Source organism: Cervus elaphus, chromosome 21, assembly GCF_910594005.1.
Source record: "Cervus elaphus chromosome 21, mCerEla1.1, whole genome shotgun sequence".
Classification (NCBI taxonomy): Eukaryota; Metazoa; Chordata; class Mammalia; order Artiodactyla; family Cervidae; genus Cervus; species Cervus elaphus.
In genome coordinates, this window is record NC_057835.1 from 17,000,801 (window position 1) to 17,072,889 (window position 72,089).

At 44.9% G+C, this 72,089-nt stretch overlaps 1 long non-coding RNA gene across 1 annotated transcript; it reads left to right on the forward strand.

Annotated features, from left to right (window-relative positions):
• The first annotated feature begins 366 nt into the window (after positions 1–366).
• On the forward strand, positions 367–8,846 carry LOC122678985. Its single transcript, XR_006336305.1, has 3 exons — positions 367–602; positions 3,110–3,318; positions 8,636–8,846. It is a non-coding gene; the product is annotated as an uncharacterized LOC122678985 (long non-coding RNA).
• Positions 8,847–72,089: the final 63,243 nt, after the last annotated feature.

The window sequence follows — 72,089 nt, forward strand, 5'->3', positions numbered from 1 at the left end:
AGGAAACTATTTCACTGAACTTTTCTTGACCACACATAAGTGCTTTAAGGATCAAGAAGGATGAAATAAAATGACACCACTTGTAAGACGGGTTGTAGAAATGACAGGAATTAATGCATTTACACTATGCTGGTACAGCTCCTAATCAAGTGATAATGTCTGTTTCTTCTCCCATGGATCTAGGCTGGCCCTATTACCTGCTTTAGCCATTAAAACAAGATGGAGTTGATGGTGTGCTGCTTTCAACTCTAGGTCTCAAGAAGCTTTGTGCACTACTATTTATTCCGTCTTGGACACCCCATGCCATGAAGACAAACTCACGCTATGGTGTTGGAGGACGGGAGATTAGATGGAACAGAGGCAAGATGCCTCTGCCCAAAGCCAGCGAAGCCTTAGAGGCAGAGCTGCCTTCTTGAGCTACAGTGGACTGTATGCATGACTGAATCCAGCCAATACTAGAAGAACCACTCAGCTGAGCCCAGCCTAAACTGCCTACCCACACAATTGTGCACTAAATGAATGGTGGTTGTTTGAAAACTTTCCATTTTTGAAATAACCTTTTTATTCTGGAACAATTTAAAATTTTTGAAAGAGTTGAAAAGGTAATATGCCTGTCACCTAGCTTCAATTTCCACTAATATTACCATCTTATACATTATTGTGGTACATTTGTGAAAACTGACACCAACATTAGCATATCACTCTGAACAGAACTGTTGATATCATTTAGATCTTGCAAGTTTTTCCACTAATATCTGTTTTCTATTCTAGGGTTCAAAACAAGACACCAAAATTCATTTTGTTAATGTATTTCCTTACTTACCTCCAATCTGTGACAGTTTTTCAGTCTTCCTAGTTTTCATGACTTTGAGGTTTAGAGGGGGTACTAGTTGGGAGTTTTGTATATGGTATCTCAGTTTGGGTTTGTCTGATTTTTTTTTTTTTCACAATTAAACTGGGGCTATGAATTTTTTAAAACACTGCAGAAGTGTTCTTATCATGAGATCCACTTGACAACACTGATGATGTTAACCTTGACACTTGTTAAAGGAGTGTTTGCCAGGTTTCTCCGCCATGAAGTTACTCTTTTTTTTTTTCTAAGGCACTACATTTTGGCTGGTTTCTATGCCACAGTAGGTAGCTGTTATATACTACTTCTTGTCCCATTCATAGCTCTCTAAATCTGACTCTTCCAATCTATTTCCTGGACTGTTTTCTCACTTTAGTCCTTTGGTCAACAATCCATTGTAATATTGCTCACACATGGTGAGTGCTGAAACAAATTTTTTGTTTCACTTTTGAAATTCTAAGGATCTTTCTCGATTCTGGTCAAATGCTCCTGCCTTTATAAACTTTCCCTGGTTTGCTCTGTGAAGTCTTAGTGTATTCATTCACTCATTTGTTCATTTTATTGAGCACCATCTATGTGCCAGTTACTCTTCTCCATCTTGGGCCACAGCCATGAGCCAGTCAAAACCCCTACTCTCAGGAAACTTGCCAGGAGGGAAGTTTCTGTGCTTGGGTTTAGTTGTTCCACAGCTTGTGGGATTTTATTTCCCCAACCAGGGATCAAGCATTTAAAGAGATAATTTTTGATCAAATAATTTAAAGTGAAGTATGTAACTGTGGTCTTTTCTGATATCCATGTCCTCATGCTGCAGATATTAGGTTGTTACCTTGCCAAGCGCCTCAGTAATCAGCTAGTCGAGAACTAATTCAGTAAATATTTATTGTGCATGTGCTGTCTACAGTAGAATCTCTCGCATTGCTCTTGGAGCCACAGAATGTCTTGTCCAATTCATTCTGTTGTTAAACTGTGAAAGAGGGGCATTGGAGGGATGGCTTATTGGAGCAGAGCTGGGACTACAATGCAGATCCATGAACTTCTAGCTTGGGGTTCTTTCCACTATGTCCCACTGCTCTCTTGGCTAATAAAAAGGAATGATTGGGGGCTTCCCTGGTGGTCCAGTGGTTAACAACCCACCTTGCGATTCAGGGGACTCAGGTTTGATCCCTGGTTGGGGAACTAAAATCCCACATGCTGGGGAGCAACTAAACCCAAGTACCACAACTACTGAGTCTGCATAAAGTAGTGAAAGATCCTGCATGATGCAACCAGACCTGATGCTACCAAATAAATAAATAAATCATCTTTTTTTAAATGAAAAGGATTGGGCTTATTGCAAGGTTCCACCGCTTATTGCCTATATAACATTCAGCAAGCTACTCATCTCCTTTTTCTTTATTTTATTTTTAATTGGAGGATAATTACTTTACAATATTGTGATGGCTTCTGCCATATATGCTTCCCACATAGCTCAGTCAACAAAGCATCTGCCTGCAATGTGGGAGACCTGGGTTCAATTCCTGGGTCGGGAAGATTCCCTGGAGAAAGAAATGGCAACCCACTCCAGTATTTTTGCCTGGAGAATCCCATGGGCAGAGGAGCCTGGCAGGCTACAGTTCATGGGATCGCAAAAGTTGGACACAACTTAGCGCTATCTTTCTTTCTTTCTTTTCTGCAGTATATCAGCGTGAATCAGTCACAGGTACACACATGTCCCCTCCCTTTTAACAGTCCCTTCCACTACTCATCTTTCTGAACCTCAATTTCTGAGTTGGGCATGTGCATTCTAAGCTGCTTCAGTCCTGTCCGACTGTTTGTAACCCCATGGACTGTAGTCCTCCAGATTCCTCTGTCCATGAGATTCTCCAGGCAGGAATACTGGAGCAGGTTGCCATTCTCTCCTCCAGGGGATCCTCCCCACCCAGGGATCCAACCGCATCTTTTAAGTCTTCTGCATTGGCGGCCAAGTTCTTTATCATTAGCACCACCTGGGAAGCCCCTGATCTTTTATAGGCACTTCATCTGCTTTATTCTCTATCTTTCTCAGCTATTGAGAATGCCTAGTTTTTCCTATCACACTCTGTTTTATTCATTTCTTTTGTTTTTCTCCATTCCCAATTCATACTCAGATATAGAATATTGCTTCCTTTTTGAGAAAACAGAGTCTTTTGTGGTTGGTTTGATGTCAATGGTAGGTAATAAACTTTCCAAAATAACCTGGAACAAATGTGTGTGTGTGTGTTCAAACTCTCTATACCCTAGTTATGGATTGGAAATGGCTGCTGGAAGTGGAGGGCAAAGTTGAGTCCACACCTGAAGAATACACTGCAATACGCTGATAAAGAATGGAGGACCTAATCATTTGTCTTGAAGAAACTGAAACAGTTGTACTGATAAATGGACCCATTGAGAACAATTAGAAATCTCAACCACTTTTCTGAATCCAAACAAGAACTTCTGTGAGTTTGAAGGTAAGAAGTCACTTATACAGAAACTCAGAAAGCAGGATTACTTGAGAAAGAGGACATATATAGCAAAGTTTCACCTCCACACATCCTTATGTACAGAAATAGGGACAAAGCAAAGAGTTTTGGGTGAGGAGGGTCCTCTGACTCTCTGCCAGGTATGGGCTAGGGAAGGTGGGGGGGTGGGTATAATGACATAAAACAACCCCAGATAATGACAAATTGGGTTTCCATACAGTACAGATTCTTTCTTTTCTTTCTTTTTTTCACTACTTCTGCTTGAACTTTGTGGTTTTTCTTGGAGAGATTGGTGCCCCAGAAGGAAGGGTAGAAAGAACCAATTGACTGTTCTCAAAACAAAACAAAACTCAACAAAGGCCCTTTCTTCCTCAAGGACTATTCCCATGGAAAGTAAAAAGTGAGCCCACTTGGAATTACCTGACTGCAAAACAATGCCACTTTTATTAAAGAGAGTTAGTTTTTCACTCACCCAATTTAAACATGGCTCCACAGAAATTGCCGAAGTCTTCAAACGGATATGGTCCTCAGACTAGAGACCGAGACAGAGAAACTTAAGGCTGAAAGAATTTTTTCTTTTTCTTTTTTGAGTGAACCAAAAATAGAGGTTTAGACAGGAGCCACTCTTCTCAAATTATGTTCATAGTGAGATACGTTGTTCAGATATTCACTGGCCAGCAATGAGACTTTGTGTAACAATCTTTTCCCCAGTGCTTTTGGAAGAGAGTAGTTGCTTTGGTTCTCAGAATATTTTAAATCAGCCTAGCATTTTTTTTTTTTCATTTTTTTTTTTTTTTTAGCACACTTAGATTAGGTTTTGGGTTCTGTTTAGTATTTCTTTAATAATACACATTTGAGTTGGGATGGGCACATTGGCCAACTTTCTCTCTGAAAATGACATATCACCTTTGAGCTCATAAGGAGTATAGCGAGGTAGCAATGTGACATCATGGAAGAGAATTCAGTCCCATCTGAGTGAGGGGTGCAAAGGATTTGCTTTTTCTGCAATTAAAGTTGAGTATGAAGTAGCTGTTTAACTCATTCTTAGTTCTTTCATTCCTTATCTCAAGAATCTTCCAGAACATGATCACCCAAGAGGGGCAATGAAAGCGTCTCTCATAGAGCTGTGGGAAAATATAGGATTTGAGCAGGAGACCACAAAGCAAGGGTTAATGATCCTCTGAGGATTCACGTCATCTCTGGTTTTCACTCCATCATGTCTTTTTGACAAGATCGCTGTGTGATAGGTGTGGGTTTTGACGTAGGTGTGCAGTGAATTGTAAATTTTTTTGGTAAATGAAAGGCCAAACTAGGATTTGAAGAAACCTTGTTCATCAGTAAAATGATTCAAATAGACACGGGTCTCTTGGGGACAAAGGCTTTGTCTTGATTATCATTTTATCTTCTGTGCTAAGAAGAATAGGCTTCACTTAATGTCTGTTGAGGGAATGGAGGTCAAATACCATTGGTTAGCACATGATCCTAAACGCTGAGTGGACAGATCCACTTAACATGAAGAGGGATGCAGACCGCGGGGCAGTTTTTCCTTCTCTGTTGCCTCAAGACCAACCAAAAGGATATTTTTATTTCAAAAGAATTTTTGCCACTCATTCCTATGAGAAATAAATAACCAACATAGACGTTGACACAAGTTTTGAGAAATTTTGCAGCCATCATTTCTGCATTTTGTATTCGGATTCCCTTACTCAGACTATTCCTTCCCACCTGGTTTCATACATTTTAGAGGCCAAATTTCTCCAGAGCCCCAGACTAAGCTACACCTATTTATTTGTTTCCTGCCTTGAATGTTGCCCCATATACTCTGACAGTGCTAATTTGTAATTTTCCCACTTACGCAGAAAATATGTATGAGTTCCTTGCATGTACAGGAAGCAAAATGTTTGCCAGTGGTGGCACAGGGATATGTGAGACATGGTTTTTAACACTCAAGATGCTCACAGACTGAAAGAGAGAAAGATAGGTGTAGAAATGATTACAACAGGAAATGTAAGGGCTCTGAAGGGGCGTTAGTGTGGCCTGAAGGTGCTGGCAACCACCCTGGCTCTTGAGATTCTTTTCTGCTTGTGATGTTTTTGTTACAGGTGGAGGGGCCTTATAAAAAATCATTAGTGAGAAGATGCTATCGAGAATGGTACTGAACACATGGGCATTGTGTGTCCTCTTTATGGGAACTCTGGGAGAGCAATCAACCAACTGGCCTCAGCATCAAGAACAAATCTCTTTCCTGAGAAATGATTCAGTTTTGTCTTGATTGGGATGAGATTGGATGCCCATTTACAGATCAGTTGTTGATGAAATTTGAACCAAAGTTTTGGCTCACCCCATTGCACCTGTCAGTAACTGAAGGCGTACATAGAGCTACAGGAATTCATTCTAGATTCTGTTGTAATTTCCTATCTTTTGTTAAGTTGCTATCTTTCCTTCTCATTACCTTTTAATTTATGTCATTTCTGTCCTTGTTTTAAGATTTCCTGGGATATTTTTGCTCTAGGCAGAAAAAGATGATATAACAAAAACAAAAATATCCATACACATCCCCCCTCACCATCAGAAAGAGACCCTTGAGTTGACATATGATAGAGGGGAGGTAACTAGAATGGTGGAGGAGAGGTTTAGGCAGGATAACAGCCTATGGAAAAGCAGGAAGCTGTGAAAGGGACACGGGTTCTGGTTTCCATTTCAGTGGTATAAAGGAGACTCCTGTAACAACACACTTCCCCTGTTAACTTCATTTTCTTGCTCTGCCCAAGTACCATCAGTACAAGTATATTTTGAATATATTCTGTTAGGTTAAGCAAGCATGACTCGTTGGGGGTGATCACAAAGGAGCTTCGCTCGGCCTGCCCTCCATCCTTTTAAGTCCACTCTGGGAGCCTGCTAATCCTCCTGGTCCTAGAAGAAAACTCAGGCCCCAGGATTATCCTGGTGTCTCTTCACTTTATCATCAAACAGCATTTTGATGGAAGAATTAAAGTGTCTCACCCAATATGACTTTTTTCTGTTGCTGCTGCTTTTTTTCTCCTTACTTTTTTAGTTTTGAGCTTTTCATTTTGTATAGGGGATATAGCCGATTAACAGTGTTGTGATAGTGTCAGGGGAACAGTGAAGAGACTCAGCCATATATATACATGTATACTTTCTTTCCCAAACTTCCCTCCCATCCAGGCTGCTACGTAACACTGGGCAGAGTTCCATGTGCTATACAGTAGGTCTTTGTCTGGTTATCCGTTTTAAATGTATCAGTGTGTACATCACCATCCCAAACTTCCTAACTCTCCCGTCCCCCTGACAACCATAAGTTTTTTTCTAAGTCTGTGGGTCTCTTTCTGTTTTGCAAGTAAGTTCATTTGTATCATTTCTTTTTAGATTCCACATGTAAGGGATGCCATACAGTATTTCTCCTTCTCTGTCTGACTTACTTCACTCAGTACAGCACTCTCTAGGTCCATCCATGTTGCTGCAAGTGGCATTCTTTCATTCTCTTTAATGGCTGAGTAATGTTTCATTGTCTATACGGACCACATCTTCTCTATCCATTCCTCTGTCAATGGACATTTAGGTTGCTTCCATGTTTTGGTTATTGTAAACAGTGCTGCAATGAATATTGGGATGCATGTATCCTTTGGATTGTGTTTTCTCTGGATATATGCCCAGGAGTGAGACTGTAGGGTCACATGATAGCTCTATTTTTAGTTTCCTAAGGAACCTCCATACTGTTCTCCATAGTGGCTGCACGAATTTACATTTCCACCAACAGTGTAGGAGTCACCCAATATAATTCTAAGTTGATGAGAGTTGAGACTTTACTTTTCCTCCAGCTCAAGAGGGAAGCCTGAAGTTGGGGAAGGGGTAGAGAACTGGCTTCTCCAATCCTTTGCTGGTCCTTGTCTTCCTGTCAAGGCTTCTGAGCCTTCTAGTGTTGGAATTCAGGGAAGGGCAGGAAGGTTTTCACTCTGCTGATGCTGCATGGAAACCAATGAGCTGCCATGTGAACCCCTCAGCCTGACAGGTTACTTCATCTTTTGCTTCAACAACCAGTGACAAGTAGGAGCAACTTGGAGACACAAGCTTATTCTTTGCTTCTGGTCCCAGAGTTTCTTTGCTGTTACTGTCCAGGATGCTGAAGGACTCCGCTCAGCCTTTCTGATGTATGCACAGGGGATGAGAACCCAGTGGGGCAATCCTCGATCAGTGGGGGTGGCTCCTGATGGACTAGTGCTCCCCTTTTCTATGTCTTAGGAGGTTGATCCGAGGAGCACCCTACAAACCTCTGGGATGGTTCCTAGGGAGACAGAGCTCTGGTTGCCTAGAGACGTGAGCTCAATGAAGCAACCATGGACCATAATTTCCTCCTCCCCATGCTGTGATCTTTCTGAACTCCCAAACCTGTATTTGGCGGTCATTTCCTCAAATGGACTACTTGCCTGCAAGCCCTTGTCTTAAGCTATGCTTTTTGGAGGTATTCAGGCTAAAACTCAATGGACATGCATTTGAGCAAACCCCAGGAGAGAGTGAAGGACAAGGGAGCCTGGCGTGCTGCAGTCCATGGGGTTGCAAAAAGTCAAACATGACTTAGTGACTGAACAACAACAGTGGGCTAAAACAGAAATCTATCCATTAGAAACCTTTTCAGATTTCTCAGCAGTTTAGGACTGACTCTTTTGGAGATGCTTTCATGGGTTCTTCAGGGAACCATGTCACTGGGGATCTCTCACCCATACTTCCTGGACAGAGCAATGGCATCTTTATGTCCATGGATGTTTATCTTCTTCCTTAGCCTCTCCTCAGGACCAGCTACATAATTTGTGGGGCCCAGTGCAAAATGAAAGCATCAGTCTGTTTGTTAAAAAAAGTATTCAGAATTTCAAAATGACAGTAGCTGAGCATTAAACCCAAGTGTGGGGCCCTTCTGAGAGCCCTGCGTGAAGCCTGTCCTGATGAATATAACCCCGTTATATTTCATCACGTTTCTAATCTGACTCCTCAGCAGGGCTCTTTCACAGAGAGGTCCACATCTGGTCCATGGGAAACCCACATCCTCTACCCAACACTTGCTGACGCTACTGCTTCATCAGCCTTTTCCCTTTTAGATTTCTCAGCAAAAGTCATGCGCCGTGTGCTGAGTGCTGGCTGCCTTCAAGATGGCGCTTAAGGATGCTAGCTTCTTGTTTTTCACCCTCTGGTGCAGAACTAGGACTGACTTGTATGACCAAGAGAATACGGTGGAAGTCGTGGGTGTGACATCCAAGGGTAGGTCTTTGATCCCTTGGTTTTCTTTCTCCAGGGGAAGCCAGCTACCATGCTGTCAGGACACTCAAGATGCCCTATGGTGATGACATTACAGAAAAGACCTGGCCAGAAGTTGGAGCCAACTTGCCAGCCACATGAGTGACTGCCTTGGAGAGGGTCCTTCGGCTCCAGTAGAGCGGAAACTTTGGATGGTGCAGCCCTGGGTGACATTTGACTGCAGCCACAGGAGATCCTGAGCCAGAGCTGACTTAAATCCTCATGCACAGAACCATGAGCGATCACCAACCATTATGGTGATTTTGAGCCCTCAGCTCAAAATAACCTACAGCAAAGGATATATAACCTACAGCATGGTATAACCTACAGCAAAGGATAGCTAAGACAGCAAATCAAACCTCCCATTGGGAAGGGGAATAGCTCTCCTGAAAGAAATCTCCCGGGATCCTCTGTCAGTCTCTATACTTCCTATGGACCAGGGAGAGACTGTCTGTGGGGTCATTTTAGGTCCTGATCAAAAGGGTGACCTGGAGGGACCAGCTCATCCTGGAAGAGAAAAGCCATCATTTTCTGGGTGGTGGGCTTCCCTGGTAGCTTGGCTGATCAAGGATCCACCTGCAGTGTGGGAGACCTGGGTCTGATCCCTGGGTTGGGAAGATCCCCTGAAGAAGGGATAGGCTACCCACTCCAGTATTTTTGGGCTTTTGGGCTTCCCGGGTAGCTCAGCTGGTCAAGAATCTGCCCGCAATGCAGGAGACTCCAGTTCAATTCCTGGGTTGGGAAGATCCACTGAAGAAGGGATAGGCTACTCACTCCAGTATTCTTGGGCTTCCCTGGTGGCCCAGCTGGTGGTACTGATCCTTTGTGTACACTCAATTTTGTACCAGAGTTTTAAACAAGCTACTTACAGATTTTTGCCACTTATTTTGATTATCTTTTGCATCTCGTTTAAAGATTTCATTTTAGAATATTATGACTTCCATTTTTTTACCTCTATATATTTTCTGTGTCCAATTTGACAATCAATGTGACCAATGCCTTGGTTAGGACATCCCCTTCTCCTCCATATTCTCAATGATAGCATCTCCATGAATTCATTTTGGAAAACATTCTGCATTACAGAACTTCATTGATTTAGTGTATTGGTGTCCCTACCACAGCCAGATTAGGTAGCCATGGCCTTGGAAAACCAAGGAGTCCAAAACAGTGAGTATATTCACTAGAAAACAGAAGTCTGGAAACCAGCCCATGTTCTGGGAAAGACCTTTTAGCCAAAGAACTCAAATCCATGTTCAGATTTGCATGAGTAAAATTCCAAAGAGAGAGAGAGAGTGAGGGGGAGAGAGAGAAAGCCCCACTTCTGCAGTTCTGGACCTATTCTGCTAATCAAGGATTTATTACTAAGGACTGATAATTTACTTAGCATCTAATCAAAGACTTATTTCCAACCAACAGGGACTTGGGATTTCCTGGGGGTATTCGGGGAACTGAAGTACTCTTATCATGCTTCCTCTCACACGCTGTGTGACCTAATGTCATGCTCATGCCTTCTCTGTGCCTCAGTGGCTTCCTCCGTGTGAGGCTGAGAATACCTGACAGCCGGAGGTAAAGATCACAGGGCTTTGAAGTGCTGCCAATGCTTCACCTATTTGAGGTTTCATTATTATTTTGCCTTTTATATTTAGAATCATTTTCTGGAAGAGGGGAGAAAAATGGCTTATCTGACATTATAAAAACATTAAAAGTCAAATTAAAAAAACAAGCCCTTGCTGATGACTGTTAAGCCAGTTTCTGTTAATTGAATCATATTTCCCCATTGATTTGCATAAAGAACGATGATTGGTTTCCATGGGGGCAGGGGGCTTGCAACGATGTGAAATCACACTCAGAAGTGTAGAAAATCTTTAAACAGTTATTTAAAATACCAAAAAAAAAAAAAAAAAGGCCAGAAATATGAGTTTAACATGCCAGTGAACATACTAGATTCTTGGAAGAATGTTCCATGTGTGCGGTGGGGCTGCATGCTTTTGGCGGGAGTGGGGGGGTCCCCTTAGGTAATTAGGAGAGCCTTCCAATTCTGAAGGAAGTGAAATCCTTCTGCTCATCATGGGAAGATTTTTCTCAGGGAGGGAAATGTTGGATTGGCCAGAAATTTGTTCGTTTTTTCCCATACCATCTTACGGAAAGATCCGAATGAACTTATCGGCCAACCCAAGAGCTGTGAATAAATCAGGGCTTGGTTGGGAGAACAAGAACTACTCTGTAGATTCTAGGGAATAAGGGTTTTACTAAAAGGTATTAGGGGCTTGTAAGACTGTTGGAACAGCCAGAGGAGGAAAACTCCTAGGGCTGGTCTTAGCCTGAAGCAGCCAAAAGTTTCTCATGAGCTCTCATTCCCAAGTGTGTCTGGGAAGCGACCACCCGAAGTTCCCGGGCTACAGCAGGAAAGCGGGTGTTCTCAGGAACCCTCTGGGAAGCTGCTGCGAATCTCACAGAGATACTCCCTCCTCCGAAGCGAACAGTCCCTCCTCCCTTGTGCTTTCCAGGGTCGGTTCTCTCACTGGCCTTCTCTCCCCGGGAACCACACAAGGAAAGGCAAGCTGGGAAACGAGCCCGGCTCCCTTTATGCAGCCAGGAGGTGAACTCCGCGGGGAGAGAGATGATGCTGAATCTTCCAAGACATCCCAACACAAGAGAGAAGGCCAGGGCTCCCTGTGTTCCCATTGCCCGTGTCATCTCCATGGACCCACCAGTAAGGTTCGGAAGGAGGTCACATTTGTATTTTAACCTTAAAAAAAAAAAAAAGATAAAAATAAAGCTCTGAAAAGTTAAATAGCCAGCCCACAGCTATGCAACTCGTGTGTAGCCATCAGGATTCAAACCTAGATCTACATAAGGGGAAACCCCATGCTCTTCTGGTATTTTTTTACAGGTTGGCTGGTGGTTCAAACATTTGCTGTATCAGAGTCACCTGGAGGAATCACCCCACCCCCAGAGTTTCTGAGTCAGAAGGTCTAGGGTGGGACCTGAGGTTTGAGTTTCTATTAAGTTCCCAGTTGATGCAGCTGCCGCTGATCTTGGGACCACACTTGGAGAACTCCAGAGCAGGTGGGCACCCCTGTTGTTCCCCATCTCAGTTTGCTGGTGCTCAGGTCAGGCAGATCCCATAAAATACCACATTTGCTTGAATACTTTTCACTGCCCTTGCCTATGGTTCCCACCAAGCAGCCTGGATGCTGTGCTTGGTTATGTATGTGTGTTTTAGCTCTACAGTCTTAGCCTGTAATCACACAGCTGAATGAAAATGAATGGGCTCATATTTCTGAGTGCCACCTTATTTGGAAGCCAATGAGGGTCCCTGGTACTATGCATATGTTCCTGATTGAACCAGAATACCAAATGAAACTTGCGAGCTGATTATTTATTATTTCATTGTGAGTTTTTTTAAGAAATCAGCATTTGATAAGTAAATGGCCCAAATCTTGCTTTGGCATTCACAGAAGTCACATTAGTCTTGATGAATTATTTGCTTATTCATTGAATATGTAACTTAATTCAATAGAAATTGCATGGCAATTTAGCACACATTAATGAACAGATATTATCTCACAGCTTAATGAACCTGTCATCCTTTTAAGGTAGGGAAAATATTTAAGGAATGAACGATCAACTAGAAAGAAGGGTGTTCAGATGTTCAACGGGTTTAACCAACTTTTATGAACTCTTTCAGGTAGAGATATACAGATTTCACCCAGGTCAATACCAGTGGGTAGCTGCTAGCTGTCTTTGGAGAAAGTCAGTAAGACCCAAGTGTGGACCCAAGCAATGCCTCTGACTAGCTAAAGGATGCTAGCTTGTTACCTAGCCTCTGGGGTCCTCATCTGTCAAATGGGGTTTCTCATTCTTATATTCCAGGATCACTGTGAAGATTAAATGAGATAATGAATGGATGTAAAGGTTCTGAAATGTTGATTCTCAACACATGACTACTATTATTATTTTATAGTGTTACTGCTTACCTGAGCAATGATGTCCCCTCCTTCTCTTTCTTTCCTTCCTTCCTTTGTTCCTCTTGTCCTCTCTCCCTCCTTTCCTCCATTCACGTATTAAATAAATGTTTCTTTTCCTTTTGCATTTACTGGTTTATTATAAAAGATACAACTCAGCAAGAACCAAATGAAGAGATGTAGGGATGAGGAGGCTTGAGAGAAGAACTCAAATTTGATCCCAGGGAAGCCAGCTCTAGAGCCCACACATGTAACCATGTGTCACACTATAAGGTCTAGGATGGATAAACTTGGTTTGACCTCATGAATTTGCTGTTTGTTAACCACATGGCCTTGGGCAAGCTACTTTGTCTCACAAGAGCTCCATGTGTCCGTCTGTACACTGGGGCTGTCACACATACTTGAGTGAGTGGTCATGGGATCAAGTGAATTCACAACACGGGATAGCTCTTTGTCAGCTGGAAGTTGCCAGAAGTCAGACTGGCTGTGATTCCTTCAGTGACACTGGGACTCTGAGCTTCAATAAGAGTCAAGACAGAGAAGCTGGGATTACCTGACAGTCAACTTCCAGATGAGATGAGGTGGTAGGACTGAGATGCTATTTTTAGGGTGATCTTTGGGGCTCAGCCCACATTACCCGTTATCTTAGCCTCCTGTTCCTGTGGGGATGAGTTGTGCTGGGTGAGATTCTTTGCTTTTCTATTCTACTCAGCAGGAATAGCACAGTAGACAAGGGCAACAGAAAAAAAGATGGATGTTGGCTCCATACAGAAGATCTGCTCTGTTACTGGGAAGAGGTGGATCTTGGCGCTGACTCAGGTGGGCTTTCTCATTGGATCTAGAAGCAGTACTATCAGCCACTTCTCTTAGGAACATCAGAAACACCTCTGTTACTCTTTGTTCATAATATACAAGAGTCAAGTCAGCCCTGGACAGAGCTGAGTGTTGGCACAGCTTATGAGCATCTCTGAGTCCAGAGCCCTTGGATGTTGGGTTTTCCAGGACTAATCAGAGTGAATGAATGAGAAGCTTTAGGCTTGTGTGGCCAGGAGGTTCCTCAGCAGCCAGTGCTAAAGTGGTTCTGTGTGGTGCTATCTCTGTAAACTGGGTCAGTGGGTCAACCGGGCCTTTTATATGCCAACCAGGCTGCCAGTATTTATGTTTAGGGTCAGATCTGGGACAGCAAAAAAGATTTTGATAAAATAAATCCTTTCAGAACCTTTCTGTGCTGATATTGGCTACACAAAGAGGCTGGTGATCATTTAGAGGTCACACCATAGTGTTTTGCACAATAACCTTCTTTGGCATTTAAGTAAGCAAAGGATAAGAGAGGAAAACAAAAATTCATTGATTTCCCCCCCTTCCTTTAAATGAAAGGTAGGTAAAGTGATTTTATATTTGAGGATGCCTAGCTGGCATATTGGAGCTTCCCAGGTGATGCCAGTGGTAAAGAATCCGCCTGCCAATATAGGAGACACAGCAGATGTGGGTTCAACCCTTGGGTCGGGAAGATCCCCTGGAAAAGGAAGTAGCAACCCACTCCAGTTTTCTTGCCTGGAGAGTCTCATGGACAGAGGAGACTGGCGGGCTACCGTCTCTGGGGTCACAAAGAGTCAGACACGACCGAAGTGACTTAGCACACACGCATAGCTGACATGTTAACCAGTCAGCAGGAGCTAGAATAGATTCAATGCTCTAATCCACACTCATGTGGCCATTAAGAACCTTGTTTGTTTATTAAATCTGTCTTTTTGATGTTTTTAATACAGTCCGTCACATGCTGTGTCAGTGCTGAATAAAGATGATATTTGGCATTTATTAAATGCTGCTTCTAATTGCGCCAGGCATGGTGCTAAAGGAAACACATGATCACATGATCTCACTCAGTCCTCACCTCAAATGTGTGAGAAGGCACCTGTTTCAATTCCTATTTTACAGATGAGAAAGTCGAGGTACAGAGAGGCTCAATAATTTGCTGAAGTTCCTTTAGGTCATCAGGAGGGAAGTTGGGGATTGACCCCCAGTCATCCTCAGTGAGTTCATGCACTTGAACATCACACTGTAGGAGTGATGGGGGTTCCTGCAGCTGGGTGGAGGGTCATCCCTGTTCAGGTGGTGACAGGTGACAGAAAGGAGCCTAGTCTGGGCAGACGGCCCCTGCATGCTGAGCACAGAGCTAGGTCTCTGATCTATGATCTCATTTTGTGTCCTGAACAAATGCTTATGCATTGATCCACCTCTGAGCATCTCTAGAATGTTCTCTGGAAACTGAAATAGAATCTTGAATTTTCTTAATCTCTGATTTAAAATAGCATGGCAGATTTTCTGACATCTAGACTTGGGGGTACCAGTAAATTGGTTCATCCATTTGTTCACACTGATGATTATGTTTTGAGCATCTATGGTGCTGTGGGTGACAGAGCTTTATCAGGAAATAAAAGAGACAAAGACTTCTGTCCTCAGCAAGCTTATAGTTACTATTTACCAGCACAGGGAATATCAGGTTCCAAGAGATAATCCTTTAATAAGTCATAGTTTTCCTGGGAGAGCTCTATAAGGCAATAATATACTTTAATACTACATGAAAAGTGCCAGGACAGAGAAAGCCAAATGGATCTCATTGTGGTACCCAGCCTCCATGACAACCCCCAGAGGTCCTCATATTTGATATGCGGACCCCTCTCCTGTGAGAAGGCTGACCCGAGAGGCATAAATGATATTATAGGGACTTCTCTGGTGGTCCAGTGGTTAAGACTCCACTCTTCCTTTGCAGTGAGTGCAGGTTCACTCCCTGGTCAAGGAACTAAGATACCACATGTTACGTGGTACACCCCCCCCCAAAAAAAAAAACAACAAAAACCATGATATTATAGAAATGATGGCACATGACTTACAAGGCAAGATCAGAAAAAAAACTCTGTGGTTTTTGCCTTGTTTTTGAAATCACTCTCTCTAGTAAAACCCAGCTGCCACGTCATGGTCATGAGGACACGTACATAGTCCTATAGATAGTTCACATGGTGAGAAATTGACTTCTCCAGTCAACAGCCAGTACCAATTTGCCTAACATGAATGAGTCATCTGGGAAGCAAACCTTGTTCCAGTCAAGCCTTCAGATGATTGCAGCCTGATTCTGATTTGGAATCATCTAGGCAAGCTGCTTCCAAATTCCTGACCCATTAAAACTGGGAGATAATAAGTGTTTATTATTGTTTCAAGGCATTACTTATGCAGCAGTAGATAACAGAAACACTCAGGAACCCAGGCAGGTAAGAGTGGAGGTGGCCATCAGGAAAGGCTTCCTGGAGGAGGTGATCAACAAGTTTGTCTTAAAGGGTGAGTAGGAGTCCTAAGTAGGAGTCAGTGTGGCTGAGAAAGAGTGTTAGGGTGGGAAGGGACTTCCAGGCAGAAGCAGCAGTATGTTCTAAGTTCCAGATACTGTTCAGTTAGGCCTAGAAAACAAATGACTGCCAAGCCTAGGCAAGAAATATACATGATCCGGTGGTTTCTTGTGTGCCGTCTCACAGAGTCCTGGGTACCCTCATGGTCTGGAGACTGTGCAGAATGCAGTTGGAGAGGTTTCAACTCCCAGCATCCCAGAGTCTCACATCCTCCTGATTTTTGCTTCTCAGCACCAAAATAGCAGGATTATCACTTGGCCATCTTCTGGTCTTGCTGCCTGGGTGAGTGGAGGGGAGAAGATGGGCAACTCCTGAGGCTTATGGCCCAGTGTGATGATTACTAGGGGCTTGAAATGCAATTAATCCGATGCTCTGTAAGTGTTCATCGCATGTGCTGTGTGTGCTATGCTAAGTCACTTCAGCTGTGTCCGACTCTTTGCGACGCTATGGACTATAGCCTGCTAGTCTTCTCTGTCCATGGGATTCTCTAGGCAAGAATACTGGAGTGGGTTGCCATGTCTCCTCCAGGGGATCTTCCTGACCCAGGGACTGAATCCACATCTCTTATGTCTCCTGCACTGGCAGGCAGGATCTTTAGCTCTGGCGCAGCCCCATACATTGCATTGCTTACCAGGCTTGAAAGACTTTGCATGACAAGAAGAATGCAAAACCAAAAAACAAAACAAAACAGGAAATACACAGGAGTGAGGCAGTGGTTTCCACTGTGGTGTGCTCTACCTGAGGTTGGAGCAGGGAGAAGTGGATAGCCGAGGTTCCTCAGCCCCCACTGAATGCTGCCGTGCCAGAATATAGACCCACATTTTCCAGATATTTCCAATGTGTCAAGAGAAGCCAGAAATTGAATTTTCATTGTAAAATCTAATTTTCAAAAGGTGACCAACCCAAACTTCTTAATGGCCAAATGCCCCTCACTAGCAGCCTCTTGTTCAAGAGCTCTTTATGAGTCTGAGGGAAACTTAGCTTCTCTTGCACGCTGACCACAAACCTTTGTCCTCTGCCTCCTGGACAGCCTGTGTCCCAGGTGACTGGTGCAATGATTAACTGTCTCAACAGTTTTCTAAAAGATGGCAAGTAACAGCTGAACTTCACTGAGCTCCAGGGAGAGGAAGAGAAGTCAGAATGGATCCACGTGCAGAATTCCACAGTACCTTGACAAAGCTGTCTGTGGCCTAATACTCGTAGGGCAGAAGTGTCAGAGCCAAGTTGTACGATGCGAGGTAGTTGGACATTTTGGACAGGGAGCCCTGTGTGCATTTTTGAGGACAACACCTGAAATTAGACTCCAGGCCTGGCTCCTTTATATGACTTTTTGAGATACTTGCTGTATGGCCATGGGAGGGTGCCAAGCTCCATCATTGTGCCCATTTGGCAGATGAGGAAACTGAGTTCTAAGGAATTTTACTAATCTGCCCAAGGTCTTGCAGTCAATAAGAGACAAGGCAGGAATCTCTTATTGGTCTGTTCAAAGCCCACATCACTACCTACAGCCCTGTATTTTCTTTCTGGCATCAAAAATGAGAGAGCATGGAGTCTCTGGAGTTTTCATTTGAGAGGAACTCAGCAGTGACAATCTGATTGGAAGCAGCATTGGCCAGGGGGATTGTGAAATGGAGCATGTAGAGTGAGCAGTTTTTGTTTTTCTTAGAATGAGGTACTTTGCTTTCCTTTGTCTCCAACCTCAAGTCACTCCCTTGGTGACATGATGGGAAGGGACCTAGTCATGAAAGGAATGTCAAGGACAGCCCATGTGTGAGATTTAGCCACCTGGTTTGTACTGAGCTTGAAAATTATAATTAGGTGAGTCAGAATTCTTTCCCTGTTGGACCATGTACTTTACTTTGTGGTAGGAGGTGGCATAAAGTAAAAGAAATGCTATGGGATTTGGAGCCTGGGAGATGTGAATTTCGATCCTGGTTTGGTCACTAACTGGCCGTGTGATCTTGGATGGATTGTATAACCTATCTGAGCCTCAATCTCCACTTCTGTTGTATGGGGACATGAATCTTTAACAGGGTTCCCAGTGCCACAGTAGGCATTCAATGAAACTTTGTTGAATGAATGAATGAATAAATGAGTGAATGACTGGTTAAGGGAGATGGCAGAGCAGATAGGGATGAAGTGTTCCTGGAGAGTTGCAATATGTGAAGGGGAGGGAGGGAACTGGTGTGGACAGTGACCTCGTGGCAAGAATGCCAGGTTTAGGAAACAGTGAAAAGCCCAGTACAGCTTCTTAAGGAGAAGAGCGCAGCCCAGGAGATGCCTGCGCTGTGGTCCCTCACCCTGATTATACTTCCTGGGAGACCAAGTGCTCCTAGGTGCTGCTGACACTAACAGTTTCTGAAAACGACCCTTTCATCTCCAATCTCAAAGTGCTTTGAAAGCGTTAATTAAATCTCCAAACTCCTAGTGGGGTCAGTATTATTTATCCACCTTTTGTAGGTGTGGAAATCAGACACAAGAGAAATGATTTGCCCAGGGTGATGCCTGGGTGGGGACCTTCCCAGCCTGCTTCTGGACTTTCAAGCCAGAGTCAGAACACAGTTTTAGGAGAAAGCAGGAAAACAAAACCAGATCCCTTTGCTTTCTCCCTCCTGCACCCTCATATGCATAAGAAACAAAAGTAGGACAGAAAAGTAAGAATCATCATAAAATATTATTTCTTAGAATTTTTAAAATGCATTCTCAAATGTATGTGTCTCTTCATAGTTTTTAAGAACTTGTAGGCAATATGGTTGAGAAAATTGTTCAGCTGAGAGTTTCTCTGATATGTCAGATATAAGAACTCTGCATCATATTTCTTATCTGTAAACTAAAAATCTTTCCTCAGTGTGTTGTCTTATATGTGTGTGTGTGTGTGTGTGTGTGTGTGTGTTGGGAGGATTAAATGAGTGTGTGTGTATATGTATGTATATATATATATTTTTTTATAGTTCTGGTGGTTTAGTCATTAAGTTGTGTCCGACTCTTGTGACCCCCCTGGACTTTAGTCCCTCAGGCTTCTTTGTCCATGGATTTCCCCAGCCAAGAAATACTGGAGTGGATTGCTATTTCCTTCTCCAGGAGATATTCCTGACCCAGGGATCCAACCTACATCTCCTGCATTGAAGGTGGACTCTTTACCACTGAGCCATCATCTATGACCCAATGTAATTGAATGTGTGTGTACTAAGTCACTTCAGTCATGGCCGACTCTGTGCGACCCTATGGACTGTAGCCTACCAGGCTCCTCTGTCCATGGGATTTTCCAGGCAAGAATACTGGAGTGGGTTGCCAGGGGATTGCTCCTCCTCCAGGGGATTTTCCTGACCCAGGGATTAAACCCATGTCAGGACTGGACCCACGTTTCCTATACTGCAGGTGGATTCTTTACTGCTGAGCCACAGGGGGAAGCCCTGATGCAATTGAAGAATTCAGCCTTAATAATGATATCTAACTAATGATAGCTATTAACACCTTTTGCTGGTTTAGCACTACAAACTTTAGAAAACATATGCACTAACTCACTGGATAGTCACAACAACTCTGCAAGGAGATGGGTCAGCTACTATAGTATCACTCATATTTTAAAGATCACAAACTTGAAGCTCAAGAAAAGTAAATAAATGAACAATTTGCTTTTTGTGAGGCATAATGTCCATTGTTGATGATACATCAATGGACTTCACTCTTGGGTCCATCCATTTAGAATTTTTCTTCTTGTGGGTTGTTTTTACCCAAGTCTCCATCCTGCTTAGAGTTTTTCAAAGTTCACTGCTGGAGATTAGATTGTGCTGCATACCCCAGGCCCTGGGAACAAGCCGTCATTGGCTGACCTCTCTTTGCAGCTCACCTGTAGTAGGTAACATTTACTTGCACCCACAGTTACTATCAGAAGAAGAACAAAGCTGCATTCTTTGCAAAGTGTACTTTAAACTGGGTGACCATCTACTAGATCATGTAACCTGGGACCCTTTGAGAGCGAAAAGGCTGTGATTCATAATGACATTAGGACGACAGGTATGTGCTGGGACTGTCCCTGGCCAACTGGGATGTACAGTCATCCTACCCACGAGCCATCCTTTTCTCTAATTGGATTCAGATTCTCCGTCTGTCCTCACTTTCCTCTGAATCATGTACTTATTCAGTTATCGGTCAATCATGCGCCGGACGCTTCTGTTCCCAAGTGCTGGGCTGCTGGAGCCGAAAGCATCCTGGCTCCTTTCCAGAAGCACTGGGTGAGTACTGACTTACTCTCCTGGATAAGCGGACATGAACCTCCTGGTATCTTTCATTGACCATCTTCATATTGGTTAATGAGTAATCTAAGGCTATGTTCCTGGAGGGCAGAGGCCTTCTCTCCTCTGCCTTCCACAACACGTGGGTCACACGGGGGTGTTTTGTCCACATACACCACCAGGCAAGCCTTTTAAAATGATAGAAACTGTGTAAATATATTGTTGATTCATGTCAATGTATGACAAAACCCACTGAAAAAATAAATAAATTAATTAAAAAAATAAAATAAAATAAAATGATAGAAACCAGTCCCTCCCAGAACTTAGAAGCTTTCGGCTCATGATTCCCTGCTGGCCCTCCACTTTCAAATGCCTTTCCCCCTCCACTCTCCCTTTGTGTCTGGTGTCTTGCAACGCTCATCACACAGTCATTAATTATTTGTGAACGCTGGTTTAACGCTTGTTGGGCCAGAAGTTGGGGGCTGGCCCTCAGTGTCTAGCAGAGGCCCTGGCTGGTGGGAATCTTCACAGCACATTAGCTGGCTGGCTGATTGGCTTGAGGTTCAAGGAAATGGACAGCCTCTGATGAGAACATGGGTTTCCTGGGTGAGTACTGGGTACAGGCAGGGGCTGGAGATGGGCTCACAGATTTGGGGCTGGATGGAGAGAAGGTACTTGAGTGGGACATCCACCGGCAAGGTCTGGCTCAAGGGAAGGAATGAAATGCCCCTTCTCCCAGGAGCTCCCCAGGTAGGCGTGGTGGCTGTGCCCTGGCCCTGCCCTCCATCCCTCTGCCCTACCCAGAGGCAGGTCTGCGACAGCTAAGGAGAGATACCAAATAAGGAATAGGAATTTCTGTCTGGACTGAGCGTGCTCGGTCCCTAAGTCATGTCCAGCTCTTTGTGACCCCACAGACTGTAGCCCACCAAGCTCCTCTGTCCATGGGATTTTCCAGGCAAGAATACTGCAGTGGATTGCCATGCCCTCCTCCAGGGGATCTTCCCGACCCAGGGATCAAACCTGTGTCCCTTGCATCTCCTGCATTGGCAGGCAGCTTCTTTACCCCTGAGCCGCCTGGGAAGCCCTGGCCTGAGCGGAGGCCGCGTTTCCAGGATTCCAGCTGTCGCAATGAAAAGTGCCGGAGCTGCCAGCGACCGGCTGTGCAGAGCTCAACCCAGCCGGCACGAAGGGTGTTCCCGCCATGCTCACTCGTCTGGCAACCTCAAGCTGGCTTTCCTCATTTTTTCCACTCTGGGATGGGTTTGCTAAATTTGCTGCAGGGCTCTACCTGCTGAGCAGCTGGCCCTGGATGGGGCTTGTTTCAGGGAGACCTTTGATGAGGGCTCTTGACTCTGTCACTGGAGAAGGAGGTGGAGACAGGAAGGGCTGCGTCCCTGGGGGCCAGAGATGGAGGGAGCTGGAGTTGCAGTGAGGGGCTGCCACCCTCTCTGGGGGGTGTTGAACAGCCTATTTCACAGGCTGTTGTGTCTTATGACACTCAACCTGAATGGTACCCATAGCCTAAATGCTTGGGTTCAAACCCCATCTCTGTCTCCTGCTGGCTGTGCAGCGATGGTAAATTATTCTTTCTTTCTCAGTTTCCTCAGCTGCAAAATGAGGATGATAACTGAAATCAGCTCCCAGGTTTTTTAGACAGGTAAGTGGCTTAATACAGGTAAAGACCTTAGGCAAGTTTCTGGCACAAAGTGTCAGTTCAAAGCAAAACACAAAAATCTGCCTTGGGGCCTTTCCCCACATGTCCTGTGTGTCTGCAAACCTTTATTCTTATCGCAGTTCTGACCTGCATGACTCTACCTCTCCTTCTTTGCTGTTGTTGTTCAGTTGCTAAGTTGCATCCAACTCTTTGCGACCCCATGGACTGTAGCTCTCCAAGCTCCTCTGTCCATGGTATTTTTCAGGCAAGAGTAGTGGACTGAGTTGCCATTTCCCTCTCCAGAGGCTCTTCCCAGACCAGGGATCAAACCTTTGTCTCCTGCATTGGCAGGCAGACTCTTTACCACTGAACCACAGGGAAGCCCTTCTGGCAAGCAGCAGATACCCAATAAGTTTTGCTGAATAAATGAATGAAGAAATAATTCAGTGAGAGACTGGATTAGGCTGTGTCTAGGAGAGGTAGGGCTTCCCTGGGCTCAGTAGTGAAGACTCCACCTGCCAATGCAGGAGACACAGATTTAATCCCTGGTCTGGGAAGATCCCCTGGAGAAGGAAATGGCAACCCATTCCAGTATTCTTGTCTGTAGAACCCCGTGGACAGAGGAACCTGGTGGGCTATAGTCCATGGGTCGCAAAGAGTCAGATATGACTTAGTGATTGAAAAACACTTGCCAAAAACTGGGCAGAGTATATTGTAACAAATCAACAAAGTCTCTGCTCTCAAGAAGCCCATAGTCCTAAGAGCAGGAATGATGTAGAACAAAGAATCCTTACGCCTAGATTTCTTGAACCATCCCCTGAAATCACTGTGTAATTACAGATGCCTCAAAAGCTAATGAAGTATTTTATTTTCAGGATTCTGATAAGCTTTGGAAAGAAATTGTTTTGAATAATGAAGATTGCCTTTTTCCTTGCCTATTTTTTCACTGTAAATATTTATATACTACTGCCCAGATGTTGGGGGAACTTTTTTTTTAATGTGATATCATTAATCTGCCTTTATTATGTTGCATGAGTGAAATCTTAGAAAACTTAGAAAATTAAAGACAATTATCTTAAAAAAAAAAAAAAAAAAAAAAAGAAGCCCATAGTCCTGTGGAGTGGACAACATGGAAAGATAAAAATTTAAGTCAAATAAAAAGCCTTACATTCCCTTAGGGAGGGGTGGAGATTGATAGAAGGGATTAAAACTTTTAACAGGAGAAAGTTTGGAAGGCTGCCTGTAAGAGGTGCCTGTAAGAGATGTAAGCTGGCTTGGAAAAGATGGGTCAGATAACAATAATATAATGATAATAGCTCCTATTTTTGAACATTTGCTCTGTGTCCTGTACTATATCCTGTTCATGGATTATTTCTGTGAAACATACCCCAGGAGACAGTACTGTCATTATCCCTCCCTTTATGGATGAAGAAACAGGAAACTAGGTCACCCAAGGTCTAGAGCTGGTAGGTGAGGAACCAAGATGTGACCCTAGGCTATCTGGCGCTCATGGACCACTGAGCTCCACTGAGAAAGCTCTGGCCTCTTCATGCTGGGACTCTCTCCTGTGAAGATCCTGAGATTCCTCATTCCAGAACTGCTGCGTCCTACACTGCATCCACACACCGGAGCGTGTGTGGCATTGTGCTTTGTATGGACCGTGTGCATAGCAGCCATCCTAACCCTAGCAGGTCCTCAATAGATGTTTGTACATTGAATAGCAATGAGCGATGCCTGTGGCGTACTCTCCAGATGGTAGGCCCGCTTTTAAGAGCTTACCGTGTATTAACTCAGGTATTCCTCATACCCTATAAAGGAGCACGATTATTTTTTTTTTAGGTTTTATTGTTTATTTGCTGTTGGCTGTGCTGTGTCCTCATCGCTATGTGGGCTCTTCTCTAGTTGCGGAGAGCAGGAGCTAGTCTTGGTTGCAGAGCTTGGGCTTCTCGTTGCCATGGCTTCTCTCGCTTTGGAGCACAGGCTCCAGGGGGCATGAACTCAGTAGCTGTGGTTCCTGGGCTCCAGAGCACAGGCTCAGTAGTTGTGGTACACGGGCTCATCTGCTCCACTGCGTGTGGGATCTTCCTGATCAGGGATTGAACTCGTGTCTTCTGAGGGAAAGGGAAAGGGTTAGTTGCTCAGGCGTGTCCAACTCTTTGTGACCCCACAGACTGTAGCCCCCCAGACTCCTCTGTCCATGGGATTCTCCAGACAAGAATACTGGAGTGGGTTGCCATGCCCTCCTCCAGGGGATCTTCCCGACACAGGGATTGAACCTCGGTCTCCAGCATTGCAGGCAGATTCTTTAGCGTCTGAGCCACCAGGGAAGCCCAAGGCAACCTTGAAGCAGTAGTTATTGCATCTTAGGGGTGGGGGTGGAGACCTGGATACCCTCTCCTGGGTTTGGAAAACACTGGGCTGACTTGTCCTTGAAAAGATTCAGGAAGCGTCTGTATTTTGCTGTCGCTGACTCAGGGAATTAGGCTGGCTGACACTGGGGACTTTCTAAGCTTGCGTGTATCTGCATGTATCTATGGGAACAAATCCAATGAAGCCTTCTAGGAGGCCAGGTGTAGGAGACCTCACTGTCAACAGAAGACCTCAGGTTCACAGAAGACGGGAGTGGAAACTCTGCCCCTTTCATTCCCTGTTGGCATCTCTCTGTTTCCCGTTCACTAGATTAGAAGCTGCTCTGAAGGCAGGGACCAGGTCTTATTCATCTTTGTGGACTTCCATCCCATCCAAACACCTGCCATGGCACTTAGTATATAGGAGGTGCTGTAAACACATTATTAATGTAAAAAGTGATGAGCATAATGTGACTCTCGTGTACATTCTCCTGTGGTTCATGGGCGGGATGCTCTGCGTTTTTGTTGGGAGAAAGCCACTATTCAATTTGCCTCTCTGTCAAGTAGTACCTCAATTCCACTGTTACAAGGTTTAAGTGAGGTCATACAGAATTTAAAAGAGTGCTTGGCACTTGGTAAGTATTCTGCTAGTGTTAAGTATCCTTAATATTATTAACATAGAATTAGTATCCTCAAATTATTTGCTGCATATACTAGGAGTCAAGGAGACCCTGATTTGAGTCCTAGCTCTTCTGCTGTGTCTTGGGTGATTTATTGCACCTCTGTAAGCCTTGATTTCTACATCTGTAAAGTGGGGGTAAAGTTTCTACTCTATGGGATGCTGAAGATATGCCTGTAATGCCCTTAGTTTTGGGCTGACACATAGAAGTGCTCGGGGAACACCCTTGGCCTTGATGATGACCATGGAGATGACGATTAAGCTGTGAGTTTGTGGCCCAGTCCCAGTTTCATATGTGAACAAACAGGGAACAAAGAAGCCTGCAGTTAATTTTAGGGCTACTGTCTTCTGGCTATAGCCTAATTGTATTGAGGAGCCTGAAAATAAATGGTGAATGACCCTGTGGGCTTCCCAGGTGGCACTGGTGGTAAAGAACCCTCCTGCCAATGCAGGACACGAGTTCGATCCCAGGGTCCGGAAGATCCCCTGGAGGACGGCACAGCAGCTCACTCCAGTGTTCTTGCCTGGAGAATCCCATGGACAGCGGAGCCTGGCAGGCTACAGTCCATGGGGTCACACAGAGTCAGACACCACTGCAGTGACTTAGCATGCATACAGGCACGAACGACCCTATATCAGGGCATCCGCCTTGCCCTCCCAAGCTTTCCTGCCCGGAACCTTGTTGGCCCCGAGGAAAAGGTGTTTCTTGTCCACTTCCAGGCCTCTGGGCATTTGGACATTTTGATTCTACAAACGCAGTGCTCTCTGAATTGTCAAGTAGTACCTTTCTTTATCCTTCATTGGAACTTGCAAGCTGCACCAGGCCCCCGTTAGCCAGCCAGTCACTTCAGGACTTGTCTCTCTGGTACCCCGGAGGGTTCCCTAGGACCCTCCCTTTTGGGAGACAAATCCGAGAGGAGGGGCAGAGCCCAGAAAGCTTTCATTTTATTCTAGCGGCAGCACTGCCTGCCGCAATAACACTCAGGCGAAGGGGATGAAAAACGCCTTCTCCGCCTTTCCCCCGTCCCTCCCCAAGCCATCGGAGCCGCGCAGCCCAGCTCTGAGCCGTTTGTGGCTGGGCCGTGGTGCTTTATGAGGGTGACTGCCCTGCGCGGGGTGGAGTGGCCGGCCCTCCCCGGGTTTGAATAAAAAACCACAAGCCATAATACACATAAAACCCTAATGTGCCTTCAAAATTACCTCATCTTTTATTTAGAGGTTATTCCGCCCTTGTCTTCCTTTATCGCTCTTTATGTGACTGAAGTGGGCGAGCGGCTCGGAACGAGGCCATCTTGGCGGCTGAGGGAAGGGAGGTTTACGGGTAACTCGGCGAGGCCGCCAGGCCCCCGGGGGCCTCCATCTCAGCCGCCCCTCCCCTCCCTGCAGCCCGCGGCTGCTTCCCTCCCAGGTCCGTTTTTTTCCATTGTCCTTCCAACTGCGGATTCTATTGTGCTTCTAAGGGAGAGGGAGGCACCTCTGGAGAAGCTGTGACTCTGGAGTGGGCCCTGGCTGAGCCCGAGGCCCGGCCCTCCCGGACCAGGGCTTTGGTTTGGCCTTTTCGAGTCCTCGTTCTCCGAGCTCAGGATCCTTGACATTTAAAGGCCAAGAAGAGCCGTGATTTATTCTCCAGCTCGGTTCGGAGAAGCGGGGCGGGGAGGATGGAGAGGTTTGATTTTCCTCGGCGAACCTGGCGGTGCTGACTCTAGTGTGTGTAAGATCCTCTGGAGGGCTCGTTGGAACAAAGGGACCCGAGCTCCTGACTCTGTAGGTCTGACATTCCACGTGTCCAGTGAATTCCCAGATGATGCTGATGCTATAGGTCCACGGACTATACTTTGAGAATTACTGGGCTACAGAGATTAGCGAATTAAGGTGACAGAGAGATAAGCGTATAGGTGTGTATGTGTGTGTGTGTGTGTGTGTGAGAGAGAGAGAGAGAGAGAGAGAGAAAGAGACTTTACTTTTCGAAGAAAATTTTCCCATCCAGGGTAATTGTTTAGTTGCCAAGTCGTGTCTGACTCTTGTGACCTCATGGACTGCAGCCTACCAGGCTCTTCTGTTCATGGAATTTTCCAGGCAAGAAAAATGGAGTAGTTAGCCATTTCTTCCTTCAGGGAATCATTCCAACCCAGGGATCGAACCCGCATCTCTTGTGTCTCTTGAATTGGCAGGTGGATTCTTTACCACTGAGTCACCTGGGGAGCCTGAAAGCTGGGCTTAAATGATAGCAAATTGTATTCCCTATTTTCAAACTGGGAGGTCCAGGAATATATGATTAATGCAGCTGAAAGATCTCCACAGAGATTTCAGAGGGTTAGCGATTCTCAGACTGGGGAAATGCAGTTAGCCTGGTCCTGCATTCTCTCTGTTTCTCAAGTCTTTGATATTAAAGAGAGCTCCAAGAGCGCACTGGTCATGCTCTTCAAGCTGTATGGCATCACGGTTGGGAGCCCAGAGTCCAGGGTCAGACCGATGGGAGGCCACATTTGTGATCTGGGGTGAGCTAGGAAACCACCCTGAGCCTCGGTTTCTGCAGCAGTCAGGTGGAGCAGCATCAGTGCCAACCGCGGTGGGTGTTGTAAGGATTAAATCAGCTCCTGCAGGTGAAACCTCCCACCATTGTGCCTGGGACATTGTCAGTCTCAACAAAATGTGACTATTATTATTGTCAGCATGTTATCTTTTCTGAGCCTCTCTTAGTATTTCCTGAGATTTGATGAACTCCTATTGAATACTATGTTGCAAACTTCTTTCTACTAGCTATTTCATGTAACCACCTAAATTTGTTGGGACAGCCATACCATCCTCTTTTTACTGATGAAAAAACTGCTACTCAGAAAGGTTAAGAAATTTGCGCTGGTTATTTAGAAGTCAGAAAGCTTACAAGTGGCTGAAGATTACGCCTAGCCTGACTGGTTCCCTCCCCTCTCAGCTCTGCTGCTGGGGAGCTGTGTGATGTTAGGTACTACGCTTCCCCTCCCCAGCCCTCATCCTGTAAGAAGAGAAAGGACTGGAGTTTTCGTGATGGAGTGATAGGTTCCTTTCCGGGGCTCTGATACTAGTAGCTAAGGGCCTGCAGGTATTTCCTGCAGGAAAATGAGGATTTTCACTTGACCTAAGCAGGCTTCCAGTGTGTCTTCATGAATACAACAGTTTAACAAATATCTCTTGCGCATCTAGCATGCGTCCAGCACTATTTTTTATTACTGGAGATGGTACAGTGAACAACACAGAGGAAGTCACTCCCCTCCTTGGGTTTTGGTTCTACTTGGAAGGTTGGTAGCCATAAACATATGTTCTCTTCAATGTGCACTGTAAGCTCAGTCAAAACCCACCTTTTAAAAAAGTTTAATTGTAGGATAATTATTTTAAAATATTGTGATGGTTTTTGCATACATCAGCATGAAACAGCTGTAGGTATACATATGTTCCCTCCCTCTTTCTCTCCCATCTCCCTGCCCCTCCCACCCCTCTAAGTGGTCACAGAACACCAGCTTTGGGTTCCCTGCATCATATAGCAAACTCCCATTGGCAATCTCTTTTACATATGATAATGTGTATGTTTCAATGCTGTTCTCTCAAATCATCCCACCCTCTCCTTCCCCTACCATGTCCAAAAGTTTGTTTTTTATGTCTGTGTTTCCTTTGCCACCCCACGTTTAGAATCATCAGTACCGTCTTTCTAGATTCCATATATATGCACTAATGTACAATATTTGTTTTTTTCTTACTGACTAACTTAACTCTGTATAATAGGCTCTAGGTTCATTCACCTGGTTAGAATTGACTCAAATGCATTACTTTTTATAGCTGAGTAACATCCCATTGTGTATATGTACCACAGCTTCCTTACCCACTCATCTGTGGATGGATATCTAGGTTGCTTCCATGACCTAGCTATTGTAAATAGTGCTGTAATGAACATTGGGGTACATGTGTCTTCTTCAGTTATGAAAACCCACATTTTCTTAAAGCATCAGTGACTGTCCACCATAGCGTTAGGTGGATTCTCACTTAATTTCTTTCCATCATCTTACGTGCTTAACGTTACAACCCTGCATCCAACACTAATTATATTTGAGCAGTATGTAAATTAGCTCATTTGTGCTTTGACTCCAGAAAAGTCTGTTAGCTTTCCTTCCATCAAATGCTTCTGACAGTCAGACTCCAGTGACATGGCTAAGAAGATAGAAGCTTAAGAATATTTTTTAAAAATGCCTTGAAACTTAAAAGCAGTCAATTTTTGGCTATCCAGGTAATAAGTATAGGGACCTGTTATAATGCAGTTGTTATTTGTGAATGTGTTTGGCTTAAGCAGTTATACAATAAATGCCTGTTGAGCTAAATTGAATCTGCTTATAAAAAACCCACAGCATTTCAGTCTTTAGCTGTGGGGCAGTCGCCAGGGATGCCTACTGGTTTTTTTGGCTGTGCTGGGTCTTTGCTGCGGTATGAGGGCTCTTTAGCTGTGGTGCATGGACTTAGTTGCCCTGTGGCATGTGGAATCTTAGTTCCCCGACCAGGAATTGAACCTGCGTACCTGTGCTGGGAGGCAGATTCTTTACCACTCCACCACCAGGGAAGTCCCAATGATGCCTACTGTTAGTTGCACTGTATTTGCTTGCCTGATCTTGCTCTCCTGGAGCTCCAGGAGGGCAGCCAGGACAGCATTTGAGCCTGGTCGGGGCACACTCAGAGGAGGTGTCAGGACACACTTCATAGAGTTGGTCTTTGAGCTGAAGCTTGGGAGATGAATGGGTCGTATTCATTAAAGACAGAGGAAAGGGTGGTTCGGGCAGTGGGACCAGCTTAAGCCGAGGCGCAGAGGCTTGAGAGAGCTTGGAGCCTCAGGGAACCGCAGTTCTTAGGAGAACTGGAGTAGACAGTATGAAGGGGTGAATGTCAGAACTGGCGAGAGTTGCTGAGTGTGTGGAAAGCTGGGTGTGGAGTCAGGAGCCACATCTGGAAAGTCTCGTCAGCTCCAGGAAGCCCCAGAAAAGGACGGGGGTTCTTCGAGGCTGTCAAGCAGAGGAAGATGGTGACCAGATCATGGCCCTGGCTGCAGTGTAGACAGCGGTGAATCTGTGTAGTCCTCACCTTTAAAGTTGCCCCATATTCTGCCAGGAAATGGTTTGAGGAGTGTGATTTTGCCAAAGCCCGATGGTATCTGGGTTACACTCCCCTCTCCCAAGTGGGCCCGCGAGGTGAGAAAGGGCTCACAAACAGGCCTTTCGTCAGCGGCGAGCTGCGGGTGGCCTCCTCCAGCCTTGCTGCTGCTCCATAATCGTGGCTTCAGGACAGGGGAGAAGGAAAAGCTGGTCTCACCCACCTCAGACCCCCTAGTGTCTGCCCCCAGGGGGAGGGTCTGAGGGCGTCCAGTGATCGCAGGTAGCAGAGTGTTGCTGCACAAATAACCTGGGGCAAATCTCAGGCCCCCAAGGGCACAGAATGTGGACAACAGCCAATAGCAAGTCAATGAGCACATGTAACAAGGCTGGCGCTATCGATGAGGACGAGACGTGCTAGCAACATAGCAGTGAAGCAGGGGACAGGGAGGAGGGATGATGGAGATACGAAGCCAGGGAAGCCTGCAGAGAACTGGGGAAAGGAAATAGCGGGGTGTGAGGGTGTCAGAGGAAAAGTGTCTGGGCAGTGGGGATGGCAGGGCAAAGGCAGGGAGGTGGGGGCAGGTTTGAGGGGTTTCAGAAGCAGGTCAGGGTGGCTGCCGCAAGGTCCAGGAACTGGGGGCAACATGAGGGGGAGGTGCCTGAACAACCTGGGGCCCCGTTCACATGGCGTCTTGTGGGCCGTGGCGGTGACCGGGGCGAGACTGTGGGGGAGTTTGAACTGGGAACCATGTGATGGGATTTATGCTGCAAGGGGTTGAACTGGCCTCCGTATGGGGAATCTGTAGGGAGCAAGACCGGAAGCAGAGACACCAGGAGGGGGTGGCTGGGGAGGTCCAGGGGGCCTTGGACACTAGCAGGAGGGGTGGAGGGGTGGGCTGGTCAGATCGGGGCTTTATTTTGAAGGCGATCCAAAAAGCTATGATATGGTGCTCTGTCAACCCACCAGTATTTTTTGGGCACGTATCATGAGAAGGCAGAGACGAGGTCATGTGGGTTCTATCACCAAGGAAGTTGCATTCTTCTTAACACGGAGAGATACACAGTACATTGGACCAAGACAGAATGAGAACCCAGAAGGTAAAAGGCTAAGAATGACCTACATTGAACGGCATTTAGGCTGAGTTTTCCTTTCTTTTTAAATATTTATTTATTTGGCTGTGTGTGCCTGAGTGTTGAGTCAGTAAGGCATGTCTGACTTTTTCGAGTCCACAGACTGACTCAGGGTTTCTGACTTTTTCGACCCCACAGACTGACCCCGGGATCAAACCGTGTCTGTTACCATCCCCTGCATTGGCAGGCTGTTTCTTTACTACTAGCGACATACTGGGAAGCCCTTATTTGGCTGCGGCTGGTCTTAATATGGCAAGCATGCAGGATCTTCAGTCTTGGTTGCAGTATTCAGGATCTTTAGTTGTGGCATGCGAACTCTTGGTTGTAGCTTGTGGGATCTATTAATAGCTCCCTGACCAGGGATCAAACCGTGCACTGGGAACTCAGAACCTTAGCCATTGGACCACCAGGGAAGTCCCTAGACTCTCTTGAAGAAGGAGTGGGACTTGGCGACCTGGCCAGGAAGCAGAGGAGAAAGGGCACCCCAGCCAGAGAGAACAGCTGGGCAAAGGTACAGTTGCTTTTCAGCGTCGTGTTCCCTTTTAGGGAATCTGAGAACACTGGGTCTGCTTGTGGTTCCTGGTGGTATTGCCAGTGCCTGGCTCCAGAAACACTGCTATTTGATCGCTAAAAATCAGCATGGTATGTTTGGGAAACTGTAAGTTGTCTTATACTCTGGAGCCTGAAGGGCTTCCCTGATGGCTCAGCGGTGAAGAATCCGCCTGCCAGTGCAGAAGACACAGGAAATGCAGGTTCAATTCCTGGGTCAGGAAGATCCCTTGGGGGAAGAAACGGCAACCCACTCCAGTATTCTTGCCTGGAGAATCCCAGGGACAAAAGAGCCTGGTGGATTACAGTCTATGGAGTCGCAAAGAGTTGGACATGTGAGCACACGTGCGTGTTAACTGGAGCCTAAAATGCGATGAGACACTTAGGGGTCCAAATTCTCTATATTTGAGGGGTTTTAGGGGTAACTGAGAGGACCAGGAAGTTGTGTGGGCACAACCCTTTGTGAGATTAGAGAAAAAGACCAAGCGTGCATGCACAGGGTGCCACTCATGGGGGCGATGGGATTTGTGAGATTATGCACAGGGTGCCACGAATGGGGGTGATGGGATCACAGCTCCCCCTGCTCCTCAGGGCTTCATTGGGCTTGGAGACAAATCTGGGGAGACTGACGGCAGATGAAGCGGTGTCTGTCTTGCTAATGAGTTCTGCTGGGAGCAAACAGGGAGCTTTTGATGCTGTCCTTGAAGATGAGTGAGAGGTTCTGATGAGCCTTCTAGAGCGTTCACTCTGGAGCTTCAAGGAAGATGGAGTGGATGATGCAAGATGAGGGTTGAGGGCAAGGGCAGTCAAGGCTGCTGCAAGCATCTGCTGTCATCTTCCCTGGGGAAAGCATTCTTTGGGACCGCCTTTCCTGTTTTGAGGGCTTCCCTGGTAGCTCAGTTGGTAAAGAATCCACCTGCAATGCAGGAGACCCTGGTTTGATTCCTGGGTCCGGAAGATCCCCTGGAGAAGGGATAGGCTACCCACTCCAGTATTCTTGGGCTTCCCTTGTAGCCCAACTGGTAAATAATCCACCTGCAGTGCGGGAGACCTAGGTTTGATCCCTGGGTTGGGGAGATCCCCTGGAGAAGGGAAAGGCTACTCTCTCCAGTATTCTGGCCTAGAGAATTCCACGGACTGTATAGTCCATGGGGTTGCAGAGTCAGATACAACTGAGCGACTTTCACTTTCCTGTTTTGAAACTTTTTATTTTGTGTTAGCAATGTTAACAGAGCCAATTAACAGTGTTGTGATAGTTTCAGGTGGGCAGCAAAAGGATTCAGTCATACCTATACATGTATCATCATCAATTCAATGGACATGAACTTGGGCAAACTCTGGGAGATGGTGAGGGACAGGGAAGCCTGTCATGCTGCAGTCCACAAGGTCAAGAAGAGTCAGACAGACCTGGTGACTGAACAACAACAATAGACATGTATCCATTCTCCCCCCACCTCCCCTCCCATCCAGGCTGCCACATAACATCGAGCAGAGTTCCATGTGGAGACCTCCGTTCTTGTCTCCATTGGTTCACCCTGGGCTCTCAGGAGGGGAAACCCTAGGAATGCTTGGGGGAATTTGGTGGAGGGAGAAGGGAGAAGGGATGAGCCACAAATCCCCGACCTGCAGAAGCTCTGCCAGCCAGCCCCGCCTCCCCGCGCACAGGCCAACCCGGCTGTCTTGGCAGCGGGCATAGGAACTGGCCCTGGGCAAGTTCCCCGGGTAAAAGGTGCAACCTGGGCGTGGGCTGGTTTCCTTGTGAAGGCTGTTGCTTCCCCTCAGGCTCCCGCACGCTGCTGCTGAGTAATCTGCAGGCTGCAATCTGTTGGTGGAGGAACTCTTTCAACACGGAGTGTCAGGCTCCCAGGCACACAGGCTCTGTGTGTGCCAGGAGCCGGGCTTATGTCCCTCTTCCAGGGAGGCCTCTCTCCCCGCTGGCAAGTGGTGCCCCCGCCCTGCCTCCCAGCCTCGCTCTCTTAGGCTGCCCTGTCCTCCCCTGGGAACCAGGTCAGGGGACCTGCTGGCAGGTGTCATGGGGCATGAATCAGGCCTGAGCGGGAGGGTTAATTGGATGATTTCTCTGGTCAATAGCCAATCTCTTACACTCCCTATGAGAGAATTAGGAACCTGCATATGTGATGGATCATCTCTTTGTGGAAGAAGTTTAGGTTACTGGAAACCACGTTTTGGCCAAGAATGACTCAGTGGACTTTTCCATGCTCTTCGTGAAGTTTGGGCTTCCCTGGTGGTGCTGCAGTGGTAAGAATCCACCTGCCAATGTAGGAGATGCTGGTTTGATCCCTAGATTGGGAAGGAAATGGCAACCCACTCTAGTATCCTTGCCTGTGAAGTCCCATGGAGTGAGGAGCCTGGAGGGCCGCAGTCTATGGGTCACAGAAGAGCTGGACACGACTTAGTGACTAAACAACAGCAACAAAGTGGAAAATTTAATTTCACACAGGTAGGTGATTTCAAAGGGGTGAAGGTTGGCTGGCATTTCAGCTGGTGGCTCAGCAAGGCAACATATCCCTCTAATTGGACTGTTTTCCAGGTTGGTGGGTTTTCCAAGGCACCTTGACTTGTGCTGAAGAAGAGGGTAAGGCATTCAAATGGTTCATATGTGAAACCTGAAAACCTGTGAACTGGGCTTCTCTTCTACACACATGTCAGTTTGATTCAACAGAGCATTACTAGGCCTCATGGATGCCATTAGTCAGAGTGATAAATCCTGGGGATTTGGTAAGGGCAGACACTCAGTCCTGCCCTTGGGAAATTAGCTCATGGTTCAAGGCTGGACTTAAAAATAAAAAAAGAGAAACGATGGTACAGCATGATCAAAGGGTAAGGAGGAATTTATTCTGTTGAATAAAGCAGGGAATCAAGGCAGGCTTCCTGGAAGAAGTGAAATCTCACATATGTCTGGAAGGATAGATAGAAATGAATGCTTTCCAACTGTAGTACTTTTAGTGATCTCAAGCTTGGCCTCTTGTCATACTGGCTTTGAGTAGGAACAATTAATTCAATTATAACATTAATAGAAGAAAGCATTCACTAGCATTGCAAGTAAGTTTATCCCAGACCTCTTAGTAATTTTTTCTCCTGTGGCTCTCTTGATGGTCTTTGCCCTTTATGAAGTGGTCCACAGTGTGAAAAATGTGAAAGGCCCTGGGTGAACGAACATCTGATAAGTATGTAAGTTGGAGAAAGTCTATTGGGCCTGGAGTTAGGATGTTGAGTTATGTAATTCTTCTGACTTTCCTCTTTCAAAATTACTATGATTCCTCCAGGGAAAGGACAGTTTCTTACTTCTCTGCCTTCCAAAGCCAGCCCCTGCCTCTCATCTCACTTTACAAATGTGGAATATACTTGTGGTTTTCCTTGTGTCTCTGTTTCCAGGTAGAGTCCTGAACCTATAGCTCATGTTCCATTTTTGGGAATGCCCTTCTCGGGTTCTCCAGGTTTAGAAGTCTGGCCTTCTTGCTTGTTCCAATAACATAAAGGTCAGAATGTTCAAAGTGTTTCCAGACCAACCTTTCTAATTATTTGGCTAAGCCCGTTGGAAGGACAGGTTTCCCTGGTGGCTCAGTTGGTAAAGAATTCCCCTGAAATGCAGGAGATGCGGATTCAGTCCCTGGGTAGAGAGGACCCCCTGGAGAAGGAAATGGCAACCCACTCCAGTATTCTTGCTTGGGAATTCCCATGGACAGAGGAGCCTGGCGGGCTGCAGTCCATGGGGTCTCAAAGAGTCGGACACGACTGAGCGACTAAACCACCACCACCTTGGCAGGACTCTCCAGCTTGCTTCATTTTGACTGAAGTTCTCCAGGACTGTATGTGCAGACTGGACATGTAATGTCACAGGGGCCCTGGGACAAGAGGGAAGCCGGTAGATGCCTGACCAAACCAGTGCCCAGCTGGAGACCTCTGGCCTCAGACAAAAAAAAAATCTATTTAAGGAAGAAAAAAGAGCCCAACCACCTCCTCAGGCTCCATCAGATCCTTCCAAAGCTAGGAATTGGCCATGAATCTCCCTGTTCCTACCACTCTGCAAGCTGGACTTTGCAGTGGGTGAACTTCTCTGGAAGAGTGGCAGATGAGGAGAAGAGGTCTGCAGTTTGCTGTGGGCATCATCATCTGTATCAACAAGTCTGGGTGTAGAATTGCAGAGTTGAGAGAGGAGAAGAGACATCAGAGTGAAAGCAGACCACCTGAGTTCTGTCTGTAACTGTGCATTCAGCGTAGAATCAGCATGCCAGTCTTGACGAGGCTGGCTCTGTGCTGGACACTAGGGGTACACCTGTGAGATGTGGTCCCAGCTTCCCCAGTCACTGCCCAGTGTAGGGGAGAAAGAGACGCCAACACGCCGGTGGAGCAGAGGGGGCGTGACACCGCTAGTGGAAGCCACAGTGAGTTTTTGGGCTTCTGAGCTGACTCCAGAAGGACACGTGGAGGTTGGCCAGAGTGAGGGTGGGTGGGCAGACTCCAGGCAGAGTGCTCGAAAGTAGAGGGGCTGAGAGGAGAGAAGGAAGAGATACGGGAGGCTTGGCATGGTGGGGGGAGGTGAGGAGCAAGGAACCACAGGTGAAGTCAAATCATTCTGGACGGAACACGAGAGCAAGGTAGGTTTATGAAGGCACCTGCTCCACCTCCGGAGGTCATATTCCCTATCGCAACCTGTCAGTGAGGGGCGGGCAAATAGACAACTTTTGGAGGCAGCTGTTTTCACTGTGGACCCCTCTGGCCATTGGAGTTCTGAATAGTGATCATTGTTTCTATCTGTAAGACATTAAATAAATATCAGTGATGCTGGAAAAGATTGAGGGCAGGAGGAGAAGGGGTCAACAGAGGATGAGATGGTTGGATGGCATCACCGACTCAACAGACATGAGTTTGAGCAAGCTCTGGGAGATGGTGAAGGACAGGGAAACCTGGCGTGCTGCAGTCCATGAGGTTACAGAGAGTCAGACATGACTTAGGGACAGAAGAAGAAAAAACACATAGCAAAGTGTTTTCTCATGCGTCACAGGCAGTCGAGGAGGACATAGGGCAAGAGAGAACAGGTAACCACTCACTAGTTAGGTGGTCTCCCAGCAACCACTTAACCTGGCTGAGTGTTAGTCTTCCTATCTATCAAGTGGGGATAATGACACCTACCTCAGCTGGTGGCCGCAAGCTCTGAATGAAGTTACTGCATGGAGACCCACAGGAAGCCCTTGATGCCCGTTCATTGTACTGTTATCCGGATGGGCAAGAGTCCTCAATCTCTCTACCAGTCGTACCAAGATGTTCATCCTAAGACCCATCCTCCCAGCTCCCTAGATGAAGCACCTGCTGCTCTCGCTGAGTTTGGTAAATGAATCCTTGTTCACACCTGTGACATGGGGGCACTTTCTATAAGAAGGTTAAAACTGGATGGTAAGTGTCCCAGGCCAGCAATATACATTTCTGCATGATTTACAAGTTCTCATGTGGGGGGGGGGGGGCGGGGGGGCCTTCCCTGGTGGTCCAGTGGTTAAGACTTTGCATTTCAATGTAGAGGGTGCTGGTTTGATTCCTGGTCTGGGAACTAAGATCCCACATGCCTTGCAGTCAAATAACCAAAACATAAAACACAAAGCAATATTGTAACAAATTCAGTGAAGACTTAAAAAAAAAAAAAAGGTCCACATCAAAAAACCTTTACAAAAACACAAAGTTCCCTTGGGTATCCTTGTTCACTTTGTCTCCCCCCTACTCTAGAGCTTTGTACAATATTAGCTTCTCTCTGCGGCCTGATGACTTGTGTTCACCAGCTTTCACTGACCTCCCTAAGTCTTCCTTTGCATTTCTAATTAGACTTTCCCTTATCTTACTGCTCCTCTGAGTCCCAGGCTTCATCTGTTTTTATTGTATTGTGGGAATGAATACATCAAAATGGGTTATAGGTGACAATAACAGAGATTGTGTTTTGGAGATGGACCCCATGCTCTCCAGCCAACCATATCTCTGTTCCTAGTGATGCCCCAGGCTGGGGTTCAAAGAAGTCCTGGCGCTTTCAGCCTCCTACCCTCTCTTCTCTCCTCTGCTTCTTGTCATGAAATTCAGACCAACTAGAGATTCTTGGTCTAATCTGCTGAAAGGACTCCTCATCATGGCCCTATGAGGCTGGTGTGTTGATGTTGTCTGGGAGAGACTGTAGTTATTGTGATGAGGAAAGCAGAAGAGAGAAATCAAATGCGTAATGAGAAGACATCAGTGAGGCCTGATGAGGCTGTTAAGGGTGTATTTCCCTTGAAATGCTTCTTGAAAGACAGCAGCTTGAAAGAATGAGCAAGATGAGATTCATGGAGATAACATTTCAAAAGGGAGCGTAGGTGCAACTAAGCTAAGCTCAGAGTGACAGAAGAGGAAAGTTCATGTTAAAAAAAAAGAAAAGAAAAAAAATCATCAAATGCCCATGGATCTTATGGGTGGCAAACTCTCTCTGCAAAGTATGTGTTTGTGTTTTGAGTGACTAAGACTCCAGAGACAAGTTTAAACACATAAGCCCAGTTTAAAGGCAAATAAGATAATGTTGGAGGAAATTCATGAAACAATGTTCCTTTTTAGATAACACGTTTCCTTTGAAATTCAGAATATACATTGCTTAAAAATGACATAGCAGCTACCACATAGTGAACTGAACAACCTTTTTCATAGCATCCTAGCAGTGGAAATGGCTTCAGAGGGAATTGCTTGATGGCATTCATGTGATTAGGGAAGCAAATGGAGATGTTCAATATTTCTTTACGGACTGAAGAAGGAGATACACCTACCACTGTCTTCAGCAGTCAGAATTAGGTGTGAGAATAATAAACATTCATTTATTTAATAACTATTTATTGAGCCCCTACTATGGACTGGCATGTTGTGCCAGTATGTTTTGGTTTTTTTTTTTTTTCACTTGTTAAATGCAAAGAGATTTAGGGATGGAAACGCTAGGGTTCTAAAGATAAGTCAGATAGTACCTCTGGGAAGGTTGAGAAGAAAGTTGCTGGAGGTCAACTATAAAACCCCAGAGATTCTTAGGTGGAGCAAACCGGATCATTTTAACCAGTGTGGTTCCTCCCTTGATGCCAAGGGCGGTAATCCAATAATGAACTCTGAGGTAGGTCTTATATGTTTATGATCTACCTTAATTTAAAAACAGCCTACAGTGGACTTAGGGAAAGAATGAAAACTTCTAGAGACAGAAAGGTCTCCATGCCTTACACAGTGGCTGGCTTCAGGAATCCTTTGCACTGTGTTTGCTGAGTTCTTCAGCAACAAGTATTTAAAAGTTGGATAGATAGACGGTTGGTGGTGGTTTAGTCTCTAAGTCATGTCTGACTCTTGTGATTCCATGGACTGTAGATAGATAGATTAATTGATTGAGCTAACACTGGTTTATAACATTATATGAGTTAAGTGTGTAATAACATTCTATTTCTACTTCTGTATATACTACAGTGTGCCCACCACAAAACTTTAGTTTCCATCCATCACCATCCACTGACCCCCTTGACCCATTGTGTCCACTCGCCCATCTCCTCTGGAAACCACTACTCACGTCTCTGTCATCTGTGTTTTTATTTTTGTTTGATTCATTTAGTTATTGTTTGTTTGTTTTTATATTCCGCACATGAGTGAAATGAGTGAAATTATATGGCATTTGTTTTTTTCTGACTTATTTCACTTAGCATAATTTCTTCAAGGTCCATCCATGTCATCACAAGTGGTAAGACTCTATTTTTTATGGCTGAGTAGTATTCCATTGTGTGTGTGTATATGTATATAACACATCTTCATTCAGTCCTCCACTGATGGACACTTAAGTTGTTTCCATATTGTGGCTATTGTAAAAAATGCTGCAATGAACATAGGGGTGCATCTATAATTTTTGAATTAGTGTTTTTGCATTCTTTGGATGAATACACAGAAATGGAATGGCTTGATCATATTGTAGTTTTATTGCTAATTTCCTGAGAAATCCCCATACTGTTTTCCATCGTGACTGTACAAATTTACATTTCCGCTAACAAAGTACAAGTGTTCTTTATTCAAGTTCATTTCCTTTCCATTATAGACAGAGATAGACCACATTTCCCAGCCTTCTTTGCAGCTAGGTGGGGCATGTGAGTGGAATGATGGATGCTGCTTCTAGGCTAGGCTCTCACATAATCCTCTCTGCCTCTCTGGCTGAATGTTGAGCATCCCACAAGGAAGAGTGAGGCCCTAGGGAATGGTGGAGCCTCAGGATGGAAGGAGACTTAGTCCTTGAAATGGGTTCACTGGAGTCTTCTGGACCATACACAATGAACTGGGATGTGACTGAAAAATAAACTGTGTCACTTGGTAATGTCTGGAGACATTTTTGGAGTCACAACTGGGAGGTGGGACATATCACTGGCACCCAGTATGTAGAGGCTGGGAGTGCAGCTCTCCACCCCACACCCAAAACAGCATATGGACAGAAGTGTCAGTAGGATCACTGAGATTCTGAGAATTACTACAGCAGCTAGCACGGTTACACTCCTGAACTAACACAGTGACGAGCTTCCACGGTAGGAGCATTTATATATTCATTCAACAAAGTCTTGAGGGGCTTCCCTGATGGTCCAGGGTTAAGACTTTTCCTTCCAATGCAGGGGGTGTGGGTTCAGTCCTTAGTTGGGGAGTTAAGACCCCACATGTCTCAGAGCCATAAAACCAAAACATAAAACCAAAGCGATATCAATAAAGACTTTAAAAATGGCCCACATAAAAAAAAAATCTTACAAAACCCCTAAGTCTTGAGCATCTACTATGTGTCAGGTAACTCTCTAGACACTAGCATACAGCAGTGAACAATATGGGCAAAAATCTTTGCTCCAAAGAAGGTCACATTCTATAGTGGAGGATGGCAAATAATAATATCAATCGAATAAAATATATAGTCTATCAGTGATAATAAATGATATGAAGACAATAAAATGGGATCTGGAGGAGGGATGACTGTATTAAAATATTACTATTAAAATATTTTATTGAAACTTAACTCATTGTTGCAAATCCCACAGGGGGATGATGACGCCTACACCCAGCCTAGTCCTCTTTCCCTAAGCCTTACAGTCATCTGTCTGTTGGACACCTTTACTGAGGTGTTTTCAGGCACCTTAAACTTCACATGTCCCAAACTGAATTAATAATCTTCCTAGAAGGGGGCGACAGAGGGTGAGATGGTTGAACAGCATCGCCGACTCAATGCACATGAGTTTTCACAAACTCCGGGAGACAGTGGAGGACATGTCTCTGGTGTGCTGCAGCCCATGGGGTCACAAAGAGTTGGACACAACTTATCGACTGAACAACAACAAATTGTGTCTTCTACCTCCGTTCAATTTTGTCTGCTAATCTTAACTAAGCACAGAGTCACAATCCATCCAATCCCCCCAATTTGAAGTCTGGACTCCTCTCTCACCTTCACCATTACCACCAAAATCTTGTGGAATTTACTTTGAAGTATTTTTTGAAATTTTTCCCTCTTCTCCATCACAACCCTAGTTCTGACTCCCACTGTTCCTGCCTGAAACAATCATAGTAGCCCTTGAAATGGTTTGGCTAAAAATAAAACAGATTCAGAGAGAGCATGTCAACTGCCCAGGGACACACCGCCTGTAAAGGCAGTGCCATAATTTAATCTTGGTTCTCTCGTGTTCCCAAATCCCACCCCTCAGCTCCTCAGCCTTTGAAGATCTTGTCCAGAACTCATGATGGCGGGGAGCAGGGACGGTTGCAAAAGCCCCTGCCTGCTCCCTCTGCCCCTGGTCATGCTGAGGGCTAGAATGTCAGCTGACATCATCGCCACCTTTGGAAAAGTCTACTAAATCCGTGCCAGGAGGCTGCATAAAGCCACAGCCACCCCTCAGCTAACCCATCTATGGTTGGAAGAAGAATTATGTTGGATCCACTTACAGGCACACCCCAGTTTATACTATTTGTAAGCAGAAGAGATTGTGTATTTCATAGCACTGCATTACTTGCAAATTTCTCTGTAGATGCAAACAATAACATGGGGGTTCCCCATTTCCCAGGCTTCCTGTTTGCATGATGAGGGGATTCCATGGATGCACCCCTCTCACTTTCACTAAGGAGGGCAGTTTGGAAGAAGGTCTGAGCAGCATTGTCTTAGCACCTTTCTGCCTTGTTGGGGGCAGCCTGCCTAGGACACCCACCTTCTCCATCCTCCACTCTGTGAGTTCACTGGGGCATGCTCTGCCTGCTCTAGGGACAGCCCAAATTTTCCAACTCAGCCAGGGCGGGTGGTAAGTCTGCCTAACTCAGGGTGCTGAAGCAGCACACTGGCTTGTAATGCTATAGCTCCAAAGCTCAATTCTCCTCCTTGGTTCATCAGTAACATATTTCCATCTGGAAGATGGTTTGATCTCCATCAGGGTTTTCTATGTCTTATTTCTCCATTGGTTCTGACCTTAGGAAAGGAAATGCCTCCCTCTCCTCCTCAAGTCAATAATCATAGAAATAAATATCAAAATTGATTATAAGAAAATGGATATTATTTCAGTAAGTGTTTAATATGTACTTACTCCCAGCTAGAACCTGTACCTGATCTCAGGTTACAAATGTGAACAAGACACAACTGGCCCTCAGGGAGCTCACAGTTCACCAAGGGCTTGCTAGGTAAAGAACTCGTTTCTTAAAAAGAATGTTTTAAGTGTTCAAGATGAAGATAAACAGAACAGTGTGGGCCTGGAGTGTGGGCACATGGCCAGTCTTGGAGGGGTCAGTGTGGAAGATTTTAGGGTAGCATTGTTGGAGAGGGTAGAATCTGATTCAAGACTTGAGGAGTTAATTACGCCAAGAAGGAGGGGAAGGAAAGATGTCCCAGGAAGAATCCCCAGAATAGGCGTAAAGTATTGAGGATAAAATTCATGACAAGAGTGGTAAGAATGAGGCTGGAGAGAGAAAAGAGGCTCAGATTATGGAGGCTCTCGTACGGAAGGAGTTAGGATTTCTTTCTTCTAAATAACAGGTAGGAGGTGGTGATCTTGAGTGATTTTAAAGCCACGTGATTTGATTTCCGTAAGTGGATGTTAGAAGGCCAAGGAAGGGAAGCCTGGGGGCAGGGAAGCCAGGGTAGGTGTGTGGATTGAGTGAGTTAATTCATGTCAGAGACAGACAATAGCACCTGTCATAGTCACAGTAGGATGTAAAGTATTTCCTGTTGTTGTTGTAGGGACGTCCCTGGTGGCTCAGACTGTAAAGGATCCACCTGCGATGCAGGAGACCTCAGTTTGATCCCTGAGTTGGGAAGATCCCCTGGAGGAGAGCATGGCAACCTGCTCTAGTATTCTTGCCCGGACAATCCCCATGGACAGAGGAGTCTAGCAGACTACAGTCCATGGGGTCACAAAGAGTCAGAAACGACTGAGTGACTAAGCATGCACGCCAATGCAGGAGACGAAGGAGACATGAATTTGATCCCTGGGTCAGGAAGATCTCCTGGAAGAGGAAATGGCAAACCTCTCCAGTATTCTTGCCTGGAAAATTTCATAGACAGAGGAGCCTGGCGGGTTACAGTCCATGGGATCCAAGTGTCGAACATGACTGAGCATATACAAATTGTTGTCATCGGGATGGTCTAGGTCAAAGGTCAGCCAGCTTTTTCTAGATAGAACCAGATAGAAAATTTATTAGGTTTTCCATGCCATTAGGCTTACTTTGCAATTCCTCAGTTCTTTTGTAATGTCGTGAAGGAAGCCATAGACAATATGTAACTAAAACAGCATGGCTGGGTTGCAATAAACTTTATTTCTATAATTACAACCCACAAGCTATACTTTGCCAACCCTTGGTGTAGGTTATGCTGCAGTTTCAATCCCCGAAGCTTATTGGTTTATGAGGGTTACTCTTATTTCTATAATTATCCATCAGAACGGGTTAGGTTATGCTGCATTAACAAACAGCTCCAAAGCTTTAGTGATTTATCTGTAGAAGGGTTTTGTACTTGCTCACACTGCATATCCACTGTGAGTTGGCTGGGAGCTCCACCCCATAATTCCTCACTTTGAAACCCAGGCTGATAAAGCAGCCAAACATTTCTGGCCTCTGAGGGAGAGGGAGCGAGAACTTTGGAAGGTCCTGAAGCAGCGATTAAATGAGCCTGCCCAGGAGTACAAGCGGCAGATCCACTCACGACTCGTTGGCAGCACCAGGCACAGGGACCCACCCAATCACAAGGGACCTAGAAAATGCAATCCTGCCTCCTGCCCCAAAATCAGGGGGCTGGAATTACTTGGCAAACACCACTGTGATGATTTCCACATTACTATTACCTACGATGAAGCTTCCAAGTAGACATGTGACAGCTCTGGCCACACGGAGGAAAGATGTTCTCTCAGTGTAATTCCAAATTCTTAAGGCAGAGACTCTGATCAGCTCAGCTTGAGCCAGAAGTGCATAGCTGGTTCAATTCACCAAGGCAGCAGCAAGGTATTATATCATCATCAAGTATGGTTGGTGGGAGCCCTTTGTTTGGATGGGAGAGGGTGGAAAAAATTAAAGGGATTATTTTAGGTTGGGCAGTTGCTCCAGTATTCACCAATCTTAGTAAAGTGGCAAATAACCGCAGTTCAGCTTTCTGTGAAGGCAGTGGGTGGAAAGACAGGGTCGGACATAAGTGAAAGCAAGGAAGAGCTGTCCCAGAAAAATGGGGCACAAGCCCTGGGTCTGTGGCTAACCAGGCATCCGAACTGGGCTTGCAGTTGTTCAGTTGCTCAGCTGTGTCTGACACTTTGTGACCCCATGGACTGTAGCCCGCCAGGTTCCTCTGTCCATGACATTTCCCAAACAAGAATCCTAGAGTGTGTTGCTGTTTCCTTCTCCAGTGACCTGGGTTAAGACACCTCAAAAGCTTTTGGTGCCTCTTTTTCCTTATCTGTGAAATATATACCTTAGTAAAATGGTAGAGAAAGATAGCGTAGAGTTCTGAGAAAAATGAAGCATGTTAAGATGAAGGTCATGCTTCATTTTTCCAGAACACTGTATTTTTTTTCTCTCCAGTTCAGTTCAGTTCAGTCACTCAATCATATGTGACTCTTCGAGATCCCATGGACTATGGCTCGCCAGACTTCCCTGTCCATCACCAACTCCCAGAGCTTGCTCAAACTCATGTCCATTGAGTTAGTGATGACATCCAACCATCTCATCCTCTGATGTCCCCTTCTCCTCCCGCCTTCAATCTTTCCCAGCATTAGGGTCTTTTCCAATGAGTCAGTTCTTCGCATTGGGTGGTCAAAGTATTGGACTTTCAGCTTCAACATAAGTTCTTCCAATGAATATTCAGGACTGATTTCCTTTGGGATGGACTGGTTGGATCTCCTTGCAGTCCAAGGGACTCTCAAGAGTCTTCTCCAACACCACAGTTCAAAAGCATCAATTCTTCATCACTCAGCTTTCTTTATAGTCCAATTCTCACATCCATACATCACCACTGGAAAAACCATAGCCTTGACTAGACAGACCTTTGCTGGCAAAGTAATGTCGCTGCTTTTTAATATGCTGTCTAAGTTGGTCATAGCTTTTCTTCCAAGGAGCAAGTGTCTTTTAATTTCATGGTTGCAGTCACCATCTGCAGTGATTTTGGAGCCCAAAAAAATAAAGTCTGTCACTGTTTCCACTGTTTCCCCATCTATTTGCCATGAAGTGATGGGACCAGATGCCATGATCTTAGTTTTCTGAATGTTGAGTTTTAAGCCAACTTTTTCACTCTCCTCTTTCACTTTCATCAAGAGGCTCTTTAGTTCTTCTTTGCTTTCTACCATTTTACTAAGGGCTTCTCTGGTAGCTCAGCTGGTAAAGAATCTGTCTGCAATGCAGGAGACCCCAGTTCGATTCCTGAGTCAGAAAGATCCCCTGGAGAAGGGATAGGCTGCCCACTCCAGTATTCTTGGACTTCCCCGGTGGCTCAGATGGTAAAGAATCTGCCTGCAATGTGGGAGACCTGGGTTCGATCCCTTGGTTGGGAAGATCCCCTGGAGGAGGGCATGGCAACCGACTCCAGTATTCTTGTCTGGAGGATCCCCATGGATAGAAGAGCCTGGTAGGCTACAGTCCATGGGGTCACAAAGAGTTGGACATGACTAAGCACAGCAAAAGATGAAAATCAAATGACACCATGGATGTGAAAATGCTTTACAAATTATACCCTTATTCTTCTTCTGTTTTGTTTGGCTGGGAGGCATGTGGAATCTTTGTTTCCTGACGAGGGATTGAACCTGCCCTACCTGCAGTGGAAGGGAGGAACCTTAACCAGTGGGCCACCAGGGAAGTCCTCTGATGCTCGTCCATTGGTCATTTCAGCAGCACCTCTGGGCACTGAAATGAACACAGGTCTGCTCGGCCTTTCCCTTGCTGTTCCCCTGCTCAGCCTCCTCTCCTGTCCTCTTTCTGGCCCAACCCTTTGACTCACTGAGACCTCTTTGGTATCTCAACTCACGTTTCTGTCTTCCAGCTGCCACTGGCTGATGTATCAGCAGGATCAGAAGCACAGAATGATTCGTTGGGTTTAAATGTACTCTCATCTTCTCACACTGGTTGCTGGCACTGTTTTAAGCTTGTGTGTGTGTGTGTGTGTGTACTTCTTCTAAATAAGTCATCCAAATTTTTTGGTCGTACACATCTGAGGAGACCGGCTCTGCCCGAATACTTTGGATTTTACCTGAGGCTATAGCACATTGATCTGTTCTCAGCGTTTTCTCAGTCTGCTTTGTCTCTGCTGAACTCTGGCAGATCAAAGTCTGATTCTGGCAATAAAGGATAAAGGGTTTGGGGAGCAGGATTCTGCACCCAAGATTCAGGTTTCCCCTACACAATCTTATGTATCTCTTTGCTTTTGTTTCTTTTCTCATCTGACACTGTTTTCAGTGTATCAGGCATCTTTTCTTTTTCAATCAGCTCTATTGAGGTATGATTGACAAATACATCGACCCAGTTAGATGATACGCTTGTTACATTTTCACTTATGTACATGTCCATGAAACCATCATCACAAGTATGATAATGAACATATCCATCACTCCCCCAAACAGACATCCTGTTTCCTTGGAATCTCTGCTCGGTGTTATTTTGTATTTTCTAAAAATTTATATAAAGGGGAGCGCAGTTACTAAAACCCTTTATATTCTTGTTTGCTGATTCTAGTATCTGTGTCAGCTTGGGGTCTGCTTTTTAAAAACTCTTATTTATTAATTGTTTTTGTCTGTGCTGGGTCTTTGTTGTTGCATGCAGACTTTCTCTAGTTGTGGTCCGGGGAACTGCTCCCTGGTTTCCCTGTGGGCAGCTCTCCTTGTGGTGGCTTCTCTTGCTGTGAGCTCAGGCCCTGGGGCAGTCAGGCTTCGGCAAGTGCAGTGCACGCCTGGGTTAGTTGTTCCACGGCATGTGGGATCCTCCCCAACCAGGGCTTGAACCCATTTTCCCCGAATTGTTAGGCGGACCATCAAGGAAGTCCCTGGGGTCTGCTTTGACTTAGTGCTTTCCTCAGTAGAAGTCATATTTTCCTGCCTCTTTGTCTGACTGGTAATTTTTGACAATATTTGATCGCATGCCAGACATAGTGAATGCAGTATTACCTTGTTCTGTGTTGGATAGTTTTGTTTTACTATAAATACTCTTGTGTGTGGTCCTGGGATGCAGTTAAGTTCCTTGGAAATAACTTGATTCTTTCAGATCTAGCTTTTAAGATTTTTCAGGTGGGACTAGAGCTGTATTTAGTGAAGGGCTAATGTTCCCCCAGTGAAGCAAAACCTCTCTGAGTATTCCGCGCAATGTCCCATGAGTTATGAAGTTTTCTAGCCTGGCGGGTGCCAACGGGCACTTTTTCTGATTCCGTAAGAGTGCTGTGTGCTGTGGGTTGTTCCCGCCAGTCTTTGCAGGAGGTTCTTCTCCTGGACTTGGGCAGTCTCCTCAAACAGGAGCTGAATTGTATTTTGCTGGATACTCTCAGGGAATCCTGTACAGTTCTTTGCGTTTCTTATTCTGTGCAGATCTTTCCTTCCTGGTCTTCAGTCCTGCAAAGTCTAGCCACCCTGTTCTCTCTGGATTCTCAGCTACATCACCTCGACTCTGGAGGGGCACCAGGTTCCAACTGGCTTGTCCCTCCGGGCCCTAGGACCTAGAAGCTCTCTCCAGGCAATAAGCTGGGGCAATTACAAGGGCTTACCTTGTTGATTTTCCACCTCCTAGGAATCACTGACCTTCACTGCCTGATAGCCAACATCTTGAAAATTATTGCTTTGTCTATTTTCTTTTAACTTACATTTGGAAGGTAAATCTGGTCCCTGACCAGAAATGGAAGTCTACTGGGCACCTTTGAATTGAAATAATCATGAGTTGTGTAGACTTTTGCTTTTCAAATTTTGGTTCACAGCTCAGTATCGAAGTTCTAGAAGCTTGTTAGAAATGCAAAATCTCAGGCCTCTTTCCAGATCGGCTGGATGAGAACCTATATTTTACCAAGATGTCAGGTATTTGTATGGATATTGGTATTTCAGAAATACCAGTGTAGATTTTTTAATTGCTGTTATTGTTACCTTAGTCGCTGAGTCATGTCTGACTCTTTTCGACCCCCTGGACTGTGGCCCACCAGGGTCTTCTGTCCTTAGGATTTCTTAGGCAAGAATACTGGAGCAGGTGTTATTTTCTCCTCCAGTGGATCTCCCTGATAATCTCTCCCTATTTTTTTTTTCTTCCAAATTTCAGTCTTAACTTCTGGAGAGGAAACCTTCTGGGTGACTCCAGGTGGAGGAGAATCAGGGAGGAAATAGCTCGGAAAGGGACTCGGGAAATTCTGCACCAGACTCTGATGTTCATGGTCACATGACACGGGCCCCACTCAGTGTCTGAGGGCGGCAACCTTAACCTCAGCAAGGGTGCTCCTTCTACACGGGGACCAAGTGTTCTGACCTTGAGTGCAATCATATGCTCTTCCTTGCAGGGATGATGCGATGGGAAAATCTGGGATTCTGAGACTGAGAAAAAGTTATAGAAGGGGCATTAAACCCTTCTGGGAACAAGGCAGCAGATCAAATAAGAAGTCACACAAATACCCTCTTCTAGGTGAGGGAAGAGCTAAAATCCTGATCTCAGAAGACTCGGGTTAGATTCCCTGCTTCTCCACCCAGTGGTGGAGTGTTAGGAAAGTTGCTGGATCTTTGTCTCAGTGTCTGCACCTGTATATGGGTGCCCGGTCACGTCTGGACACTTAAAACTGCATATTAGTTTAGTTCAATTAATATATGCCATGGTTTATGGGGGGCTTCCCTGGTGGCTCAGAGGTTAAAGCATCTGCCCGCAATGCGGGAGACCCGGGTTCGATCCCTGGGTCAGGAAGATCCTCTGGAGAAGGAAATGGCAACCCACTCCAGTATTCTTGCCTGGAGAATCCCATGGACGGAGGAACCGAGTAGGCTACAGTCCACGGGGTTGCAAAGAGTTGGGCACGACTGAGCTACTTCACTTCACTATTGTTTATGAAAGTCAAATAATAGAATTTCCATTGCAAAGAGCTTCCAATGGCTTACATACATGTGGTACTCCTTGCCTCAGAATCAAAATTCGGTTAACTTCCTCCCCATTTTCCTTCCCTCCTCCCCTTTCTTCCCTTCCTGCTTTGTCCTTTTCTTGTTTCTTCCTTTCTTCTTCTTCTTAACTCTCTCACCCATTTTCTCTTCCATTTCCCCAAATCCCAGGCTTTTCTCAGGAAAGGGTATGGAAGCTCAGGTTTCACATAATCCCCCAGGGGTATTGAACGTGGACAAGTAAGTCAAGCTTCATGCTTTCCCATATAATACTTATAACCAGGTGAAATAAAATTAAAATCTATATCAGAATCAACCTGGAAGGGAAAGGGAGTCTATCCAACAGACATACAGTTGGGGGGAAGGATCTGGAAGATGGTGGAGCAGTGGGTACACCCAACGGTGAGGGTGAGTTTGTGGCTGATGATGGATTCAGAACACATAGCACCCTTGGATTCCACCAACCTGGAGTGATCCCAAAAGTATGAGGCAAGTAGTCTTTTTATAATTTGTTATTTATTCCAGATTTGAATAATAATATAGCCGTGTAGGGTGGCATGTAGGGTGGTGCCTTAAAGTATCAGAATCACCTTCGCAGGTGGTGCTAGTGGTTAGCATCAATGCAGGAGACGAATCATAAGAGACTCAGGTTTGATCCACAAGACTGGAAGATCCCCTGGAGGAGGACATGGCAACCCACTCCAGTGGCTGTTTCTTGGAAAATTGCATGGAAAGAGGAGCCTGGTGGGCTGTAGTCCTTAGGGCTGCAAAGAGCTGGACATGACTGAAGTGGCTTAGCATTAGCATTAGTCTTTTCATAATTTGCTGTTTATTCCAGATTTGAATAAGATAGCTGGCTAGGGCGGCATGTAGGGTGGTGTCTTAAAGTATGTCCTTTGTCAATGTGGTCTGAATTTCTTCACTCATCAGGAAGTCCCTGAAAGGGTCACTGACATCACTCCTTCATTCTTTTTTAAAATGTTTATTTGTATTTATTTATTTGGCTATTCCAGGTCTTAGTTGCACAGCATGTAGAATCTAGTTCCCCAACTAGGGGTTGAACACAGGCCCCCTGCATTGGGTGAGGAGTCTTAGCCACTGGTCCACTGGGGAAGTCTCCATTCCCTCATTCTTGATGGCCTTTTGATGAGGGAAACGGCAAGCTTGAGTAATTCTCCCCAGTTTGAGGAAGGATTAGATTTGCAAACTCATGCCCTCTGAGAGCCTGCCAGTGAGTAGTGTTTCCTTATAACCTGCTTCAGGTCTGTTTTGAGGTCTTTTAAGTGCAATTAAACTTCCCCCAAACGGGAGCCCCGTCTGTGCTCCTTGCCTGTGCCAGTGTCTGAGTTGGTCACTGACCACTGAGCATTTCCACAGCCAAATCTGCTGCCAAGTGAAGCTGCTCTGGGTGTTTAGGTCTTTCCTGGTGATGCGCTGCTCATTGGCTCCAGGGAAGACTTGGATGAAAGGAGGAAAGCCTGCAGTTCCAGAGCTCCCACTGTGTGCCAAGCGTCACAGGAGGACCAACACACAAGTTATCCCATATATGCTTCATCATTAATCTATGACAAAGAAATTATCATTCCCATCTTTTCCTAATGAAGAAATGAAAGCTCAAAATGGTTAAGACACTTTTCCAGTGCCACCCAGGAGAACTAAGATTTGGACTCATACTTTTCCTAATACTTAAACTCCTTCTGTAAGTATCCCAATGATGTGCGAAGATCATTGACCTAAAAACCAGACAGCTAGCATGCATTAAGCGCTTACTGTGTGGCAGGCACTGGGGACTTGGAGAGCAATGAGTGGTTGGGAAAAAAGCTGCAAGGGAGGTGGGAGGAAGGAGGGAAGGAATGATGATGATGAGAGAGGGGGCAGAACTGACTCAAGGGCATTATCCCCTGGGCTCAGGAACATGGATGGCATCACTGACTCAATGGGCATGAGTTTGAGCAAATTCCTGGAAATAGTAAAGGACAGGGAAGCCTGGCATGCTGCAGTTCATGGGTTCTTGAAGAGTCCGACAACTACTTAGCGAATGAACACCGACAGCAGGAACATAGGCTTTATCCTGTAGGTGCTGGGGAACCACAGAAGGGCCTTATTCAAATGAAGAAGAGGATTGGACTTGTACTTAGAGAGAGCATCCAGCAGCAGTGTGGAGGACAGAGGGCAGGGGGCCAGGGGCTGGGCAGGAAGTAGGAACAACAATTATGATGCCACTGAAAGAGAGGGAATAGACAGATGGTGATGAGACGATTTCAGGACTGGGCACTTAGGTGCTAGATACTATGCTAAATGTGTTACATGCTCTCACTCATTCAATATTCAGGTCCACTTTACGATATGAATACTACTATTATCACTTTCTAGATGAGGAAATTGAGGCACAGAGAGGTTAAATACCAACTGTTCCTATCCTAATGGAACAAGCCATGAAGAGATGTACCCTCTTGCTCTGAATCTTATGTTTTCAGTTAGTAGATGGCAGATCTGACACTGAGAATCTTAACCTAACCTCCATTTTTCTCCACCATATTTGTTGTCTCACCAAATCACATTGGATCATAGACCCTAAGGGAAGGGAGAAATCTTTGTGATCATTAGGATCACCTTCCTGCTTCTCCACACCCCCAACTAGATGCTCAGATCCTTCCTCTATCATCTGCTTAAACATCTCCAGTGACAAGGGCTTGCATCCTGCCCAGATACCCTAGGACACTAGCAGTATAGGGATTTTGTGCATTTTTGTTGAGCCCCAGTGAACATGGCCCGCTGCTTCTGGTGCTTTCTCTGAGTATGTGCTGGCCCTTCCTCCCCCAAACAGCACCTGAGAGTGTAAACTCTGGCTACGCAGATAAATCTGGAGTCAAGTCCACTAGGGGTTTCAAGGAGAGTTCTTTGCATGAGAATCATCACGAGATGGCCAGGCCTGTGCTAATCGGCTGTATTTGAACTATAACAACATTTAAACCCAGCAAGACAATTAAAGCTGAAAATGGTCAGAAGGGATTAAAAGGATTCAAAGGATAATTGCTTCATAACAAGCTACATTGCGGCAAGTAGCAGGCAGGATCGACGGAACTGGAATTAATTATATTGGAATACGTGTTTATTTTTATAGAGTCTTTTAAAATCGTTTGGATTTGGCCAACTTGTGCCTTTCTCCAATACTCTCGGCTTTGGTTAACTGCCGTGGATTTATCTGCCAAGTGCAATTACTACCATTCTTGGAAACTATGCAGGCACGAAAACATGCTCACCATTTATCAGATCAATCCTTTTATTGCCTTTGTAATAATGACACCTAAATTTGTATCGTGCTTGTAATGTTTACAAAATGCTTTACATATGTTATCTCAGTTTGTCTTCACAACAACCCATGAGATGGTTAAGGGCTGGAGTTCCCGTTTGGATGTGATGAAACTAAGACAGAATAAAGTGAGCCATCCAGCAGATTAATAAGTGAACTCCGAAGCCTCCTAACTGGTGTGTTTGTGCTATTGATCTGGAGGCAAAAGCATCTTGCTTGGGGGGTGGGGGGGGCTAAGCTGAACACTGCTGTCAAGAAGGGGAAAAGTCATTGCTTGGGTTCGGGGAAAAGTTGAAACTTACTAGTGAATCAACTGTTTGAACTGTAAAAAGTGGAAAAGATCATTGATCAGAAAGGACAGGTGCTTTGGGAAATGAAGTTGCTGTAATAAGGCCTAAGCAATGAATCTTGCTTTGGAGTCAGGTGCCTTGAGTTTCTGTTCCACCTCTTCCTTTTCATGGCGCTGTGTCTTGTCATGTGACTGTTCCTCTGGCTGTCTTACTCTTTTCCCTTCTGTACAGTGGGTCTAATGATGACCTTCCCTGGTTATGGTTACAGTCAAGGTCAAATGAAACATTGCATGTGTTTGAGTCCGACAACTGTGGGATGCTTTTGCCCCTGGCATTTTTCTGTCTGATATCCCTATGTTAAATGACTGTAAAGTGAAGTGAAAGTAGCTCAGTCATGTCTGACTCCTTGCGACCCCATAGACCATATGGTCCATGGAATTCTCCAGGCCAGAATACTGGAGTGGGTAGCCTTTCCCCTCTCGAGGGGATCTTCTCAACCCAGGGATCAAACTGGGGTCTCCTGCATTGCATGTGGATTCTTTACCAACTGAGCTATCAGGGAAGTGATGTAATAACCAAAAAACTAGAGGGAAGTTACCACTGGAGGGAAGGATGGAGGGAGGCGTGAGATAGGAGTAGGGAATTAAGAGTTATAAGCTACTCTGTATAAAATAAATGTTACAATGATATATTGTATAGCACAGGGAAATACAGCCTTTGTTTTGTAATGACTTTAGATGGAATATAATCTATAAAATATTGAATCATTATATTATACACCTGAAATTGATATAATATTGCACATCAACTATAGTTGAATAAAAAAAATTATATTTTGCAGACCTTTAGGGTGAACATCTTTACTTGTGCTTATTAACCAGTTCTGTTTTCTTTGACTTTTCTTATTCTTTGCTCAGTTTTGATTGGGTTGTGTATTATTTTCTTGTTGATTGCCTAGGAGTATCTCGTATATTCTGGATATACACATGTCTCCTATATATGATTATATGTTCTGGATTATTTGTTCTGTTTATATGTATTGCAACATTTTCTTCTTGTGTATGCATTATCTTTTCATGTAGGTTATGGTGTCTGTGTAAAAAAATATATTTTATGGAGTCCAATTTCCCATCTTTTCCTTTCTAGTTTAAATTTTTTGTGATTCTTACTCCTGATCTAGGTACCAGTAAGAAGAGGGAAGCAAAGGCAGGAGTGCAGACAGGAATAAGTGGGAGCTGAAGCAAAGGAAAACTCGACATTAATTTCTCATAGTTCCTGAAGCCCAAGGTCGAGGGGCTGGGAAATTTGGTTCCTGGCTTATGGATGGCTGCCTTCTCTCTGTGTCTTCATACAGTGGGAGGTGTGGGGGCCAGGGAGAGAAAGAAGGACGTGGGGAGGGAGAAAGAGAGGAAGCTCTGTTGTGTCTTCCTCTTTTAATAAAGACACCAATCGTATCACAAGGGCCCCACCCTCATGACCTAATTGAAACAAAATCACATGCCCATGGTCTCACCTCCAAGTGCTATCGAATTGGGGCTTAAGGCTTCAACATATGAATTTTGAGGAATACAAACATTCAGTCTGTAACAAATGAGATTTCTTATACCCAACACCCAGGTTCCCCCGATGGTAATATCTTGCACAGCTAAAATACAATATCAAAGCCAGGAAGTTGACATTGGTTCAATCTGCAGAGTTTATTTGGATTTCACCCATTTTACTTGCCTTCCTGAGTGTATATGTGTGTCTGCAGTTCTGTGCAATTGTATCACATATACAGATTCCATTAACCCATCACCACCACAGTCAAGATACAGAACTGCCCCATCACCACAGTGGTCCCTTGTGCTACTCTTAGCTAGTCTGTGATTTTCCTTTTGAAGCATCTTAAAGATGTTGATCATTAAATCCGTTTTCTGTTTCTCTTGTTCTTGATCAGTTTTTAAGCCATATCTGACTCTTTGTGACCCCATGAACTGTAGCACACCAGGCTCCTCCGTCCTCCATTAGCTCCCAGAATTTGCTCAAACTCATGTCCATTGAGTCAGTGATGCCATCCAACCATCTCATCCTCTGTCGCCCACTTCTCCTCTTGCCCTCAATCTTTCCCAACAACAGGGTCTTTTCCAATGAGTCAGCTCTTCATGGTGGCCAAAGTATTGGAGCTTCAGCTTTAACACCAGTCCTTCCAATGAATATTTAGGGTTGATCCCCTTTAGGATTGACTGGCTTGATTGTCTTGCTGTCCAAGGGACTTTCAAGAATCTTCTCCAACACCACAATTTGAAAGCATCAATCCTTCGGTGCTCAACATTTTTTATGGTCCAACTCTCACATCTGTAATATGTATACAATACACAAAACAGAATGAGCATCAACTCTGGACTCCAGCATCCCTGAGTTTGAGGACCAGCACAGCTCCTCACAGCTGGGCACCCTTGTATCACCCTGCAATCCCTATTGATAAAAACAGGGTGACAAGCTTGCAATGACGGCTCAGCCTTGTGGTATAGCGACCAGTCAGTGCCGAGTGAGTGGCAGTTACGATCAATGTCATTGAGGTTTTCTCCTTTGGCATCAGGCTCATCCCTCTCACTTCTTCCGCATGGATAGAATTCATGGCTCTTCGGGTCCCCTCTTGCCATCCCAGCTGATGGAGCCTCTCTCTGGGGAGGCTTTCTTTCATTTTTGTCTTCCTCCTCCACTCTGCTCCCCAGCAAAACTGGCAGAAGCTTTCTAAGCTCATTAGCTGGTTGCTCACATCTTTCTCCCCTTCGTGTTTCCAATGTTCCCATTTCATCTGCAGTTTGCCAGGGAAGCTGTTGGCTTTTGTTGTCTGGCTGGGTAAAGCCTTCCCGTGCCAGCGCTGACGTGCTGGGTGCCCTTTTAAGAAGAACACCAAGGCGCCGGCTCCTGATCTAAGCAGGGAGGCTTGAGCTGGGGAGCGTGGAGAGCATCCTTCCCCCAGGGGAGCAGCTATTCTGGGAAACAAACACTCCAGGCATCTCATTAGCATAATCTCAGGAATTAATGGCTTGATTGATGTTCCGCAGTTCCCCACAGTTTTCTATAAATGATAATGTATTAAAACGAGGTGGGGGAAAGAAAACATGACACGACATATATTATTTAGGTGTTTGCAGAGAGGCTGACACACAAACACACACGATTTATCAACAGTCATATTTTTTTTTATTTTTATTTTTTTTAATTATTTTTTTAACAGTCATATTTTTTTGCACAATGTTCTGAGCCCCAAGCCTCCACGATGTGGAATTAATTTCATAGCAGGTGATTCTAGACGATTTCACACAGGCCATCTGTCGCTTCTTCAGCTACCTTTCTGCTGTTACAGTAATTAATCATTTCAGAGACTGGCTTGGCCTCGAAAGTCCATTCTGGCTGAGAGCTCTACAAGAGTGGATAGCATTGGCGTAAGTGTTTTGAATCGGTTTGTTCCTATGAAGCAGGGGTGTTCAAATATTCTTCTTACTTACTGCCCACACCAGCGGCTCCACAGCTCAGGAGTGCTTCACACAGTATTAGATTGTTGCTGCTAAAACTGTTCATGGTCTTCCTTTGGAGCAGAAGAAGCTGAGCTTAGGCTACTTGAATTGTCCAAGGTCATGCTACTAATTGGAGAGAGTTGGGACCAGAACCTTGGGCTCTCCACTTTTCTTGCCTTGATCCTTCTGGTCCTTGAATCTCACTAGAAATAAATAAGTAGATAGCCCTAGGAACACTAGAGGTAGCTCAGCACGGGATATTGAGGGCACACTCAAATGCTGCAAGTCAGTAATTTAATCATTCCAGAAATCAAAATATGGCCATGCAATAAGGTAGAATCAATATGAAAGGAAATGGAGTTTTTTTTTTTTAAGAAACATGAGTTGTGGTCTACCACGCTTGATGTCACAGTGGCAAAGAGAAAACACCAGGCCACTTCCTTGACCAAGATGCATTCACCCACTGATGTTTATTGATTTATTTATTAGTGACAGAAATATTTATTTGATTGATGATTCATGGTGTTCCCTGGGTTAGATGCTGGAGACACAATGGTAAAGCCTCTGTGCTCAAGGTACTGATACTTTAGTGGGGGACATAAAATGAAGAATTAAACAAATACAAGTTGCATTAAGTGCTCCAAAAGAGAGAAACGAGGGGCAGAGACAGCAGAGGACCGGTGGTATATTTTACTGTGTACATAAGGGACTTTTAGATGGGATGGCCTAGCAGGCCCCTTAGAGGAAACCGTGCCGAAAATTGGACTCTGGTGGGTAGGAGCTGAGCATGTGCTAAGTAGGAAGTAGAGTCCTGGGTGTTGGGGACTGCATCAGAATGGCCCTGGGCTGGGAAAGCAGATCAGCGTGGTAGAAAGAGAGTCAGGGATGGAAGACTGGTTATGAACAGGTTAAGAGAGATAGGTGAGAGACATTGTTCAAGGCCTTTGCGATGGGTTGGTTCATTATTCCCATTTCACAGATGAGAACACTGAGATGCAGAGAAACAGAACAGCTTGTAGAAGGTCACACAGTGGTAGGCAGTGTGGCTGGACTTCTAACCCAGCTCTCTCTGTTTTCAGAGTCTAGGCTGTAAGGCAGGGGCTAGCAAACTGTATCCTACAGGCCACATCCAGCATCCTACCTGTTGTCTGTAATTAAAGGTTCACTGGAACGCAGCCGCAGTCATTCATTTATGCATTGTCAATGGCCACTTTCTCACCTCACCAGCATAACTGAGTGGTTGGGGTAGACACTGTATGGCCTTGCAGAGATGGCAATATTCACTACCTAATTCTTTAGAGAGAAACTTCACTGAACCTGTAGCTCTGGGGTGGGGAGAGGGCTCATGTCTACTTCATTCCTGGTGTTTCCCCAAAGTCACCCAGTGACTGGCATTAGCTAGGATCCAATAAACATCTGTTGAATGAATGAAGAATGGGAGAGGAGGTGCATGGAGCCAAAAATATCAAAGGGTTGGAGAATGGATGAACTGGGTTAACATGAGACAAGGAACTGGCCGGTGAGCACAGGCTCTGCTTGGATGCAGCAGGTGGACTCGCTTGGCCAGAGGGAGGAACAGGATGTTGTAGACATCAGGTTGGAGACAGTCCCTGGGGGTCGATTGAGAAGAGCCCTGAATGCCACCATCATTAAGCTCTGAGACCTTTAAGTGGCTGACTTAGCAGTCACAGAGGCTCTGGAAGAGACCTACTTTGCCAAGATGGAGATTGTAATTGGTTATTGATGTCCTATTTGTATGCTAATGTTGCTCGATAAAGTAGCTAAACCATAATTAACGCTCCAGCTTCCTCTAAAAAAAAGCCCACTGAAAGGTCAATGGATTCCATACAATAAATTATTAAATAATGGGAAACACAGGAGGTTAAGTTTCTGAGCTATAATCTTTTCAGGTTTTATGAACTATCATTTATTAAAAGCACTGACAATGTTTACATTTTGTTTTGCCATTTTCCTGCCAGCTTCAGAAATTTTTGGAGTTGGCGTCAGTGTTGAGTGGAAAAATATATTGTTTGCCAGACTTCATCTGTCTGGAAATCGAGACAGTGTTACCTCTGTGATCTGACTTCTCATCTCTCCGTGTCAATGTTAAGTCAAATAGTATGGCAGCACGTTGGCAGATTTCATGCTGTATGGAAACCAGGATGAAATATACTGTAATGCCAGTTAGATTTATCTGGTAATCACAGAAACATACGAGGGTCTTTTGTGGATAAAATTCTTACTCCTGTCCTGAAAATTCTACAAGAGGGAAGATCTTGGTGTGGTTATCCAATCGCTAAATAGAGTTCGACACTTTAAGACCTCCTGGACCATCGCACGCTAGGCTCCTCTGCCCTTCACTATCTCCCCGGTTTGCTCAAATTCACATCCATTGAGTCAGTGATGCTATCTAACCATCCAGTCTTCTCCTGCCCCCTTCTCCTTGTGCCTTCAATCTTTTCTAGCATCAGGGTGTTTCCCAAGATCTTACTTGTAAGGAACAGGTATGACTAAAGGGATGTCTATAAACTTGGACTCTGGGGTCTGTGTTTGAATTGCTTTCTTACACCTTAGCTCCTGTGAACTTTGGACTTAGCTCTTTTGTGCCTCATTTTACTCAACTAGGAAATAGAGACATGAGTGATACTTACTGCATGGAACTGTGATGATTAAGAAATTGTACATAAAATGCCCCAGACAGTCTGGAGCAGAGTAGTGTGAAGCATTATTATAACTCTGTAGGGTTTAAAATGTTCAAGGGCAGCGATTTACAATGAGGCCAAATGAATTGGTAAGTTGGTCAGCTTTAAAAGTTCTCTTCAAACACCAATCAATTCATTGACAGTTTACTTGGCTTGTATTGTGTGTTTGGGAAGACGCTAAAAAATATAAGGTGAGATCATTCCAGATGTCAAAGAATTGACAGTTCTTGGTGAGGAATCGACTCAAAGACAAGACAGGGTATTACTGAATAGAAATCATTTGTTCACTTACTGGGCAACTGTTATGTCTACTTCATATCAGGGACCATGTTAAGAACTGGTGACGTAGGAATGAATCAGAAGAACATGACTAACAGTCTAGTGGGGTCTGTAGACAAGAGTTTCATTGAGGACTGGGACAGTCTGTGTTAGAAATGTTTTCCCAAGAAAAGAAGTAAGAACTGAGCTTTACAGTTTAGTACTGGTTCTACAAACAATAGGACTTCAGGAAACTTCTGGCTTAATTTCCTCATTGTATATTTGAGCCTGAAACGTAGAAGACGTTTGCCATACAGAAGGATTTAATTCTTAAGAATGCATAGTGCATATATTGAATCATTGTTTAACAATCAAATGATTGATGATCACCTTCCCCCCAAAATACATTTAAACAGCCCAAGTTATATGAATATGAAAGTGGAGGTCGCTCAGTTGTGTCCAGCTCTTTGTGACCCCATGGACTATACAGTCCATGGAATTCTCCAGGCCAGAAAACTGGAGTGGGTAGCCTTTTCCCTTCTCCAGGGGATCTTCCCGACCCAGGGACGAAACTCAGGTCTCAACATGCTGTCATCACACACAGCCCAGCATCTTGACATCACAATTCTCATTTTGAAATTTTCTTCCTGTCTTCTTTTTTTCCCCCTGTTACATTTTCAAGTGCAGTTTTAACTGTAATTGCCATTAAATTGCACACATAATGATTTTTTTAGGACCACAGGTGTCCTGAATAAGATATTAATTGTAACACTCAATTCAGAACACATTCTCATCATTTTTTCATGCCCACAAGATTTTCTGTCCTTGTGTTTCCCTTTATGAATTCAGTACTATGTAAGCAGTTTGATGTCGCTGCTTAGTCTTACTAGGTAATATTAGTATCATCGATTAGATGTTGTTGTTAAATATCTGAGTTGTCTGGCTTTGCGTCTTTCAAATGCTTTGCACTGTGACTTATTCCCAACTGTGTACGTTTTCCCCAGAGTTCAAGGAACTGGAGGAGCTAGCAGAATCCAAGGAGGTAAAATCTCAGGTGTCACTGAGGACTTCTGTTGGCCTTGGCCATGAAAAGAATGAGTCAGAGAAGCAATGCTCTGAGAGTCACACTGGTTGACTCCATCATTCTCTTAACTACTTGATGCCATCTCTGTGTATTTGGTTGCAGAGTTGATATCACAGTCATGGTAGAATTATCATTTTAAAAAAATTACTAGACCATTTTCAATACATTTTTAGGTCCATGGAGCTGAGAAGAAAGTAGAGAGTTCCTTATTTCTCCCCACTCCCACTCACAGTGTATTATTAACTTCTTGCTTTAACTATGGTATATTTGTTAGAGTTGATGAACTGATATTGGTATATTATTATGAACTGAAGTTCACAGTCTACATTAGCATTCACTCTTTGTGTTGTACATTCTAGGTTTTGACAAACAGATGACATGTACCCACTGTTACAGTATTAAACAGGATAATTTCACTGCCCAAAAAGTCCTGTGTGGTCCCATAATCATCCCTTTCTCCCTCCCTTTGAGCCCCTGGTCACACCACTGATTTTTCACTTCTCCACAGTTTTGCCTTTTCCAGTATGTCATATAGTTGGAATAATATGATATATAGCCTTTTCAGATTGGCTTCTTTCACTTAGCAATATATATTTAAGGTTCATCTATGTCTTTTCATAGGTAGGTAGCTCAGATATTTTTATCACTGAATACTGTTCCACTGTCTGAATGTATCACAGAGTATTTATCCACTCATCTATTGAAGGACATCTTGTTTGCTTTCATGCTTTGATAATTAGGAATAAAGCTTATAAGTATTTGCAAGCAGGCTTTTGTGAGCATTAAGTTTTCAACTAACTTGGGTAGATAACAAGGAACACAACTGTTAGATTGTGTGTAAGTTTTTGCTTTTATATTTGTTAACTTAAGTTGAGATACACGTTATTTTTAAGAGTTCTCTACAAACTTATATAAGGACAATCGCACCTGAAACATTTCAATGGGGGCAGGATGGGAGGTGCCTGGAGGTGAAGGTATCAATTCCTACTTCCTTGAAACAGTAAATAAAGTGAACATCTTGGCACGTACACTCCATAGCACTCTCCACATCTAAATGGATCAGTACACACTGTTTTGAACTGTATTACATTAGTGAACTTTGCCCATTCTGCCCTGCTACAAGTTGTAAAACTTCCTCTGCAGGTAAAGAACACCACTTACTATTGTATATAAAAAATGAACCAAAATTCATTTAAAAATAGGTATTCAAATAGTTTTCATAGAAGTTAAATGAATATGATGCTTATCTCATTTGTATCCTGATTATTTTTAGAGAGAAGGGAGTAGGATAAGCACTAAGATTTTCATCACATGGCTTTAACAATTACTGATGTTGTGCTGGTATTGTTTTATCCATCCTTCCACTTTTTGCTGTATTATTTTAAAGCAAATTCTAAACATTGTATTTACATTATTTGCAATGACTGCTTAACATTGTGCATTACGTGGAGTGGATCATGCTCCTACATTTTTTCCATTGTTGATTAATAAACAACTCCACAGTAGATGTCTTTGAGCTTAATGCCTGTTGGTGTTTGATGAAGACTAATATATGAAATGTTTCTCTTCCTTTCATAAGATTCAACACAAGGAGAAAGAGATGCTAGAGTTGGATGAAAAGAGAAGAAGAAACATTAGCCATGTGGATTTCCTAAGACATTTTCCCCTGAGTTGAACTTCACATCTCTTCTTGCTCAGCATAGAATGAATCAAACCCCCTAAAAGGCAGCCTGGAGAAAGGGAGTGTGACATGTGAGAAGGGTCTTATTGGACCCGCTCTCCCAAATGCACCCATCAGCTGCGTCTTCTCCTTCCATGAAGAAGAGCACGCGGAAAGAGAGGCTGCTGATTCTTCTAGGGTAAGAATTTCTTTCCATAAAAAGAACCCAGAGGACTGGGACCCCGTTAGAAATACTTTGATTTAATCCCATGAGGGATTCCTGAGTCAAAGGGTGAATGTAATTTTATGGCATGGTGACCAAATTTCTTTCCAAGAGAGCTGTACGTCTGTATACTCCTACCAACCATGGATGAAAACTACCCAAATTTTAGACTAGCCAAATTGCGTAAATACCTGGACAGGTGTACTTAACATAATTGTATTTCAATAATAAGACCACTGCGCAGAAATTGTTGACCATTCCCTGGAGAGCTTGCCAGAACCCAAACGATCAAATTGGGTGTTAGCATCATTATACAGAGCATTGGGGGCTGCCTGAACTGAATCAGGTACCAGTTGGAAAGCATGAAATTACTGACTCTGTTTAAATCTAACTGCAATTTATCTGTAAGAATAGTACTGAAAGGTGACATTTGTCTTAGTGAGCTTCCCATTCATTTCCGGAGCTGGAGTTCATCAGTCATGCAGCTCAAGTGCATGATACATGCAGATGAATATTTATTATAGATGATGGAGTATCCTTCTGGCAACATAATACACTTCATTCACTTGGAAAGGGAATTCAAACAGATCCATGATAGACTGCTGGAATTGGAGGGGGCTTTCACCTCCCTTCAGGAGAAATCGGTGGAGAATCTGCTATTTTGGTGAAGAGAGAGTCCACATGGTTAGTGTTCACATGTGAACTGGTTTTAAAGCATTCTGACTGGTTAGATTTAGTTACATACATCCTGTTGAAAGATAGTTACTATCTCAAAAATAATTCATCGAGTGGATGGAAAATCCAGCTATATGCCTGAATTCAGCCAATAGATTGAAGCGTATTGGTTGTTTGAATGCCACCCACTGTTTGAATTTGTTTAAGCTCATAGGTGAAGATGCAGATTTGGCCTAATTCACAGAGTCTCTAGGCACTAGAAAGAGAATCTTAAAGTAAAGCATGCATTTCCGACATTGATCTGACGCTTGAGGTTAAGTGCTTCTTTCTTAGGAAATGCAAGATCAAAGACAATGAAATGACAGAAAAAAATATACTCAGAGCATTATTCTTTTTTTCTTTTTAATTTAGAAGCCACTCCTCATCCCAGGAGAGCTGAGCAGCAAAATTACGAGAAAAATAGCTTCCTTGTGCCCATTAAGCTGTCTTTTGTTTTCTTTTGATGACCAATGAGAATCTTGCTCATTAAAGTTGTATGGATGCCTCTCCTTTCCTCCAACTCTTTATTTACACATAAAAAATAGATGATTCCAAAGAGAGATTCCAACATCATGCTTGTCAAGGCTGCTGAAAACCTCCATGCAAACAGCCATCTCCTTTTGCAGAACCATGAGGAGTTTTCTAAAATATACAGTGGTAGATTCAAGTGGGTATATCTATGGAGGTGTGGACAAGGCTGGGAATCTGAGGAAAACCAGTGTTACAAACAAACCTTCCTTGTCTTTTTTTTTTTTTTTTAAAGAATCACCCTACCTTCCCAGACTCTGGACACATGCCGTTCCCATTATGTGTTGGAATGGAAGTAACAGGAGGTTCTGTGACTGTGGGGAGACGGAAACCGAAAGTACGGCCATTGAGGAAGATTAAACTCAACTTGACCTCCAAGGCTGATGGATAAATGATGATTAGAAAGAGGATATGCATATCTAAATTGCATTCTATCTCTACTGCAGTCTAACGACATTACTAAAATTGCCGTTTGATAATCCATCAAAGTGAAAATGTGTCCACTTATCTCCGGCTATAAAAACAATCATTGATTCAGTCTCTCAACATGGGTACTGCCAGATTATCATGGGCAGATGGTCAGACTATTGCACTGGAGTTGGATCCAAATCACCCCTGTGTTTCCTCTTTCTGTTGATTTTTCCTCTTCTCTTATCTCCCCAGTAAGTATTTATTATGCTCTTGCTGTGTGTTTAACAAGATCTCGTTTTCAGCTGTTCACCTTGCTGACTGGTGATCTTGGCCGAGTCACTTGACATCTTGGAGGCTTGATTTCTCCTCTGAAAAAACAGAATACAACCTGCCTTGCTTGACTTGCAGAGTATTGAGAAGCACAAAGATGCATTTTGCATCAGGAAAGTGCTGTAGAAATATGAAGTTCCAGGCCTCTGTTGAACAATAGTATTCATTTGTGTAGTTACAGAGCACTCACTAGATACTACAATGGATTGGGTTCAAGGCACCTGAAGATGAATAAAACATACTCCCTATAATACACACTTTTTCAGTCCAATGGGGGAGATGAAGGTATAGTGTAAGAAAGGGGAGGTGAAAAGAACATCTCATACAGATGAAAGTTCACATGTTAAGTACAGAGATTGGGATGAAGGCAACTAGAGGGTTATCTTTTGTCTTGTGAGCATCTCTGTGTTTGTTTGTCTAGATTTCACCCCTCCTGCCCCTTCTAGAACCTGAGACTCTGTATTTCTTATGATCTGGGTCAGTCCTGGTGGGGCCTGCCCAAGTGATCTTGATGGATGCTGTTGCGACTATGGTATCAATTGTAGCTGCTGGCGAGGGACAGAGAGGGACTGCAGAAGACGACAAATAGAGCAGGGATGAGGATGACTTGGGAGGATCCTGCTTCTCATCCATGTGTCCCTCTTGCTGGTGATCTGGGTCTCTTCATATGAACCACGTGATCTGATGGGCTACATTCAGATCGCGGAATTATCTGGTCCCTGGGAAAGAGAAGAATTTCCTAGTTTCTCAGGTTTCACAGCTGGTGCTCTCCTTGGCTCCACAACACAAGTCCTTATAGTGCAACAAGTATGTGTGTTAGTTGCTCAGTTGTGTCTAACTCTTTGCGACCCCAGGGACTGTAGCCTGCCAGGCTCCTCTGTTCATGGGATTCTCCAGGCAAGAATACTGGAGTGGGTTGCATTTCCTTCTCCAGGGGACCTTCCCGACCCAGGGATTGAACCCGGGTCTCCCACACTGCAGGCAGATTCTTTACAGTCTGAGTCACCAAGAAAGAGTCAAATGGACTGGCTTTGAATCATAGCCTTGATACTCACTACCCATACATTCTAGAGCAAGTTATTTCAACTCTTGAAACCTCAATTCCTTATTTGGAAAATGGGAGCAATAGCAGCAGCCATCTCCTGGGGTTGCAGGTAGACAATAGACTTGATGGATTGAGCCCACGGCTCTGCACACAGTGAGCATTTAGGCAATGCCTCTGTTGCAGAGATTACTTGTCTTCTGGATTTGGACAGAATTAGAAGCAGGATAGGGGACTTCCCTGATGGCCCAGTGAATAAAGAATCCACCTGCAATGTAGGAGACACAGAAGGCAAGGATTCAATTCCTGGGTTGGGAGGATCCCCTGAAGAAGGGAATGGCTACCCACTTCAGCATACTTGCCTGAAAAATCCCCTAGACAGAAGAGCCTGGCGGGCTACAGTCTACGGTGTCTCAAAGAGTCAGCCACAACTGAGCACACACAAAGCAGCAGGGCAGAGAAAGAAAAATGGCTCTGCAGAGGCGTCAGGGTGAGACTCCTGACACTCAGAACCTCATGCAGACACTCTCAAGAGAAGCAGAGCAGCTTCTCGGAACCTCCTGCTCTCTCTCTGAGAGAACAGGAGTCCCAGGGCTCCCTGAGATGCTTCTTACATAATTTCTTACCCCAAAGATTCAGTGGGTCATCATGGTGACTTGCTAATGACCTTGATGTGGTTTGTGAGTGCATGACCTCATGTTGCTGAAACCAGTCCCCCTCATCAAAGAGGAAGGAGGCGCACCCAAGCCGGGGCCCCTAACAGTTAGAACTTGTGAGAACAAGGCTGCTTTGCCTCCTTGAGTAGAGTGAGAATGGCCTGTCCTTCCCATAACCCAGGCTGGTAGCAGAGAATATGGAGGCTTCCATACTAATCCTCCCCTTGCAAGCCTTCACTTCCTCATTTTTTTTGAATTCTGAAAGCATTTTTTTCTCCTTCCAAGGCCAGATTTGGATACCAGGAGACCAAGGTTTATTTACTTGTCCTGGGCATGTCATTTGCATATGTCGCTAGGGTTGACCTATGATTAAGCAGCTCCCAAAGAAACAGCTTGTCACACCTGTCACTTGCTATCTTTTCCTTTGTTTTTCTTCCTTCACTTCACCAAGGACCCAGTGGCCTCTTTTAGGCCGGGAGATCCAGACTTGCCAAAGAAGTTCAGGATGGTGTAAGGAGGGGTAGGAATCATAAGCGCTCATGAGATTTAGTTTGCAAAGTAAACTCTGGTGTGATTATATGTGCCATTCACTGTGGATTTGACTATATCAGGTATTGTCCTAAGAATCTAAGAGTTATCTCATTAAATCTTTGCCAGAACCTGATGAGGTAGACACCACTATTCCCATTTTACAGATGAAAGGACTGAGGATTAGAGTTTCTCTAATGCCCCCAAGATTACCCTGCGATTAACTGGCAGAGCTGAACTCAAATTCAGGTTGATCTGGGCTTCCGAGCCCGTTCTTGTAACCCTACATACTGCTGTTCTCTTCTCCAAGTCATTGTGTTGTCATCCACAATTACTCCCTGCCCCTTACCTACACAAGGACTGCACACGCCCCTCCTCCTCGATGCCATGTGACCATGAGCGATTCCTACGGGAGGAAAGAGGGCACCTCCCTGCCTTCTTGACTGACTTTAGGTTTGACCAGTAGATTGACAGTAGATGTGACGTGTGCCACGTCTGAGCAGAAGACTTTATGAAGCACTACAAGCCTCTGTGAGCTGTCTTGTCTTTTCCCTCTGCCACGAGAGTGGCACACTCCACACAAGGCTAGTCTGTACACGGGGGACGTCTTCCCTGCCTGTCTCATGCATGCTCAGTTGCTAAATCATTGCCGACTCTTTGGGACCCCATGGACCCTGCCAGGCTCCTCGTCCATGGGATTTCCCAGGCAAGAATACTGGAGTGGGTTACCATTTCCTTCTCCACTGCCTATCTCATATTTTGGAGGGAAAATCAAATGAGACTGAGCAATAGACAGAGCTACTTGAGGACAAGTCTGTGATTTTATTTCCTGAGTCCCCAACACCTTGTTCATGAGCAAGGATGGAACTCAACACAGTTCTGCTTGATGAACAAATAAGTTCACAGCACAAATCCAGAGCAAACCATAGGACCTAGATGGAGTTGGGCCTGCATACTGGAGGCTAGCTAGAGGGGACTGGGTAACTTTCTCCAAAAAACCAGCTCGTTCTTACCTAGGTCTACCATAGGCAAAAGGACTCCCTGAAGGCTCAGCCATAAAGAATCTTCCTGCCTGTGCAGTAGATGCAGGCTCCATCCCTGGGTCAGGAATATCCCCTGGAGAAGGAAACGGAAACCCACTCCAGTATTCTTGCCTGGGAATTCTCATGGACAGAGGAGCCTGGTGGGCTACAATCTGTGGGGTTGCAAAGAGTCAGACATGACTTAGTGACTAAATCAATGCCACCATAAACAAGAGTTTCATTGTAGCCAGCATACCTGAGTTATTTAGAAGAATAGTGAATCTGTGTAGTAAAGAGTCATAAAGGGTGTTTCAGACACATACTGGTGTGTCAGCTTAATCCATTCCCATCCCTTCTTCCCTATTAGCAAAGCCCTAATCTTGTTCACTGACCTTTCAGAAGGGGAGAAAAAAAATTATTTCAGCCATCAGAGTGGTCTCATTCTTCTGGCCAGAGACTGGTTTGGATATGGATATGTGACATATTTATGGCCTATAAATAAGGGGAAATCTGCTTGGATGACTGAGAAAGAGTTATCAGTCTTAGAGACATCAGTGTGTGGGGGTGGTATTTCCCCATTTTCCACATTTTCCTTTGCGGGCATTGCTATGTCCACGTGTGATGCCAAAGCTATGACCACCATCCTGTAATGATAAGGAGATCTATTGCTGACAGGAAGGACAGAGAGGGTCTTTGGAGAAGATACTAAACGGTTCATTGAGAGTTTGAATTAAGCTGTCTCTTATTGCAAGGCTTCTTATTTTGCGAAATGTCTTTGTTGTTCCAGCCACTTAGTTGCATTGGCTATTATAGTTGGAAGCCTCTGATACATGCAGGGTTTCCCTCGTGGCTCAGACGGTAAGGAATCTGCCTGCAATGCAGGAGACCTGCGTTTGATCCCTGGGTTGGGAAGATCCCCTGGAGAAGGGAAAGGCTACCCACTCCAGTATTCTGGCCTGGAGAATTCCACAGACAGAGGAGCCTGTCAGGCTACAGTCCATGGATTGCAAAGAGTCGGACACAATTGAGCGACTATCTCTGTTACATGCAAGATGATGCAAAAGTGAGGAACACGTGGAGCCCATCTACCCACCAAGAACTCATAGCCTGGTTTCAAAAGTAGCAAGGCAGTAATTGATGCCAACACAGTGTGATACACGCCTGAATACAGGTGCAAACCAGGTGCTTCAGGAGGGCATAGGGGAGTAAGCTTGGTCTGCAACATAGGGTCAGGGAAGGCTTCGGAGAGGAGGTGGCTTTAGGTGGACTTTTGATCAGATGCGCTTTGCAGTCCATGCAGAGGGAATGGCATGGTCAAAGGCAGAGAGATCTGGGAGAGACTTGTTTGATTCAGGTTTGTTTGCTTTGGCACTACTGGGCTGTAAACGGTGAGAATGAAGCCGGAGGAAGCAATCAGATCACAAAAGACTGTGAAGGACTCACCAAGAGGCACGTCGGGGAAGGTGTGTGCACAGGAGGTCTCAAGCAGGGAACCTGACTTCCAGGCACTTATGAAGTGAAGCGTATTTACTGAAAGCCCACTGTGCGCCAGGTTCTGGGCTGGGAGCTGGGGCTGCAGCGTTCGGTGCTGGACTGTAACGTCTCGAGGACGTAACCCCACCCTGGTCACCACTGAGCCTCCAGCAGTGAGACCAGAGTTTGGCGTCCAGGGGGCTCACGTAGTTGTTGACCAAATGAGCAAAACAAACACCATCCTTACCCATGTAGACTCGCTGACTAGGAGAGAAACGGGCATTCAAGAAGAGATGAAATGGATAGTTGAACACAATTTCGACGAGTTTAATTATATGAACATAGTTGGGAGGGCTAGACCCAAATTCTCTGGGGACCCAAAAGAGTCAAGAAACGCCATCTCTTTCTTGACTTGTCCCAAGAAGTGAACCAATAAGCGTTTTCTTATGTTTTGGTCTCAACCTATCTGGACCTCAATTTCCTTGTTTGTAAGCTGAAAATAATCATTCTTATTCCCAAGGGTTGTGGAGAGCTTACAGACAATGTACTGAAAGTTTCTAGGACATAGTTCACTCAATATCTTCTAATGCAGAACTGGTAAGTCCTCAGGAAAAGTGAAGTGGGATGATGCTGCGTTGGAATTCTCTCGCGTGTTGGTGGACCTAGACACAAACCTCAAGTCACAGCATGTAAGTAACAGGTGTTAATTTCTCACAACTATTTCCTGACAATGTTGGGAAAGTAAGGTATCATTTATTTCACAAAGGGGGGAGAAAAACCAAAAACTTCTGTGAACTTGATGGTTATCAGAATCATTCCCTTTTTAGCCCCTGGCGAAAAATGAGTCAGCAACTAAGTGTTTCTGTGGCAAACAGGTAAGAAGTGGATTCACAGATTAAAATGACCATTTAAGAAGGGTAAAGAGAACTCAGTTTTAGAGGAACAAAAGCAGATGGGGAAGGGGGAGAGCCATGGCTCTGTTGCTTCCTTCTTTTCATTTGTTTTTTCTCTCTTTTTTAAAAGAAGTCCCACACTTGATTTAATGTTCTGCTGTCACCATCGTGAAATTCTTGTGTGTGTGTGTGTGTGTGTGTGTGTGTCTGTGTGTGTGTCTGTGCTGTGTGGAACACGGGATCTTAGTTCCCTGACCAGAGATGGAACCTGCACCGCCTTGCAGTGGAAGCACAGAGTTCCCACTACCGGGGACATCCTTCTGTTGCTTCGTTTTCTGTCCAAGCCACTGGTTGAGTTGCATCACACCCAGAACACTGAAGGCTCTTCAGGGGCTCAGCTGGGGAGGCTGCAGAGTGGGGAGGCTATCTCAGGCCATGATGTTTTGGTCAACTGCTTTTCCAAAATGTAGCCTGAGGCTACCTCCTCGTGTTCTGAATCCCAATCCACAAGAAGCAGTGCTGGGTTGAGGCTCCCAGCCTACGAGAAGCCCTGCTTCATGATGAACATTCAGGAACTATGGGCTGGAGGCCACTGTGCTGTCTGCTACCCGAAGGATGAGGGCCAGCTGTGTTGAAAGAGGAGGGTAACTGACATGTCTGCAGTGCCATCTGATGCGGTGCTGGATGTTTTGTGCCTGTGGGCTTAGCTGCTCAGTCATGTCCGACTCTGCGATTCCATGGAGTCCACCAGGCTCTTCTGTCCGTGGGATTCTCCAGGCAAGAATACTGGAGTGGGCTGCCTTTCCCTTCTCTAGGGAATCTTCCCGACCCAGGGGTCGAACCTGGCTCTCCTGCATTGCAAGCAGATTCCTCACCAGGGAAGCCCTGCTGGATGCTTCGTCTACCATATACTTTGTAATTCAAACAGCAGCACTTCACTACAGGCATGGTCCCTATTCACAGATGAGGAAACAGAGGCTTAGATGGAATAACCCAAATATTTACTCAAGGTGATAAATCTGGAAAACAACAAATCTGAGATTTTAAACTTGCATTTTTTTTTGCCCTAGAAATCAGAGTGAAGAGAAGAGTTGTGGGCATCCTTCCCACAGTGTAAATTGAGAACATGCCTAACATATGTAGACTATGATAAATTATTTCTATGAGCTCATTAGACTGTATGCTGCAGGTGGGTAGACAGTGTCAGCTCTGCTGCTTTCAGCTCCATTCCCAGGACCCTGCATGGAGCCCGGCAGGATGGAGGCTCTCAATCAAATGTGTTGACTGATGAACAAACGACCTTCTTAGCTTTTGATTTCAAGAGGTTACTTATTCCAACAAAGCCATCCAGAAGGGTGGCTGGTGACATAGACATTGGGAATTACAGGTCCTGGGAGGGCTTCTGGACAGACCCTGGTCCACAGCATGAATCTTCCAGTGACTCACTTTGGGTTTTCATTTCACGGAGAACATAGGGCAGGAAGTGACAGATGTTTCAGACATCTGGGCCACAAGTAGTCATGCAGATTTTATGGAAAGTATTTGGCGGAGTTACAATAAGGTCCTGCAACAAATTGATCAAGTTGATCTTTCAGGTTCTGAGTCACAGAGGAAGACATAGATTAGGAAGACATCTCTCAGGTTGGAACAGGAGAGAGCCGCCAGGCTGTGGACTTGCCTGACCTGTCTGGTGGGTGAGTGGCGGCCAAGGGGCTGGCTCAGCGAGGCCTCTGATTAGGACTCCTTGGTCAGAGAGCTCCAAAACTGGAGACTGAGAAATGGAAGAGCCCACGACATCCAAATTATCATCTAATCTATCATTGATCATTCAAGTGCTTGACCATCAATAAGGGGAAGTGCCATGGCAGCTGGCAAGGGCACTTTTTAACAATCCTGGATGTACTTCATGTTATTATTAGTAACAGCAGCAGCTGTCGTTTACTGAGTACCTACAATGTGAAGACAATAATAGCATCCATCTCATTGAGTTAGTGAAAATGGAAAGCATGTAAATTGCTTAGTACAGCCAGCTTTGTTATAACACGACATATGCATTCCTAAAAATCACTGTGCTATGCAAAAAATCACACAATGAAAACCACAGGGCTTGTCGGAAAATAGGATTAAGGGAAAACACTCAAAAATGTCACCAGTGAGATAGATAGATATACAAACC